Here is a 72,089-nt window from a genome sequence, read left to right as displayed (position 1 = left end):
TTTTGTTTTGAATGATGAAATTTAAATTATTTTTTTGATAAAATATTTCAATTACCACCAAATAAAATAAAAAATTAAATGATTATTAATTATTTTAAAATGTCAATATTAATGATTTTTTTATATATTGATTAATGTTATTTTTTTAGGTCAAAGTTTGTAAAAAAAAAATTAGTTGATATATGTAAAACTTACTTTTCTTTATTGACGTTAATTAAAATCATTTTCAGTTGAAGTTGATCATAATTATTTATGTTATGATCAATATAAAAATGATTCAGAGTTTTTTGGTCAATCTTTTATCAATGTTAATTGAAAAATTCATCCAAGTAATATTAGTAAAAATAATAATCAATGTGACACCCTCACTAGTTGTTTATCAAACCCTCTTGGATCATTGTATTCTGCTCAGTTTCATACATGCTAGCAGACACATGTAAATATTAGAGAAATATCTTATATGACAAGATGACAATCACATTTATTGAACTACTTTCAGTTTTTGAAAAAATTACAAATCTTAAATATTTATATCATTATTTATATTTAAATTAAATAAACCCAACTTATTTATTAAATTTGTTTAGATAGGCCAGATTGATTGAACTTAAAAAAAATCATTACATTAGTTTTATAAAAGAATTTTAGCAAGTTTTTCTCCGGAGTTATTTTTAAATATTTATCAAATAATAAAAATAAATAATTATATTTAAAATAATTAAAAGTGCTTTTAAAAAAATTATATTTAATTTAGGTTAATATGTCTAACTTTTTCAGATATTCCTAATTTAAATGAAAAATTACAAGAAGATAGTTTATTTATTTACTTATAGAAGTTAGTTAGGGTGTTTATGGATTGAATTATTCAAAATCTATTATAAATCTAATCAAAATTCAATAAAATAGATTAAATCTAAAATTTATATTATTTTTAGTAAGATTAAATTGATTTGATTTTTTTAATTTAATTTAAATTAGATTAAATATAGATTAAATTCACTTTGGCAATTAGATTAAATTTGATTTTTGATTGACCTAATCAACCTGATGTATGTGTCACACAAGGCCAAGTACACAAGTCCAATTTCACTTGGTCTAACCTGGTCCATTCTCTCTTGATCCAACCTGAGGCCTTACTCGTCCTAGATTCAGTTGAACTCATCTCGATCTTGGCTTGACCTAACCTAATCTCAATCAAATTTGACCTGACTTGGGCCTAAACCCTAAACCTTAAACCCTAACATAACTCGATTAATTTTGGTGCTAGGCTGACTCAACTTGACTTGGCAATAGGTCAACTCAACTTGACCTGAACATGGATAAACTCAACTTAGCTTGACATGACCCTAACCCAATATGGATATGATGTCTCGGCCAAAAATAGGCCCAACTCGACTTGGCCTAACCTGGTCCAATCCATATTGGTCCACCTAGGTCGTCTAGACCTAGATCTGACCTGACTCGGCTTGACCTTACTTAGGCCTTACCCAACATGATTGAACATGACTCAACACAATGTAGGTTCGATGTCGTAGGATAGTAAGGGCCCAACCCGATGTAAGCCTGATGTCGTAGGCCAATAAGGGCCCAAATCGAATTTCCCATACTTGACCCGTTTGTCTAGAATGGGACTGGACTGACTCTGCTCAATGAGGATCTAGGTTGGACTTAAGCCCGAGTTGACTTTGAATAAACTCAACTTGACTTGGGCTCAAGTTGACTCGATTCGATCTAGGGTCGAGTTGGAGTTTAGCTTGAGGTGACTCTAACTAAACTTGGACCAGGGCTTAATCAGTTCAACTTGGGCTTGAACTACACTTGAGCCCGAGCTGACTTTGACTGGACACGATGTGATCCTGAGCCGACTTTCCTAACTTGAACCTGGGCCAATTCTAACTTGACTCGTTCTAGGCGTAGACTGGCTCGACTTGACATGGGTCAAGGTCGAATCGACTCGACTTGAGCCCAATTTGACTATACTCGGCCTGAGTTTGGGTCGAATTCAACCCAAACTCAGGTCGAGTAGAGTCAAACTTCGATTCAACCTAAGCTCGGGTCGACTTGACTCGATTGACTTGTCTCAACCTTGGCCTAACCGACTTAGCTTGATTTTAGCAACTTGGGATGACCCGACTCAAATTAGGCCCAAGCCGATTTGCCTCGACCTAGACTTAGGCTCACTTAGCTAGACCTATGTTCGGGATGACTTAGTTCGATGTGTACTCAGGCTGACTCTACTTGACCTAGACCTAGACCAAACAGAGCTTGACTTGGTTCTGTGATGACTCAATTTGACTTGTGCCCATGTCCACTTAGCTTGACTTGTGCCCATGCCCACTTAGCTTGACTTGGACCAAGGTTCACTCAACTTGGCTTGTCCTCGACCCACTCAACTCGACCTACTCAACTCGACCTAGGCTAGGTCAACTCAGTTAAACCTGAATTGGTAACTCTGCTTAACTCAGGTTGGGCCATCTTGGTTCGACCTAGACTTGGGTCAACTCGGCTCAAATTAAGCCTAAGCTCACTCAGCTTGATCTAGGTTCGAACTGACTCTACTTGACTTGGGCCCAACCAACTTGAATCGACTTGGACTTGGGTTGACTCAATTTATCTGAAGCCTGGACCAACTCGATTCGACTTAGTTTTGGGTCGAATTGACCTGGTTTTGTGTCGACTCAACTTGATGTGTGTCCAAAAGCCAAATCAACTTGACCTACGCATGGTTCCACTGACTTGACCTAGATTTGGGTTAACTCAACTTGACCTGAGTCCAGATTGAATCGACATGACCTTCTCCTAGGCCAACTCGACTCGATCTGTGTCCGAACTTACTCGACTTGACCTGACCTAATACACAATGCTATTTTACTTGGGTCTAACCCAATTTACCATTTTATAACTTGAAAAGATTGAAACACACATTGATTTTGGATTTTTAAAATCCAAAAAATGATTCAATCTATATCCAATCCAAATCTAATTAAATAGATTGAATTTCAAATCCAAAAATATGAATTTGAGATAAATCCTTTTGAATAGTTAAAAAATTAAATAGTTAAAAAGTAATATGAATTTAGATAATTATAGATTAGATTTCTCAAATTTTCCCTATTCTTAATATAGTTTTTCCATAGTATTTCTTTTGTATTATGACACATCCTATCCCTATTCTTAATATAGTTTTTCAATAGTATTTCTTTTGTATTATGACACATCCTATCCCAACTAGGCTGTACAATGTTTAGTACTATTATTCATGTATCACACATCCTATATTCTCTAGTTTTTAATTTGTTTACAAAATTATTTTATCTAAAAATAACTAGAAATTTATCTATGAAATTAATAAAATATTTAACTAAAAAGATATTTGAAGGATGATAAAAATTTGAACCAAATTAAGTTAATACTAAACTGCATTAAAAAATTAAACATTTTCTAATTTATTTATAAAAGATTAAATGTCCTTAAGAATTTTTTTGAACTAATATAAAATTATAAAATTAAAAATATGAAATATGCATTGAAATAAATTTTCAAAACTTTAAAAAAATTCAAAATTGTTCAGAATGGTTCATAGTAATTTGATTTGATTCATGAAAACTATTAGACAGTTCACTTTATATGCAAATCATTTTGCAGTCCAATCAAACTATAAATTATATATTTTTCAATATTAATTATTTATTATATTGTTAAATTATAATAAAAATTTAACACAAAGAATAATTATTATATATAAAGTTATAATTTAATAATTCTGTTGATAAAATACACTTTTTATTATTAGATATATAATAAAAATTTAAAAAATTATAACAGATTGGTATTGTATGTAATCTCTCCATCACACACACGGTTGTTCAATAATTTATGGCAGTTTTTATATATTGGTCGGTTGTCTGTATGCTCTTTTAACTGTAACACCACAAACCAGTAGCTCCTCATGATTTGAAGTGTGTTGCTTTCATCAAAACAAAAAAGGACCACTTACACCTCATTGCAAAATCATTAATAATAGGGTTAAAAAACAGAAAGTCACAGCAAAGTGTGTATACATAAAATAGAAGTTGAGATTAGAAGACAACAATTTAAATATTTGTTTTTAAGACTGCATGTTTGAATTGATATATATAAGTATGAAATAACGTTGTTGTAATGCTGGATAATGTAAGTCTAGATAAATATTATACATTTGACATGCATGGTTTTTTCATATAACATGTTCATCTAGTGCCTATTAGTGTGTTGCAGAATGCATGTGCACATGTGCTGCTAGCAAAGCATGAAAAAAAGAAGAGACCATACAATCTGGAAAGGGAAGGGTAATACGGTTATTCTAAACACATACATATTGCCAAAGGATATAGCTAGCTCCTACTTCATACAATAAGCTTTTGTAAATATTTGTCTTGTCGAGTATTCTCTACAAGATTCTGAGTATGGAAAATCTGCAGCTTTATTTGCAACTTGAAGGTATTTGTTTCAGGATTGGTTCTGGTCCTACGGGAGATTCCTGTCTAACTAGAAGGAAACCCTCTACTTTAGCCACTCTGCTATTGCATAATTGCATAGTCTTTGCCCGTGACTGTTGTAAGCATTACCAGGATGTCCCTTTATTTCTATCATGCATGCAATTCATTCAGCAGTTTAACATGTTACTGCCTTTGAATTTGTCTTTTCTTTTCTTCCACTTGAATAAAGTTTTATGCTTTCACTTTCAATAATTTCATTTTGGAGTTTATCACTTCTTTCATTGGAGTATTGAAAGACAATGTGAAAGCATCTGTGTATACTATGCAAGACAATAGGTTTACATAGTTTGGTACTGGCGACAGAGAATTCTGATTCAAAAATTTGCATTGCAATCAAAGTTCAAAAGAAATTGTCAGAAAACTGAACACTTTGACACAGTTGTTGCTCTAAGATTTAATTATTAGATCTAATTGTATTATTTAAAGTTACTGTGACAGTTGGTTTACACAGTGGACCACATGTTACTCAATAGAGAGTATCAAGACATAAGTTATCCTGACAAATTAACAATTTAAGATGGTAGTGCTAATTTGCATAACAGTTTATTCCAAATGCCTGCAGAAGTTGATTCAATGAATGAAAAAAATGGGAATAAAGGAGGGGAGAAACTAGAAAATTAAAGAAATAAGTACCGAAGTGCTTCCTAGGAGTACCTCCCTAGCTTGTTAAATTTCTATTCCAGTTGTATTCTTATATCATGTATACCATACCAAAAGAGAAAGAAAAAAGAAATACCAAAGTGTAGAGGGAAAAGGACAAGAGAGGGAAATATCTTGTTCTTTAAAGAAACTCAATGGTGAGGGAATAGGAATCTAAGGGGATCCAAGCACTTGTAGACAAATTAGTTTCTCAAGATAAAAATGACTTGCCCTTTATGTAATGGAAAAAGAAGTTGAATCCTGAGCCATGCCTAGAGCCATCACAGCCAACAGTAAACATGACAAGACCCTAGTTGTCTATCCCCTTCAGTCCCTCCTCTCTCAGTTATTTATATATATATAACACTACTCTCTTCAATGTGTTTTTAACTCTTACAGAGTTTGAAAAAGTAAAGTAGGGAACAGAAAAAGAGAGAGACAAGGTAGGTTCAGGTAGAATTATTTACAAAGTTAGCTTTGCTTCATGCCAAATTGCTAGCTTCTTAGTTGTTTCCCAAGTTAAAACAGTAGCCAAAGGGTTGTAGGGGTGTTTTTGTCATTTGGGAGACATGGAAGGACTTGTGTTCCTTCATGCTGTATATATATAACATGCTGTTCAATTGCTTCTACCTCATAGATATTACTTGCAAACCATTTTTAGCTTCAGCACCACCAATTATCTGATCTGGTCATCTCTATGCATCTCACCTTCTTCCATGTTAGTGAGATAAATATGGCTATCTTTACATTTGGTTTTATATATTACTATTAGCATACTTGGCGTGCCTGGCTCCCTGTATGCCATTTGCAGAGCCCATCAGAACAGTGATGGCCTTAACTAATGGCGTGCGAGGAGTCATGCATGTTGTTGTGTGTTATTAGTTAAGAGAAAACTATAGTAGTTTACTTTATACTTTGTGCAAAACTCAGTTCATTAAGTCTCTTCTTGAATAAGTTTTGTTCTCCTAGTCTTTCTTTCTTTCTACCTTTGCTATTGGAATGGATGTTAGAAAAGGTTTGAAAGTAAGGTCTCCTATTTTCCTCTGATGTCTGATAAATGATCAATCTTCTGATTATGCTTGATTGTGTGACTGTGAGGTTGTCCATAGCTTACCTGGTCCAAAGTATCATCTAGAGAGATAAGTGTCATTAGGTACCAAAGGAAATAGAATAAAAAAAAACATTTTTTCTTTTGATATTTGCTTTTCCTTCTTATCATTATTGCATGTTAATTGACATCTTTTGTCTTTCATCCAGTAAAGGTCATTGTCACCTTAAATTTGACGCATCCACCAATCCTTTTCATTGTTGTGTCGTCATTTTTTGCTGTAATTGACAAGTGATCATCTTGGCTTCATTTGCATTTTGTTTATATTCAGAACATTTCAACTCAAATGCATCTGGTTTTGAGATATTCTCTATTTCACTAGTTTGTTTGATTTTGGTTGACAAACAGTAGTATCATTGACTGTAAATTTTTGATAATATAAAACAAAAGTGGATTGATAATTGAGGACCAATATATGTACCAAGCTTTAGAGAACAAATATATATCATGTCTTTTAGTTTGTAGATTTTTCTTTAATTGTTTTCTGTCTCTTTCATATTTCTATTACCCTTTTAGTCACACAGGTATAAGCTCTTGAAAATTGGAGTTACGTCATTGCTTATGGAGCCTATGTTAGCCATGCTTGTCAGAATGATTAGTATAGTTTCAACAGCTTCCTGCAGGACCTTTGTTCATTTGTAAGGGTAGTGTTATTTAAATATCACTACCAATGTGTTTTCATTTTTCACTTTGATGCAAATGGTAAGCACTGGTATTGGTAGTGCACTTTGAGAAGACTTGTATAATCACCTAAGTCTTTGTTATCTAACTTTTTCATTTCTATTTGTAGCTACTGAACAGGAAACTTTCACAAGATTTTGTTGAACAATATTCAATATCTATTTTTGCTCAGTAATGAATTGGAGAGTGAGAAGTAACTCAAATAATTCAAAGATTATCTATAGTAATTTCATTGTTCTATATGATTTCACTCTTGAACTATTGAATGTTTACTAAATCATTAACCACCACAGATATTTTTAAATTTTTTTTTCATTCTAATTGTTCATGATTCATGATTGATATAACTTTACCAATTGGGAGTTGGAAGATATATATGCCTCTCCTCAAAAGCAAATAAATTACAAGGTATAAATCTGATTTTCCTTTGATAGTGTAAGAGATCTAAATCTTTTCTATAGAATTTTATTTTCTTGTGAGCTCTCTTCTCTTTTGGTGGTTTTGAAGAATTATTTGGCTAAGCTAGAAACTTCACATAATTTTTTTGTGGTTTTGAAGAATTATTTGGCTATTGTAGAAACTGTTAACATGTTTATAAATTGATATAAATTTTAGGCTTAAATAATTTTGGAGTTCTAAATATAATTTATTTATTTTATATACGTTCTTATATTATGAAAAATAACGTTGGTTGTTCTGGTGGAAAAAAGAGAGTAGATAGATTAAAAGAGAAATCTAAAAATAATTCCAAGATTATTTTAAAGACTAAGTATTTCTTTCAACAACTTAAGTCAAATTTTTTTAATATATTAAAAAAATTATTAGAGAATAAATTTTAAAAATTGATATTAAAAAATTGATAAAAAAAATGTGAAAATTAATTAAGCCCAACTTTATAAATAAAATTATATAATAAAATCACTTAATTAAAATTATTGAATAATCTGTAAAAAATATGTTTTCAAATAGATATGTTATGATTATATTTGGTAAAATTAATTTAAACTTGAAAAAATTAGTTAAAATTTGAAAAGTTAAATTAAAAAAAAATTAGACCCAAGTTCAAGAGACACATTTGGTTTTAGTTTTGTTCTTAACCAACAAATTGTTAAATATAATCATGTGTTAAATATATATATATATATATATATATATATATATATAATCATGTGTATTAGATCATGTTAGATGTAAGACACAATAGTGTCTTATTTAGCTCAATATAAGTTGAATAACTAAATAAATATAGTCCTATTTGTGTGTTTTTTATAGACACAAGTTTTGCCTGTACTTAATAAACTTATGCATGAATATGACGACCCTTTATCAAATTTTAGAAAATTGTTAAGTCAAGTATAAATTCAGATGAAATTTTACAAAAGATTTCAATTTTTTTTTAAAACATACCTTAACTCTTCTTTCTGGTGTTTTTAACTTTGTTTTTCACAAAAGTGTTTAATAAAATTAGGTAATCAAATAGTTAAAAGTTGTAAGAAGATAAATAGGAAAATAATTAATTAGTGAATTAAATATAAATATTGAGTAATAAAATATTTTCTATAATTATAAAATTATATTTTAATTTATTTTAAAAAATGTACAGAAAGTAAATTTCAAGTATATTTGTGTAAAAAGATATTCTTTATTATAATTTAAAATGGTAATCAATTCTCAATAAAAATAATGTTTTATTAGAAATAAAATAAACAATTTAATGATTAAAATAATAATAAAGAAGATATAACAGACAATAATCTAAAGATTATAGTGATAATAAGAGTTTGAACCTAAGATTTTTTATTTATTTTAAAGAGTAAGATGTTGAATATAAGTTTGATCAAAATCTTATTTATGAATTTGCTATGTTTAGATGAAATGTTTTACAAAGTCTACCATTTAAAATAAATTATAATAGTTAGATAGAAATAGGTAATTAAGCTATTTATAAATTATTGAAAAAACATTAAAAGGTCTAAGTCATTCATATTTCACCTGATCAAAAGATTATTTTACAAAATCCTTAACATGTTACTTATTATAGCACTGCGTTAAAAATGTTAAATATTTGACACTGCGTTAAAAATGTATTATTATTTTTGGTTTTTGGATATAATGAAACATATTGTTATCAAACCATTTGTATGATTATTACTATTCAAGTAGTATATAAAGGAGCAGTTTGTTCCAAAAGAATGACTTGAATGAAGTTCTAGAATTTTTGTTTGCAGTAGATAAAATAATTAGACATCTAGTATATTGTCTTATAGAAATGGATCATCTGTTAGGATTGTTTAACAAATTGTCCAATAGTAAAAACATAAACGACAAGTTAAGTAATAAGGAGTGAACACAAAAATTATTTTGGACTTCACCTAAACACAAGCTACTATGTTTAGTTTCTTAAGAAATATTTGAGATTGCACTAACCAACTAGTTCATAATTATTCTTTTATTTATAAATTATAACAAATATTTGTACATCTTTATGCTACACTTTCTTAACTTTCTTATAAGATTAAGAACTCGTACAAAAAAACACTCTTAAAGGAAGTATAAAGAAAATCCACACGGGTATAACTTCACAAAGTGAAGAATTACAAAAATTTCACACTTAACCTAAAAGACTAAATGTTCTAACTGTTAGATTAAACGTTCATTGCAACTCTTGTATTTTCAACAAGATTGCTTGAATAACTTGACTTGCTTGACTTTTGTTCTTTGCCTTCAATCCCTTTGATAGTGGGCTCATATATACCTTAAAGGCCCATTAGAAAGACATCCAAACCTACATAGCTAAAAGATTTCATCTAGGAAGGTTATTTATGAATGTTTGTATGTTTGTGATGATCTTGGAAGATCTTTCTGTTTTAATTTCCCGTTAGCTTAGGCTAACTGTCCACCAATGAAAAATGGTCTTTATAAGACCTCTGATAGGAAGAAAAAAATGAGAGAAGTTTTATTTTTAAGTAATATTCTAGGGGGTGTTAACCCCTGTTCTTTAGGCTTAGTGTTTCTCTTTCTTTTTTATGCAACCGCATATCACCCTTTATATAGATTTTAAATCTATCATTTTATACTTGAATTAATTAATTTTGAATATTATAGTATCTTCATATCTTTATCCTTTTCGTGTTAGATACCCAAAACAAAAAGCTTGGATTTATAATCTTTCAATTTATTTTTTCCTCAAATCTGTTTAAGAAATCAATTCAAAAGTATTTGTAAGCGGTTATGGTTGTTTTTCTCCCTAGTGTTGTGAGATGGAGATAAATTCTTTCGATTTTCAAATTCCTTAGGAGTGTCTCAAGGATCAAGGTTGCTCTTCACAAGCCAAGTCATCTTATACGACTCAAACACAAAAGAATACTTTTGCACACACAGGCCTTGAATAATGCATGTGATCTCCCTCTTTCAAAGTTGTCTTCCCTTTGCATCAAGGGAGATTTGATACCTGTTTAGACTGATGAAGATGTGTATCTCGCAGGCATTGAAGATTGTAAAAAATCTCCTTTATGGAAGAATAATACTATCTAAAGGTGACAAACATTTTATTCATATGGACATGTGTAAAAATTGGATTTTGCCTGAAAATCTTTGGGATCTTGGAAAGTTATTCCTCTGGGAAAAACGTTTTATGAATTTGTTTTTTCTTTCCTTGAAGACATGAGAAGAGTCCTAACAGTGGGGTCTTGGAGTCTCAATCTGGGTATCTTGAGAGTCTACTTGGACTAAAGACTTTGTGCCATCCTCCATGAATCTCACCAAAGTTCAATGTTGGGTCAGGATCCACTGTTTTTTTTATGGAATATTGGCAACCAAAAGCAAATTTTTCTATAGCAAGAGGGATTGATACTCATCTTTCTCTTAATGACTGCACCATGAATAAATATAGAGGTTTTTTTGCTAGAGTGTTGGTTGATACTGATATGCTTCCTGCTTTGCCTAATCAAATTTTGGTACAAAGACCCAAACTTAATTTTATTACACATATTGAATTTGATAAGTTGCCTCCATTGTGCTCTTCATGCAAAATGATAGGGCATGATATTTCTAAATGCAAACGACATCTTGATAACCTCAATAACACATCCAAACCGCCTACTATTTTTTTCAAACATGTTGTTGTACAATACAAACTCTTGACTGTTCAGACTAGAGAAATTTAATATGCCCTTCACAAGGAAGTGGTTGATGTCACAGAGAAAGAAAATTCAATGGTAGTGTTAACATATTTAGTTTTTCTGTTTTAAGTTATTGGGCTTTGTTTGTTTGGCCCAACTTTTCTTTTCTGTTTCAGCTAGGTCTTAATCTTTTTCTTATATATACACCATGTATTTTACTCTCTAACATACAAGTAAATAAGAATTTCTTTTGTATTTTCTTTTCTCTGCTTTTCCCTCTTTTATGCTTAAGTCATTGTCTCTTTTTCATTTGCAATTAGGGTTCATCAGAACCTCTCTTTCTCCATTGCGATTTCGTGCGCTCCATTTGATGCACCACATCAGACAAGGAATATTCATCTTCATTAACGTTAATAGGTAGAGGTACATATATATGATGTACCTAATCGTAATGCAGGCATGATACAAGTAGATGGAGCTGCTATTGATGTTGGTATCCTGGTTGAAGTAGTCGTCGGTCGGTTGGAGAGCGAATTTCTTTTTGGTCAAAAGTTTATGAAATCGGCTAAAGATATAGGGGTTAGCTCAGGATCTCAGGATGATAATTTAGTTGATATGTCCTCTTTGAAAGATGCTCATGAATCGGATAATTTACTACAAAAAAAGAACTCATTGTCTCCTGAAAATTCCGATCTTTTAGAAGGATTCTCTTATCTCAAATATGAAATTAATGCAAAAGGTTGTAAATTAGTTGTTGCCAAATAGATTACTTATAAATTTGTTTCTCAATATTTAATCTTGCAAAATTGTTTTGAATCTCTTTCAAGTGATGAACAATAGGCTTAAGAGTCATGTCCTACTATTTTGCCAGCAGTTACAGTTAAATCTACCTTGACTAGTATTTTTTTAGAAGAAACCAATTTGCTCTCTAAGTTTTTAGTTGAAAAGATAGAAAAGGAGAAACATTAAATTCTGGTATGGTATGTATAATGTTTTGTTATATTTATTATTATTATTATTTTACTTATAATAATAATTGTTATTATTCAAATAAAAGATATGATACATAATGTTGATAGTTTTATAGGATATACGAATTGTTTAAATCAATAATAAATATATTATACTTTTAAAAATACTAGTTACAATTTTATATCATCATAATTATTTATAATAAAAAAATTTAAAATTAAAAAATAATAACAAGGTGATTAAAGTTACATAATATATTTTGATTGTTTTGTCTTTATACACATCACTTAAAAATGAAGTGAAAAGTAAATATACAATCGATAAAAAATAAATTGATAATATTTTTAACTTAACAAAATACGGACAAATAGAAGTACAAATATTTGAAAAAACCCATAATTAAGGAAATGATAGAGAGAATTAAACTAAAACAGATTGGCATAATTAACTGATGGACTTAGTAACTTTTCCTTTACTTGACTTGTTAGTAGCGCATCCAATTGATTTCTATAAAAGGAATTTTGTGTAAGCTGATATGGTATTATGATTTCCCCAAATGAATTGACACACAATAAAATCAAATCAAACAATACTATTAACTTCATTGTCAAGTTAGGCCAAAACACACGTGTAATTCGTAGTCTTGTGGGAACATATTATTCTCATTTCAGTGTAAAGTTTTCCATATCAATTTTCCATTTTGCATGATTCCTTAAGAAACTTTTATGAGAAAAATTTAATTAATTAGGTTAAAGATATGATATGTATCAATAAGTGAGTGCAAACCTTACTTTATAAACCGATTATATAAGATTAAGTTAAATTTAAAGTTATTTCTAAATATAGTATTTGAGTTATATAAAATTTATTTTAGCGAAATTATATTGAATTCATCAGGTCACTACCCACAAATATATAATTATAACACGCATGAATTGACGTGAGGAATTGTGTTGAAGATCTCACCATAGAGATAAGAACTTTTCATAGTATATAAGTGAATGTAAATCTCGTCATTTAAAAGTAAAATTTAAAGTCAACTTTTTAATTAATATTTATTAAAATAAACATTATTATTTTTTCATCATGCGAGTAAAAGGGCACTAATATATGAATCCTTCTTTTTCAACCACAAAATGACCTCCATCATCTTGGACCATAAAAAATTCACTTGAGCACTTGCATCCAATCAACAAAATTCCATGTGGAAGCAATACTATTTGGATTATTGAATCAACAAATTGACATCTCATGTCACACTATATGTAACCATCTCTATCTCACTTTTTTTGTTACATTTTCTATTGTCCCCTTTTGATATTTATAAAATATCTTCAAAAAAGAAAAGCCATCTTACATATATCCAGGAAAAAAATGATGATTTGAGGAAAGCTTTGATGAATCTTAAACACAATTGATGATTTCTGATCCTACAGAGTAACCTAAGCATGCATCGATCCTTGAAATCTAACGAGCAAGATTGGAGGTACTCCATCCGGAGGAATCTGCAAAGGTTGCTGCCGTAGCACTTGATTCCTCTAACGAATTTAGCTGCCTCTTCATTTTGAGGTTCCTCATATCATTAACAAATCCTGGTCGTGAAATATGAAACTCTCCCATCTCAGTGTTGTTGCTCAACATGTTTACAACCTCTGACATTCGTGGCCTGGTCCTGGTCGTTTCTTGCACGCAACAAAGTCCCACCATTAGGAACCGTTTAGCTTCTTCCTTTGGATAGTTCATCTTCAGCATTGGATCCACCATTCTCAAAAGATCATTACCCTCGTACGCTGCCCAAGACTGTAAACATGTTCACACAATCACAATTCACATAGTATCGTTTAACATGGATATTTGGACATGCATGTCCAAACAATAAAACATTTATGTACTCTATTATTACTTTTAGTGCAATATATTAGAGAACTGTGCTTTTGTTCAATTCTTTTACCTTCTCAACTAAGAAACGATCCACATCTTGATGTTCATCTACTGCTCTTTGGCCACTGACAATCTCTAGAAGTAGTACTCCAAAACTATAAACATCTGATTTTCGTGTCAGGTGGCCAGAACTGGCATAGTCCGGAGCAATATAACCTCTATAATGTTTAAAGAAACCCCATCAGTAACTCAATAAAAAGAACCCAAATTTGTTTTATTTACTCAAAAGGGGTTTGGTTTTACTCACAGTGTGCCTGCAACTCGGGTACTGATGTAGGATTTTTCTTCTCTTAGTAACTTGGCCAGGCCAAAATCTGAGACTTTTGGTGTCAAATTTCCATCAAGAAGAACATTGCTGGATTTGATATCTCTGTGCACAATATGGGGTTGAAGTTCCTCATGGAGAAAGGCAAGCGCTCTTGCTACACCTATTGATACACCCATCCGAGCCTCCCAGCTGAATGCCATTCTTTTTTGCTCAGAAGCTATCAATCATAATCAATATGCATAGAAATATAATTCTGCAATTTGACTAACTAATTTAAAAGCCTAGTAAATAATAATCTGAAGATCACCTAAGAAAGTTTGACGGAGGCTGTTGTTTTCCATATAATCGTAGACTATGTATCTGTGGGCTCCTTCAACACAGCACCCTCGAAGAATAACTAGATTTTGGTGCTTGATATTTGCCAGTGTATTCAATTCTGCCACAAACCCCTTCTCTCCACTTAAGGAATCTAGCTCAATCAAAAGCACTTTAACAGCCACCAAACTTCCATCCCGAAGCTGCCCCTTCACAATTTAGACAACCACTTCAAATTCAATTCTCAATTCATCAATAGAATTAACACACAGCATCAAAATTGTAGATTTCTTCAATACCCACATGAAAAAAGAAAGAAAAAAAATGACAATTTGTTTGTGTAACCTTGTAGACGGAGCCAAAGCCTCCTTCTCCAATCTTTTCCGAGGGATGAAAACCCCGCGTGGCGGAATTCAATTCTCTATAAGTGAATATGCGAAAGTTTCCATCATTATCTTCACCTGGCTCTTCTGTTGGGTAATTATTATAGATCCAATCCAGAATTCTATGACGTTAAGATAAAATGTGATGAAAAAGCAAATGATGAGAGGGAAGAAGAGAAGACATTAACACATTTATATATACCGTGCTCAGTGTGATGTTCTTTGACCGATGCTGAGAAACAAGTGCAAAAAGAACAAGGAATCTTCATGGCGTAAAACAAATCCTAGGATGATGGATTTGGGTGTGGAATTCGTTAAGGTTTGTTTGGAGATGGCAATGGCGTGAAGAAAGTAAGGGAGAACATGCGGAGGCTGTCAAGAGGCGGCGGCAGCACACAAAGTTTGTGATTTGAGCTAAGTCTTTGACTCATTGACTTAAACTTTATATTTATTTTTCTCTTTTTGACAGAGTCTCTTCTTTACCATCTTGCCATCTCATTTCATTCCCGAGTTTCTTAGACTGGATCATGGATGAAAATGATACTGGTTCCAAGTTTCTCATTTTTTTTTAATTTTATGTTTGACTATGCTGTATTTTTTTAATTCAAAGTTGAAATTGATCACTTTATTAATCAAAATATTTTTAGAGTTCTACTTGATTTAAAAGTTTATTTAAGAACTTGTTTTATGATAAAAAGAAGTTATGCAAGTAAAAAAAGAATATTTTAGTTGCTAAATAAAAAAGTATTAATTTTTATATAGTGTCATGCTACTATTATAGACTATTATAGTTAATTGCACTAATAATTTCCATTGATTTATTAAGGTATGCAAATTATATATCAAGTTGATTAACTAAAGTAGTTAATAATTAATATTAAATATTAATTTATAAAATTTATTATATTTTTTTTATTAATAATAAAAATTATTTTAAATACTAATATTTTTTAATTTATAAATAATATCTAATTTAATTAATATAATAAAATATTTAATAATTTTGTGTGTTTCTTTTCTTTTTCTTTGCTCCTTGAACAATCTTATTTTTTTAGGATTTGATAAAAAATAGGAAGTAAGAAAATAGTAAGTGAAATTATTTAAATTAAGTAAAACAAGTCTGAAAATAGTAATAAAGAAAAAAATATAAATCAGTTATATATCAAAATTTTAACTGATTATAGTTTTTAAATCATCGTAAATAATTGATATAATTAAATTATTTTGAAAACATAATCTATTATATAACTTTTTTTTTGCATTTTTTTATTTCTATGTAGAAAGTTCAAGTACATTTTTGTTCTTTAACATTTTAAGCTTGACGTGTTTGTCTTCCTCTTTTCCCGTGGCTTTTCACGTTTTCTTTCGTTCTAAATCCTCATAATTTTAAAAAAATAATTAAATATTATCCACACTCGTAAAGAACATTTTCATCACACCCTTGAAATTAGAAATCTCTAATATGAGTTGAAAAGTAAAGTTTGAAAAATATAAATTTTTTATTAGGAGGACAACAATAACAATTTTGTTAGAAAGTCTGATTAAATCTGTAAAACTCTTATTAATTTGAGAGTCATTATACATGTTCTATTAATTTGAGAGTTATCATTTTAAACTTTAGTCAATCTAACTCTAATTTATTCGTCCAAAATATTTTATGTAAAAAAAAATCCAAATCCAATAATAGTGATAATAATAACAACAAAATTCTTAAACAAATAAAAGAATAATTAAAAGATTGTTATAAGATAATGAGTGAATTGAAAGGCACCTTAAGAAAGAAGACCTATAAGGTCAAGAAAGTTCTACATTCCAAATATGTTATCTTCTATATAATACTTTCCTTGTGTTTCAAACTAGGAACTATAATGCATTGGACCAACCTACCAAGGTGATATTAACCTCTTTGACCAATTTAAAATCCCTTAACATGGTTCTAATGATATGTTGTCACAAACGTTATAGGTCTTATCAAGAATATAACAAGGAGACATGTTGAAATTGCGTAGTGACGTTTATTCCACCTGCCAAAGATGCTATAATCTTGTAAAAGTAAAAGGATATGGACAGCTACAGTGAAATGAGGAGAAAAAATAATAATGAATACGTCGTCGTTGAACCTTTTTGTGTGTCTGAATTTTACAACTCCTATTAATGTGCCAATAAAAATTCTCTCTGTCAGAAAATATATCTCAAAGAAAAGAGAGAGAGATTTAGACATTCCATAATGCGCGCCATCTAATATCTTTCACTTTTTTTTCTTTTTTTTTTAATTTCTATTCTTTTCTTTCATATCTTCAAAATCAATGCGTGAATGCTCCACGCTTTTATTATTCTTACCCTTTTAACTTTTCGCCTCACCCTTCCAATTTTTTTATATCAATTAATTAATGATTTAATTAATAATTAATACAACTTTTTTTAGTTTTATTAAGGAAGCAAAGAGCGCAAAGCTAAACCACCACCACCTCCACCTCCGGGGGTGCACGGACAATCCAACCACAAACCCAAAATTAGGGCTTTTGTTTCCTTTTACCCTCACGTTCATGGGCAACATCTCAAGCGGCGGCGCCAACCCCCGTCGCCGGCACAGTGGAGCGTCAAGGCGGAGTCACCCGCCGCCTCCTCCGCCGGTGACGCCGCAGCCTGAGATCGCCGCGAATCCATTCGTGTACCATGGTGCTGCACCTTATCCGAACCCACCCCTGCATTACCCGCAGTACCATTACCCCGGTTACTACCCTCCGGGGCCTCCCATGCCTCATCAGCATCATCATCAACAACATCAACAGCATCAACATCCTCATCAACAACATCAACATCAACATCCTCTGCACATGAACCCGGCGTGGATTCCAGGGCGTTACCCTTGTGGGCCCATGATGCCTAACCCCGCACCTTTTGTTGAGCACCAGAAGGCCGTTACCATAAGGAACGATGTCAATATCAGGAAAGAGACTCTTAGGCTTGAACCCGATGAGGGAAATTCTTCCCACTTCCTTATCTCGTTTTCCTTCGATGCCACCGTTTCTGGGAGGTATGTTTTCTTGTGTAAATATTAGTTTTGTGATTGTTATCATTGGAATTGTGAAATTAAGGGGTTGTTTGATTCAAATTGGGGATCTGAGTTCTCTGTGATAAGCTATCTCCGTGCGGTTTATCTTGCATGAAGGCGAGGTTGTCTGGTGTAGGGGTTTTGGAATGCTGTTATTTGCTTGTTGAGGGTGCGATTTGATTACTAATTACTTCTAGTTATTCATCAAAGAATTCAACAATAGTAGCAAGTAGCATTCACTTTTGCGTGAGCAGTTAAGCAGGGTTCTATTATACACAAGCAATCAAAAGCTCAAAAGAATATCAAACCAACTTCAACCAGGGTTTTTTTTAATTGCTATTTGATATAACTTGAGTTATGCTCACGCCAGGGTTTTTTTCATAGGAATGATGCTTTCTCGGGGGATTATTCGAATGGTACTTGCTTGCTTGTCTTATCTTTTGTATTGTTTAGGCTTGTTCATTTGAGCTCTTATGTTATGGCAACTATTTTCTGTTACCTTACCAACATGCGATCCTATGATTACCAGTCTGGTTAGCATAACGGGCATTGCTCTAGTTAGTGTTATAAGGTGTAAAACATACATACATATGATGCAGGGGTAACTGCATTTTTCAAGCTAACTGCATTAAATAAGTTGATGCTTTAGATAACTGGGTTTTTCCCCCGAAGGAGTAGATATAGTTTTGTAATGGCTATCTCGTTTTTAGGTAATTGTGCCTTTCAAGGGTTCAGTGTGTGTTTGGATGTGTGTTGGCAAAATTGGTTCTGAATGAAATTTATTTTACAAAGTAGATTTTGGTTAAAATTGATTTTGAAGTGATGTGATTTATGTTTGGATGTTTTTATTCTACGAGTAGGTAGTAAAACTCGGTAGCAATTTTTTTATCCAACATAACTGCTACGCAGTGTCCTTCAACTAAATCAATTTTTACCATGGATCAATTATTCAACGTGAAACTATTAATGTGAAAATGTGCCTTAAATCACGTTAGCTAGTATTTTAATGTTATTATGGATAATTTAACACGAAACCAAGCGTGTGCTCAATTTACTTTGATGATATGGAGAATCAATTTGAACATTTCGAAATCTCTTGCTGCTACAGATTGCCAGAGTGATAATAGGAGGAATAACATTATTGATAAGCTAATGTTCAGGCAAAAATAACCTTTGCTTTCAAACTGACTACCATGATTGGCAAAATGGCAACTACTTTTCTGAATAGATGATAATTTATCAAGTTCTTTTAACCATCATTAGAAGGGTAGCATTAATTAACTTGTAGAAAATCCTGTTACAATGGTAGCGATGAGACTTGACTTTCATTCAAATTACCCAAACCTTTTACCACTAGTCCAATCCTACTAGCTTAAAGAAAAAGTCTTACACGTAATATTCATGATTAAATGAAGGTATATTATCCATGGTAGTAAGTATAGTATGATTTGTATTGCAAATCGAATAATTTGATTATTATAAAATTGAAGGTTGAATCGATTTTTGGTTTGACTTGTAAGCAAATTGCTTGTATTGCTCCATAATCACATGAATCATGAGTTTGTCAGCTAAGTTGGTCATGTCCCCAAAACCTGATTGGGTCATCTGTGACTGACTGTGTAAAACCCTTCAGAAGACATCCCCCCTCAAAAATAATTAGCAGAAATGAGAGAGGATGCACTGCACTTTTACCTCCTGTTAGGCCCACTTGCGGGTTTCCAGGATTTTAGCATCTCTCATTATTCGTTCAAGCTTTATGGTTTCCTTCACATTTACTGTCCAGCTCTTCTTTCCTTTGTCACTGCCAAACATGAGTGGCTGATGAATGGCTTTGTCTTCTCTCAGTCTTCCTTCACATTTTTATGGTTTTCTTCCCATGATTTTTGCAGCAGCAACTATTGTGTGCTGAATTAGTGAATTTGTGTAGCAGGCAGCCACTTTCTTTTGCCTTGTGGATGTTATTATGCTACAACAGCGTTTGCTTTTAAGCTTCTATGACACTTTGTTAGCTATTTGACTTCAAAATGCTAGTGTGTGTTCATATAATGTTTATATTTTCATCTCTCACATGTTTCTTTATGTTAAAATTATCCTAGAGTTGTGTTTTTTAGTTATTGATCATTTTGTGCTTTTATGTCTTATATATGTGTGTGCTCACACTAAATTATTGTGATTGATCATGAATCTTACTATTCACGATACTTTCCAATTTGCAATTCAGAAAATGGGCTTTTCAATTCACACTTTAGATCCAGATTCAACTATCATGGTTCCTTCTATATCTGTAAGCTGTTATTGCTGTCAAACCAGGGTTGGAGTTGATTATTTGTTTCATTTTAATTTTAGCTTTTGTTCAATAATGGAATAGAGCCATATCAAAGAGGGTGGTAGCTCCATAATAGTTTGACTGTTTAGGTTTTTGTGCTGTTAGGGTTGGTTTACAATGCTAACGTAATCTTTAATTATGCTTTTCTTTCCTTTTCCACTCTTATATCTAAATTGGAGTTCTACTTTTTGAATTTTGGGGGATAGATAATGGAAGACTGTGCTGCTACTTCCATTTATTGCAATTTCCAAGTTATGGCAGTAGTAGCTAGAAATTGGTGACCTATAATTCAAGCTATAAAAGAAACAGTACCTATTTTTTCTCTAAGGTATCTGAGTGATTAATTTAATGCATGTTTCGTATATGCTTCTTAATACTTATTAATGTCGCATTAGAAATTTTAAACTCGTGAAAATGTCACTACTCTGGTTCATATATGGAGCATTGTGGAGCTAATGGGCACAGATTTAGCTACATGTTTGATATTTAGTGCTTGTAAAGGCTAATGTGCATTTGTGACTGAGGCAGGGGGAAAGGGGGGCAGTTGTCATCGATGGTTATGTATGTGAATATTTTGTACTATAATTATTCATGTACTTGTTCTAAAGGTTGTGTTTCTTTTTATCTGTTTAACAGCGTCACCATTTATTTCTTTGCAAAAGAAGGTGAAGACTGCATCCTAACACCAATGAAGGAAAACAGTCCTGCTCCAGTGACTGTGAATTTTGAGCAAGGTCTTGGCCAGAAGTTTAGGCAGCCATCTGGAACTGGTATTGATTTTTCTGTTTTTGAGGAGTCCGAGTTACTTAAAGTGGGTGACATGGATGTATACCCGCTAGCAGTAAAGGCAGACGCATCCCCTAGTAATCATGATGAGTCAGATAGAACTCCAACATCTGGTAACAGCACAAACTCACAGATTACCCAAGCAGTGTTTGAGAAGGAGAAAGGAGAGTTCCGACTGAAAGTTATTAAGCAGATCTTGTGGGTGAATGGAATGAGGTATGAGCTGCAGGAGATATATGGCATTGGAAATTCAACAGAAGCTGACGTGGATGAGAGTGACCAAGGAAAAGAATGTGTCATCTGCTTGTCGGAGCCTCGAGATACAATTGTTCATCCCTGTCGCCATATGGTATTTACACTTCCCTTTCTGAATGAATTTTTCTCTGATTCGTTGATAGAACAATTATGATGGTAATTATCAATATCATAACCAATCTTAGCTTACATCTTCTTTTCAAATCTTTTCCTACCTTTTCAGCACTTAATTTGTTAGTCTGTCACTTTTCAGTCTTGGGCCCTTTGCAAACTCGTGATCATTAACCTAATTTAACTGTTAAAAACTAATTATTTGTTACTTGAGACCTTGAATACGTAGGCTGAATTCGTTTTCTATTTTCAGTGTATGTGTAGTGGATGTGCGAAGGTTTTGAGGTTCCAGACAAATAGATGCCCAATTTGCAGACAACCAGTTGAGAGGCTTTTGGAGATAAAGGTAGGGGGCTGAGGAGTGAAGAAGATACGTTGTTAACTCCTCACACTTCCTGTACAGCCCAACTGTTATACTTTAACTTCACTCCCTCTCTTATTTTCATGGTTTCACCCTATTTTCCTATAATCAGAAAAACAAAGGAAAATGGAATTTTATATATACTTGTGATTCAACGTGAACAACAAGCTGGCATTACTCATAACTTGTACAAGACAATGCCTCCAATGAGCTTGTTTTTCTGGGCTTCTAAATGCCACATTCTATATGATTAAATATATATGTTGCCATTGTAATATGCAGAAGTTTCCAATCCTACATAGTATACGGCTGAAGTAGGTGTGTTTGGCATCTCACGGTTAAAGGAACTAAAAGGGTAGGAAGAGTATATAAACCTAGGTTTAGAAAGGGGAATTGGCTACTACTAACCATACTGCGTGGCACCAGAGAGATGTAGTGTTTCTCCTTTGTTTTCTACTTGTGTGGTGGGAGTGCTCATATCTGTGCCTGCAACTTGTTTCTATTTGGTTGAATGGTCTTTTGGGGTTTTGAGGTGCACTTAGGTTTCTATTTTTTTAAAATTTAAAATTAGTACTTGAAATAAAATTTGTCTTTTAGGTTGGTTTTTTATAATAGAAATACTTTACGAAATTAACATGTTGAGGATATGTTCAGTTGTTATTTTGTTTACAACTTTACATGACAAGTAATAGTTAATCTCTCATGTTTGTTAGTTAACAGTATTCAAATGAAAAATCAACAAAGAAAGTTTAAAGTCAAATTTTTAATTTTAACCTAATAGGATACTCACCTTTATATGTTCTATAATCAATTGAACAGACGGAATACACGTATTCTTTAAATTTTCTCATTAATATTTAATATATTAAAACTAGTTTAACCATTTTTTACAATTACATCTGACAATGTGTTTATAAATTATTTTTGTTATCAAAACGAAAGCCCAGCTAAATATTGGGATGAGTTGACGAATAATCTAGAAATTTATTGAAGTAATATTATTGCATTAAAACAGTTGGATGGAACCAACACCATAGAAAGTTCCATTCATGTTTTATATTTTAGAAATATTATGCATACAATAACTCATAATAAACTATTTTAAAATATATAATAAAATACGGAATTAAGTAAGAGAAACAGAGAAAAGAAAATAAATTTGAGATGTAATAAATAGTGTAATATAAAAAAAAAATATATATATATATATATAATATTTTCTAAAACATTATATAAGTTGTTGTATGAATAATATGTATGTTTTCTCTTTTACAAAATTTAGTTCGGTAAAATTCATAGGTTAGTTTAAATCAGATTTGGAAGAGTAAAATTTGAAGGAAATATTTTTTAACAAGTGTTGATTGACAACCACTCTGTATTCTAGATTTTATATTTCATTTAATAAATAGTTATTTTATCCTTCATCTATAATTCCAAACATAATTGTCATATAAAATACTGAATACTTTTTCTGGATGTAGGGCTTTTCATTAATTCACCTTTCAATAGAGGTGTTGGATGCTACGAAAATATAGTGAGAATTTCTTGATGCACGCCCCCCATAATTCTGTAAACCCTAAAAATACCTTTTAAATTCATGTTTTTCTTTCAATTCTAAATTGTGGAATTCAAAGAATTTTGGATTACAAAATCTGAGAATATAATTTTGGATTTTCAATTTAACAATTCGAAAAGTTTTTTGAATCTAGGAATATGTCTAATACGTTTACATATAAACACATTTTATATTGTTCAATCAAGAAATTAATTTTGAATTTAAAATAATCTTATCAATGGTATTATCTATCATGATACACTCTGAATCGTAGAATTTAGAAAATATTTTGTAATCCATAATTATCTTTTAGATTATATGGAATGCATGACATTAAAATCCAAAAGGTATTTTTAAATTCAAAATAGAATTTGTTGTTTAGGTTTTCTTTTTCTATCTCATGAATTGAGCTACCATAGATGCATACCAATTTCTATTTTTTCTAATTTTGATTGCCATGAATGATTTATTTGAATTAACTGTGTTTATCAAATAAATGGATAAACTAGTGTTGGTTAGAAACTCAATAAAATTTAAGTTTTGTCTTTATCTTAAGTAAATCGCTGAAGGTACTAATAATGAGGTTGCATTCTCAATTTATAAAACATATCATCTTTTTTTTTTACATCATACAATATATTATACTTCGTGGCTAATGAGTGTTGGTGTTGATGTTGTTGTTCCATTTTTTTCATGGATGTGTTACATATCTAGTTTTCCTATTTAAATATGTTCTCTCTCGCATTCCTTTCTTTGTTGTGTGTCTTCTTAGTGTAGGTGTTCTTCAAAATCTTTCACGAGAGGTCCTAGACACTTGGTGACTATCAAGTGATCTCTCTCCACTAGACGATCATCTTTACTGTGTTAAACATTCGCGTTAAACACTTGCATTAGACGTTGGGTCCTGTCACATAAACGTTACCAATAAATGCTCTTCTTCTTTCTCGTGATAAACACTCTCTCTTATTAGGATATGTATATTGTTAATAAGGTTGTTAATTATTTTCATAATAAAAAGAGAAAAATTGAAAAATTCTTTTTTTGTTAAGGAGTTGTGGTTGTAATGGAACCAGTAGAAGGTTAAGAGTACTTCTTTAGCCATTAACATTTAGTGGAATAAGATGGAGGTAGCAAAGATGAAGAAGAGGAAAAAAGGGATGTTAGTGATTTATTTACTTATTTTTATTAAGGTTAAAATTGAAATTCTCTAAGGATTTAGAAAATAACCTTAAAATAGAAATGGTATATTTTAAATGACACATAAATATTTTATTATTAAAATAAAAATAACATATAAATAGAAAATTCAATTATTCATCTGTTTTATTTTAAAAGAAATACCATCTATCTAAAAGTTTTCTTTTTCCTTTCCTCTCCCTTCTCTTTAAGATTTTGACTTCCTCGCTCATCAGTTTGATGATCAAAGTCCGCCATTAGACTCCTGACAGTGAATGCTACAAGACTAACAGATCAAAAATTTTAATAGAGTAAGTTCATTTTTGCTCTTCTCTTTTAGTCAAATTTTGAACTTGTTAGGTTTGTCTCTGAGTTAGGCTTAATCAAAAGGCATGTGACTCTTTTAACTTCAAGTTTAATATCTGTTAGTTCAGGGTCCTAGTGATATAGTTGGAGTTTTTATCAGACTTTTGTGGTGCAGGTTAAGCTATTCTTGAACTTTTGGTAGATTTGGAACTCTTAGTGAAAATATCTAGTCTTAATTTTCAATAGAACTGTAGGCTAAAAGATCTGGATGTGGGGGTGACGTGGTCATCAGTCTCAAACTTTCTTGCAAGATTATTTGCTTTAAGTATATTAGAAGTTGATTGAGATTTGAATGTGAAATTTGATATATGACAGATGTTATAAAATTATATTTATTTGATTTGAATAAGTAAATGAATGTATTTAAATAGTTTGATGAATAACTTAAAGGATAATGTGGTTGGGTATTGGTTGTTTGATTTTGATTTGGAGTAATTGTCCAACTCAGGCAGGAAATTTGTTACTTTGGTTTAGTATATTTGATAAAATAAAAATTTGAATAAAAATATTACGTGCTCTGGGGTCCATTTTCGCTCAAACAAGATGGGATCTTGTTCAAGCGAAAATGGGATAATTTCTGAGGTATTTTCTGGTCCATATTTGCTCAAACTAAATGGATTTTTGTTCAAGCAAAAATGAGGAAAGTCTGGAGTGTCGTTTGTCCATTTTCGTTCAAACAAAAATGTTTTCGCTCAAGCCAAAAAATATGGGTGCACACGGTTTGATTTCGCTCACACTAAAATTTTCCGTTCAAGCCAAAAAAATCATGGGTGCACGCTGGTCTATTTTCGCTCACATTAAAAATTTTCGCCCAAGCCAGTTAAAAAAAAACTTGAATTTTTTATTTTCGCCCAAGCCTAGTTTCTTACTGTCTACTGTTTTAAGTGGAAATTTTAAACTTTATTTAAAATATGATTAAAGGAACTTAGTTATGTGTTTAAGTGAATTTTTAGATATAGTTGAATTGTTTAGAAAAGTTTAAAATATTATGTGATTGAATGGTGCATTGATGTATTAAATGATGTGTGTAATGAGATGAAAGTGTTATCAAGACATAGTATTTTCAGGAAAGAAAATATCGTGTTGAGATTGTTATTAGAGTGTATTGATTTGCGAGTGTCATGTGAATGTGACGATCCTGACTCTATTGGTATAATGGAATCATATAGATGAAGTTATTCACTTAGTGAGAGTCGAAAGAGGTTCATTTGGTTGAGTCTGAAGTTTGAAAGAACTGATCAAAGCATATAAAATGAATTTACCCTGTCATGTGAGATGATGAGACATTAAGATATCGATGATTATGCACATGGTTGTGTGAATTCATAATGAGTAGTATGACATGTGCAGGTCTCTGGATGTTAATTTCAATACACGAGTCTTTCAAGAGTAGAGTTAAGTGTCCGAGTATGTGAGTCAGTAGAAATCTAACATGATTAATGTGGATGATGGATGTGATAGACACTTGATGAATTTGTGAAATGTGTAAACATTGATAGTTTTATGTTGATATTTAACGTCTTATATTTGAAGTTTTAAATATAGCTAGTTTACTTTGTACTTTGTTTTGTGTTTGTTTTCTCTGTGATGATCGTGTTAATTTACACGGAAGCAAATGAGGTTGCAGGTGATAGAGTTCATCAGTTTTGAATGTTTTGTTTCTAATACTTTTGTATATATATTAAAATCTTTATGAAGAGAGATAATTTTTTAAGATACAATTATTAGATAATTATATATATTTATATGATAATTAGTTTTTTTTATTTTTTTGTAAGAAAAATGGGTAAAAATAGGAACGTTGCAAATTCCACTGCACCTGTCCAGTTGTAGGAAGAAACCATGGGTTGGAGGAAGAAATTCCTAAATATAGTTTCAAAATTGAAATGTATAAAGTGGATGAGGTCCAAACCTTTTTAACACACTCTAAGGCTTCGTTTGGATCCAGGGGTGCCACTGTTGGCGACGACGGAAGTCACAACAGCACCCCGTTTGGATCCATGCATGCTAGCGGGCGAGTGTGGAAGGAAAGACCAATTTGAGTGAAATGTTGATTTGCGCAAAGATGAAGAGAAAGTTGCACTGTAGAGTGGGAGTGCCAAGTCATCCCTAGCAAGTTACAACGTTGCCCTTGCTTTTGCTGGAATGAAGAGAAACAGTGCCCCTGCGCCCTCTGCATGCATGCCACATGAAGCCATGGGATTCCTGACTTGGCTCAGGAATCGTTTGACTCTCTCTGAATCTGTGAAAGGAGAGTGAATGTAGTGGGTGAGGTAGGTGGGCGTGAAGCTGGCTATATAAGAGCATGAATTCCTTCCTCCATTCACAGAAAACCGAAGATACGAGCCATAGAGTGTGCATTGTGGTGTGGTTGGAGAGATTCCTATAAGCCATCTTCGTTTCTGTTAGGATACCTTGTTCATCTCACGTCCTGGGGTTGTTGTTGTGATTCATCTGGATTAATCTGGTTCATCTGGGTTCGTTCTGAGGTTAGAGCTTTTTCTCTGCAATGGTGCATAATCGATTATGCCTCAATTTGAACCAGTAAGATAATCGATTATGAGGCAGATAATCGATTTTTCAAAGAACATAATCGATTATCTGTAAAAATTTACAGGCATAATCGATTATGTGAAGTGTTGAAAAATGGCCATAATCGATTATTGTGTGCCATAATCGATTATGCTTTATTTTTGCCTACGAAGATAATCGATTATGCCTGGATAATCGATTATCCTTTCTGTATAACTGAGAGCATAATCGATTATGTTCTATATTTTTCTGAATTCTATGTTTCTTAATTTTTTTTTATGTGATTTTCAGGCACTGTTCTTCATCCAAAGTTATCCTTGTGCTATTGTTGCTTATCTTCAGGTTTTTAATTTTTTTTTATGTAAAGTTAATTTTTTTATTTCTGTTTTATATTTATGATTGGATTATTATGGTTTTGTAATATAATTTGTTTCTGAATATAAATGTATTTAAAATGATTATTTTTACAAGTGGAAATAGAAATTTTTAATTTGTAGGTTTTTTAAAAAGTAATTGATATTTTATAAGTGCTATTTTTAATTGATATTTTAATTATAAATGTAGAAAGTAATTATTTATTTCAAAATGAATTGTTTATTAAACAGATTTTAAAAAAATTATTTTGAGAGAATGGAATTAAAAATTTTAAAAATATTTTGATAGGGTTTTCATTTTTGTAGATTAAACATAATTTATTAATGTTATAATAAAAAACATTATAAAAATGTTGTATTAATTAAAAATAATAGTAAAAATTAAAGTAGAAATATCATTTTGAGTTATTTTTTTTTAATTTGTATTTCACATAAATTATTGGTGTTAGAATTAAATGTTAAAACAAATGTTATAGTAATTTAAAAAGTCAGAAAAAGTTTATTTTAGGATTGATAATAAATTATTATAAAGATAAATAAGTTTACAGAATCCAAATAATTGATATTTTAATTATAAATGTAGAAAGTAATTATTTATTTCAAAATGAATTGTTTATTAAACAGATTTAAAAAAATTTATTTTGACAGAATGGAATTAAAAATTTTAAAAATATTTTGATAGGGTTTTTATTTTTGTAGATTAAACATAATTTAGTAATGTTATAATAAAAAACATTATCAAAATGTTGTATTAATTAAAAATAACAGTAAAAGTTTAAAGTAGAAATATCATTTTGAGTTATTTTTAAAAATATTTTGATAGGTTTTCATTATAGATGGCATCATCATCCCACAAACGTAACAGAACCCGTAAGGGTAAATCTCCAGCAGAAGATGTTGACGTTCCTCCTCCACCAACGAGGATTCCAGAAGTTCTTGATTATTCAAGATACTTCAGTACCAGGCGTCAAATGGTGGTTTTTGAAAAGAATTTTCACGCAAGAACAGTATTACCACCAAAAGTGATGAATACTCCATTTTTTGCTGGTCCAGGATTTGAATTCCAAAATCTTCTCAATTGGCAAGGTTTACAACCTTTCCTCGGAATTAATCTTCCATATTATGAGGATTTGGTAAGGGTTTTTTATACAAATGCAAAATTCACACCTGCTAGTCACCTTGCCATTGAGATTTGCGGAAAAATGATACACATCAAAGAAGTGGATTGGATGACCATTGCTCATCTACAGTATGACGGTCTTAAGTTAACCCCGGGACGATCCCTGAGGAAGTGAATTTTGATCGAGCACTAGCACTATCCACCATGATTCGTGAAGATGTTCAAGGTGAAAATCTGAAAAATGTCGGTAGTCTGAAGATGAATGACCGACTGTTGCATTACGGTGCATATCTTGTGCCCTCGAGGAAGCAACTATGCACAACTGCTGAATGAAGATATTTTCATGATGTGGTTAATCAAGAATAACGTACGCATTAATTGGCCTCATTACATAATGCAACAAATCATCAAATGTCGGGATAACAAGATGTCTCTCCCATATGCAAATTTGATAACGAGGATTTTGCAGGTGTATGGCTTTGACTTGTCCAATGAACAAGCAACAATGTTAGGCTGGAATCATTACTTTGGCAAAAAAAGTATGACAAAATTAAATATATTTCAGGTCAATGGCATATGGCAACTTGGTAGACCACAACATGCAAACGAAGAAGAAGATGAAGAGGATGAATTGCCACCACAAGATGATGAAGGTGGTCAACCCGAGGAAGAAAACCCCACTCAAAGGGAATTGTTAAATCAAATTTTGTCCGGCATGGAAAAGATGAATACCCGAATGGACAAAATGGAGGTTACTCTGACTGACATTCGACGTCATCAAGGCCATTGAGTGTGTTATTATTATGTTATTGTCATTGTTATTTTTATTTCTAAGTTTCATGTTAAACATTGATGAATTTTGTTTGTTATTTTTGACGTTGACATTGTTATTGTTAAGGTTTTATGCTACTTTTCATGCTACTTATTTACGTAATCATATTGTTTTTAATTATATTTGTATATATATAACATAACATAATTTATAAAATCATTTATAATATTAAAATTATGTAAATAAATTAACTTAAATAAAAAATAATTCTTAATTAATAAAATGTTAAATAATATAATTATACTTTAATTTAAAATTATAATTAACTAAAATATGAAATAGGATTAATCATTATTTATTCTTTTTTTATATAAAGGATAAAATTGTAATCTTACAAATTTTACTATTCAAAATATATTAAAATACTCTCACAACTATCACACCATTCACAATTTCCAATAAACTTTCTTCACACATCCACTCTAACATACCCCAATCCAAACAACCTTAATTTTCTTCACACTTTCCTCACACTTCCACTCCCACTCACCCTCAACTTTCCACTCCCCCTCACCCTCTAATCCAAACACACCCTAAAACTCAAGATGTACTTTCTTTCATTTTGGAGTATCTTTCCAAGTGTGTCTTGGTTTTTATAGGATAAAAAAGTAACAAACAGATTAAATATAAATAAAAGAAAAGAAATAGCTTGAAATTTCTAAATTTGACATTTGCATCTGCAACAAAAGGATTAAATGAGAGAAGTGATTAAATGAGGTCTGAACTAATTGTTAGTAATGGTCGATATTGAAATATTGTTAATACCCATAATTTTATGTAACACAGTTCTTAATTAAGAATCTCATTAATGTCATATACTTTGTTCATGGAGTAACTTATATTGGAAAATGTCTTATAAGGTAAATTTACAAAACTTAAATTCAATACTCGAATTGGTTGGAATTAGACATGACCGAGTTGAAATTTTTGAACCAATTAAGTAAGAGTGTTCCAAAGTGTTACTGTTAGTGACATATCGCATATTTAGTATTCAGTGAAAATTTTCCGAAGTTCAAAAAAATGTCTTTACAGCATTAAAAAAAATCACTAGACGACATTGAAGATGATAACATATTTTATGTTTTTAGGAACATATAGCAATGATTTCAAATACAGTGAATCTGAGAGTTATTGATTTTGTATTATTTTAATCGGTATGGCAACATGAATGAAGTATGGCATGCTCCATGATCCGATCTAATGAAATGATTCCTTCCTTATGGAATTTATTGTGCCTTCAGCTTGTTTCTTGTAAGGATCCAACCAATTACCACTTGCCATTATAACCCAAAACCAATAAAAGTGAAAACTCACAGAACAACACGAAATCATCACAGTTTTATTAGCAAACGAGAACGACAGTGGTTGTTTATTTAGCATTAAGCGCCCAACCATAAAAGCACTTGGATGTTCATAGCATCCTTCATACTTTCACAGACAACAACAACGATAGACACAATTGGACTATAGTCCAAACACATGAAACGTAGAGAAACTTGCAACAACACAAAGTTTCTCTCACACACTGTAATAATCATGAAAGATATTCAATGCAACTTAGTCTCCCCACCATTGATGGACATAGACACCATTGCTTCTGAGACCCTTGTAAATATCCATACAACTTTCCTTGCTGGTTACACTTTTATCATCACCTCCCCTCTCGGGACACTTGAGAAACAACTCATCAACAAAGCATATAGCTCCATTCTCAAATATATCCGAGAGGAACTTGAGTTCAACATTTCCTGCATTCATCTTGAGGACCACAAAATCAGCATATTGCACAGTTTCTCTGAACCAGGCAAGGAAATCAAACTCCTCCTCCCCAAGGAAAGAATCCAGGTCATCATCATTATCATCCGTTCCAAGCTTAGATGTGCCCTTCCCAATACCAGCCAAGCCAGGGTGATAAACAAAGGTAATACCAGGTCGCTTCACATAGGACAACATAATGGAAGTGTTGTAGTGAACAAAGTACACATTGAAATCTTTCTGATCAATAGGGTACGATGGCAGGAACCAATCACTAACATTGGCATTAAGAAGCTCCCCCACCCCAATATCAATATACACCAACCTCTTCCTAGTGGAAACATCCACAAACTTAGGCAAATAGGGAATGTTCTTCTGAAACTCAGGAGCTGGTGATTTTTGTTTTTCACTCACGAGAGGCTCCATCAACTCTACGAGGGGTTTGGTGAAGGTGAGACTGGGACAATCAGCGGGTAAACTATGTTGGTAAAACGAAGTAGTATTTTCAAATCTTTTCTTGAAAACAACAAGGTTAAGCTCATTCACATAATCAACATGCACCACATTGGAAGACCTTAACAAAGAGGAAACAGGGGTGGCTGCCCTTATTAAATCATTGGGATGCGAACCAGAGGTACCTACAATAAGGGCACCAATCCCTCCAGGCTTAAGAACACGCTCAACCTCGAGAACCAACAGAGCAGGCACAGAAACCTTGTCGAGGTCCCTGGAAAACACGAAATCGAAGGAAGAATCCTCGTACAGGACCTCCTTCTGCTCGAAACTGCGCGTTTGGACGGCGCTTACGGCGGAGAAACCTAACTGTTTCATTGTCGCGACGGCCATTAAAGAGCCTTCTCCAACGCAGAGGCTCTTCGCTCCGGGGTGAAGCCACCGGTTAGCGGTGAGGTCCGTGACCACGGTGAGGGTCAAGTTGGCGTCTTTCTCGCAATTGGAAGGGACCCAGAAGCGGGTTCGGAGCAATTGAGAAGCGGGGCGGAAAGTGACGCCATAGAAACCGGAAACGCAATCGAAGTAGGTGGCGATAGGAGCGAAATCGAAGAGGGATTGCGCGCGGTAGAGAGAGACCACGGAGATGGCGCAGGCGAGGAGTATGGAGCGTAGAAGGACGCGCCTGGGGATTGTGGCATTGAGGATTTGGAGGTTGAAGAAGGGCTTTGTGTCCATTAAAGTTGTTGGATGAAGAGAGATTGATTTGAATTGATAGAGAAAAAGTTGAAGCCGAAAGATGAGAGAGAGAAGGAGATTAGCGAGTGCAAAACCTGGAGGAGGTATGGTTTCCACCCACGAGGACTCCCATTGAATTTTGGAAGCTTAACCAGACCCTCTTCGGAACCCTTTTCCCCATCTGCGTTGGATTGAACCGGCCCCCACCCATTTTTTCTATTCAGGGCTACCTCATCACTTCCTCATCTTGTGCCTTTCTGCAGTGTGTAAGTGTGTAATGGGTAGATCTGAAGCAGAGTTTGGAAGGAAGGGGTCCAGAAGAAGAAGACGATGCAGTGAGTGTGGAGTGTGTGGAGAGCAGATTTAGATCGAAAGATATAGCAGAAGATGGTGCCGCTAATACCAAAAGAGTGAAGGTGCTATCTGTGATGTGATTGTGACCACGCGTCATCTTGTTCCCATTACGTGTCAACCCATGGAAGCTTCACTTCTGTTTCAATCACACTTTTTTTTTAACTGCTTCCTCCATTGCTATAGAACTCCAGACAAACCCCATACTTTTACATTATCACCACTTCAATCATTCTTAATTAATAACCACCAATCATATCTTATTGTTACTGCTGTTCAATTTATTTTTAGTCCCTAAATATTTGACACTCTCTACAAAAGTAACACACATTTTGAGATTGTGTTTGTTGACGTGGTAACTTCAGTTGAAATTTATGAAATAATAAACTTTTAAGCTTAAATATTTTTTTTTTCTTGTTTGAGTTTTCAGAATTGTTGGAGATTCGATAGAGAGATGAGAACAATTCATTATATATAAGTTGATGTAAATTTTATCTTATGAGTCAGTTTTATGGAGTTAAGTTAGGTTTAAAGTTCACTTCTTAATTTGGTATCAGAATCATTTAAAGTCTATCCTAACGAGTATTTGTTGTATCTATTCTGTCACCCGCTATCAGACCCGTTATCGGACCACCCATGATATGTTGTCTCATGTTATTGATTTGTTTGTGTTTCGCGTTGATTTTTACTCTCTCCCTCCAATGAAATTGTTGCTTCTTTCTCTCTTTGTTTGAAACTCTTTTACTTCCGAACCCGTACTCAAATGTTAAAAATATGTTCTCACTGTTACAACACTAATCAGAATTAAAAAAAAACTCCACCCAATACCACATACTTAAGTATATGTTAGTAAACAAAAGTGTTAATAAAATATTTTTATTTTTAATAATCATTTAAGTTTTTTTCATACCAATTAAAAATATTATAGTTTTATTTTTCACATAAAATAGTTATGAAGTTTTCTCATTTAATTCTTTTATATTTACGTTTTACAATAAATATATATTCGCCCTTTTCATTTTCACTCTCATGTAGATTAATTTAAAGAATGTAGAAAGTAAAATTGTGTTAGAAAAATATTTTTTATTTATTTTCAACTTGAAAAATTCAAGATAAATAGAAATATAAAATATCCAAAAACAGAAAGTACCAAAGAGAGTATTTTGATTGAAGATTTCTTTTATAAATGGTAAGAGAAAAATGTTAATAACATATTTCCTAAAGTATTTTTATAACGTCTTCCCTGCTATTGGTTGAGAATGATTGAAAAACACATTTTTTAGTGCTGCCTCTCATTTAATAGTTACCTTTTGATTTTATACATTTCAATTAATTTAACTAATTGCTATATTATGTATAAGTTCTTAACAACACTCTTTACTTGAAAAAGATTTATTGAAGTTATTGATACTTGAGGAATAATTCATTGCGACATTAACTACGGATGTAAGTGATTTTGATTAAGTCTTTAGACCTAACTCAATAAAACATAGTTGAATTTAGCTATAAGTTATTAAAATAAGTCAAAAAAATTAAAAAAATAGTTCTATTTGTTAAAAATCAAGACATTCATATTAAAATTAACTAAACAACAATCCTACTCAATTAAATAGTAATATAAATGACAAGTACTCTATACAAAGTGTTTAAAATGCTGACAACTATATCACTTTAATTCAAGCACAATAAAAAAACTGTTAACATTACCAAAACACTAATTACATGTCTAGTTAATTAAATTAATCCAGCTTATAATTCATCAACCCCATCTAAACCCAATTATAACTCAATCAACAAAAATAAAACAAAGGCAACTAGGTAACACAATCTCAACTTACCAAAATGACATAGAGTTTACTTTAATTGATATGGTTTACGAGTTAATTACACCCTTTTTATGCGATCATATATTTATTGAACTCGGGTAAATTTTCTCTATAAATAAAAAATATTTTTAGTTATTTTTTTATTTTAAAAAAAAGATGTCAATGTTTTCTGAAGCTATTTCTGTTATCATCACTAATGTGTTCACTTTTTCGACTGTGGAACAAAGAGTAATATGTCATAAATTCCATTATTGATTTTGATACATAGAAAGATTGCTAATGGAATAAACACTAGACAGAACTAGAGAAGACGTAAAAAAGTGAACGTTTTGAAAATTTATTATGACTGTTTGGAAGAGTTAATGCATAGTTTATTTAAACTATTTTTTTAGAATAAAATGCTTATAGAAATATTTAATGTTTTGGGTTTAGAATTTAAAAACAAAATTGAGTGGTCATAAGAAATTTATGTGCATATTTTCATAGCCTGTCCAATACTAGTGTTATAATTTGAAGAAAAAGACATTACAACTAACAGTTTATTAGTGGAAACGGAACTCTCTTTCTCCACTATACGTTGTTTTATCATCGAGGTTTGGAAATTATCTTATTCCGTACAAAACATGGAGAAATAGCACGAAAGGTTTTTTTTTTACGAAATTGTCTGAATATAGTAAATTAAAAAACTATTTTATAGATTAAATATTTCTTTTATATAATTAGATTTGTAATAAATATTTTCATATATGAAATGTATTTTAAAATTATGATGAAAAATTTAAAATTATCATGATAATACAATGTTTTTAATTGTTAGCAATTTTTTAAATGTTTTTAATCATTTGTTGAATTACATGATAAGGTTCATTAGAAACGTCAAGAATTTAATGGCTTTTTTTGTGATTAATTTCAATCACACGTGTAAGAATAGGAAAGGCTATTACAATTTTTAAAAATAAAACATTTAACCTTTTCCCTCATCATACATTTCCCTCTTTCGTTTTCATTTATTGATGAAAGTTTCATTTTTCATATAATCTTAATGAATTATGTTAAGTATGACTCGGGTTTGAAATGATAAGTGATTATAATTAGGAAAATAATTAGTACATGGAATTTTTTAATGATATTTATTTTCCGTGAAAATAAATTTGTGAATCTTAACCAACAAATAAATATGAGAGTGAATTCTTTGGTTTAGATGATAATAAATATTTTATATTTTTATATATTTAAAGTGAGATATTCAAAATAAATACTTGCTTGAACCATGCTTCAAGGATTTTCATATTTTCATAGAGAACAATTTGAATTATAAGAAAAATTAAATATAAATACTTTAGAAAAATGGAATCTTGCAACTTGTTTGCACACAGTGCACCGACACATTGAGCCAATGGAAGACTGACAGATATAATAAATGCTGAAACAAAAACTTCTTTCCTGAATTTTCTTTTCATTTTTTTTTGTAATTATTCCTTTTGTGGTTTTTATACTATTCAAATATTTTTTATATTAGTTTTTTTTATTGCAAAAACGCTTTCACGAGTTTATCAAGTGTTTCTAAGTGACGAATTTACGTTAAAAAATATTTGTAATAACCCCTTCTTTTGTAACGGTAAACAAAAGCTTTAAATATTACAAAAATCAAAAGTAAAGAAATTATAAGAAATGAAAACAAAGTATAATATATTTTCAAGTACAAAAAATGCATTTAAAGCTATTTCTATCCATCTTTAATTTAGACAATTTTTTTATTTTTTTTACCGTTGAAAAAATATTAATTTTCACTTTTAATTCCTATAATTTTTTAGGTTTTTATTTGAAGTTCTTTCGCCATTAAACTACTCGCATATTGCCACGTGGTAATTTCATATCACATATAATCAAATATGATTATGTGATAAGATGAGATAGGACGATCTAAGCATTTTTTAATTAAAAAATTGAAAATAAAAGGAAAAAATATTAAAATTTTATGTATGATTTTGGACAAAAATGGAGCTCCCAGGTCACAAATGTGGCAGGCTGGCACAAGATAATGATTTATAGAAAGAGCAATCATAGTGTCAGATCAGATTCCCTTCTAAAAATATTTTAATATAAATATGATATATGTTGCATAATTAAATATTTTTAATTTATATATATTAATTTGAATACTTTTAATTAAAGAAAAGAGATTAATAAACGATTAATTCTATAGTGTACTTAACCTCACTTCAGTATCAAGTTACTTTATAAATATTGTTCAAAATTAAATAATATTATCTAACAAAATTTATCATTAAAATAAAGAGTTAACATATTGTTTATATAAGGAGTGCTATTTGTCATATTATTTTTGTTTAATTTAGGATTTTAATATATTTAATATTAAATTTGAACTTTATATCCACTACTGTTTTTTCCTTCATATATTGCTTTCAAATATTTACATGAATGTCTTTTTCTTAATCTACATTCATTCGTTTTTATATTATATAATAGTCTCATACGAAGGCACGTGTCCTGTAATAGTTTACCATTAGTATTTATGGTGTGCCATTGTTTATATATCTACCTTTTCTTCTTTAGCTGAGTTCTCTGTAAGCGAATGAGCTGCTCAAAACCCTTTCATTTCGTTGTTAAGGCCTCTTTCTTAAGGGGGAATACCCAAGGAAAAATTGATTAAGAAATAGTTATAAATTAATAAATGAAATACTTTAAATTTGGTATAGGTTATATGTTAGAGTTAGAAAATTCAGTTCAGAACTCGGGTTTAGTCATCTTATAGCATCAATAATGTATAATTAGTTAAATAAATTATTTATCTTAATTTTGTTCATTTTACAATGTCACGTACAAAGTCACGTAGATTTAAGCATCCTTCACCAAAATTCACTCTAATGCTAAAATTTCTAAAATGACTATTTAGTTTAATTGTATTAATCCTACGATTAACGTACACAATAATACTTGCAATATCTCTTATATACGTGAGATAAAAAAATGTTTAATCAGTTAATTGTTTAAATTGTCCTATTAGTGTTTAATCCGATAGCAGTAGTGATGGATTTTAGTAATAATTTTAGAAAAATTCAAATAATATACTCAAAATATATATATATATATATATATATATAAATTATTAAATAAAAACTAATTTTAAAGATAAAAAATAATTTATATTTAAAGTAATTTATATTATTAATAAAAAATTATAAATTAATTTTTAAATTAGTATCTAATTATTTAAATAATAATTTTAAAAAAAAAAATTATCCAAAGTATCATGTTTATATTGGTCTCTAAACTTAAAGAGTTTGCTTAAGTAATGATAGAAATTTTCTATTTTTTTAGTTTAAATTACCTCAAATATTATTTGTACATTAGTTTATATTCAAGAAAAAGAGGAGGTGATTTTTAATAGTTATCTAATGATTAACTTTTTTGATAATATTTATGAGGTTGAATTAAACTTAAAGTTTGTTGTTAAAGATAATGTTCTATTCAGAATCGAAAGATCGGCTAATATATATATATATGGAAACTCGATTTTTCGAGCATGTTCTACGTCGTGATGATCTGTTGATTAATTAAGTTAATCTTAATTAAAGATTATAAAGCATGATTAAGGGATTATTGAGCCTGTGCTACTCTTCGCTAAGCACAAAGTTCAATAGAAAAGTATAAATAAAGGGAGACTCTCATGATAAAAGGTAATAACTGTTAAACTGACTAATAAAATAAACACCTCATTGACTTGAGCGTTAAAGTGTTTTTGCACATACCCACTCTCACGAACTTATCAAAAAGGCAACTGAATGAGTGAAAAGACGGAAGACTAAAGCGGCTTAATAAAAAATATTCAGTCTCATTATAAGAACCGTTAATATTAAAGTTTATCTTAATAAAATTTATTAATTTATCATATCACTTTATTGTTTAGTTGATATCCAACTATTTATAAATATTTATTTACACGTTAATATTTCTAGTAGGTAATACTTAGCCGTGTAAGTTAAACTTAGAAAAACTTCTTCTTAATTACAAAAATGTCACTAATTTTTTTTTTGTTACGTTGATTTGGTTTTTATAAACCAAATATAATATGTGATGTAAATTCTCCTTTTTACCTAGAGTTTTTTTTTTTGTCTTATTACTAAAAGGTGATGTAACAATGGATATATCATTAATTTTATACTTACTTACTATAGTTGTCTCCTCCATTTATTCTCTTTTATGTGTTTTTTTATGTAATATATTAATATTTATTTATGCATTGTTTTCACTTGAACAGTTATACTATAAAAAAGATGGTTTTAGATATGGATTGCTTTGAAATGCAACAATGAAGGAACTAAAAAGAGGTTTTTTTTATTGAGGTATTCATTCAGTTTTCAAGCAATGATAAAATTATTTATTTCATGGAGGCTTGGATCTAGATTTTGTTGTTCACCTTTTGGTTATCATTTTAATTTGTACTAAGTTTAAATTATATTAAGGAGTTGTTTTCAAATATAAAAGTCTTTTTACTTATGTTAAAATTAATTTTGTGACCTTAACTTAACTCATGAATGTTTATCATTAGATAAAAATTATAACTAATAAATAAGGTATAACTTTATTTAAGAGGGTAACATTTTAGTGTTACCATTTGATTTTAATCTATCTCATCTACCTTTTATCTCGGATTTATGTACTTTATAGTAATCATCACATTTTAGGGGAAAAAATATCATACTGTTTGTGCTCACCGCCTGGATCGAATTTTGGTGGTGGATTCTGGGCTTGAATTTTTTTTTTGCCACTTTAGGATGCTAATAATTCATAGTGAGGAGAGCTTCATCGGTTGATTACACTCCGTCGATGAAGTCAGTGAGAGCATATAACTATCCGTATCTAAATATCATGTATCTGTATTGGGTATAGTATCACCATATTGAATTTATCTTTACTGAGGAGGTCTCGAGCCCCTTTTATAGTATTCTTTGTAAACCTCTTTTCAGGAGTTTAACAAACATAAAAATATTTTGTTAATGTATCCCCTTATTTTAGGGATGCGGGTAAAACTTTATCTCTAAATGAATTTAAGAGTAACCACATTTGCTTTAGCTAATTTAGTTGTTGTTTTTATTTTAACTATCTTATTAAAATACCTTAAAGCTATCATCACTTGATGTGTTATTGTGTTATTGGGTTCTATCATTATTTGGGCTCAACTTAATCATTTAGCTTTAGTAAACTAAGTGGGTTAAGATGGCGGACCTAAGTGCCCGGGTCAACCGAACACATTTGACCAATGTACTATTAGAAAAAAAACAAATACATTAAAAGATCTTAATAATAATTAATATAAAAATTAAACACTTTTACAGTAATTAATATAAAATTAAACATTGTGCATGAAATTTGGTACTACCACTATAATAGCAAATGTCTAAAATATTATACTTTAATGAATATTGTAGTATGTTTGAAATTAATAAAATTATCATCACATTATAAGAAGAAAATATAATAGTAATAAAAAAAACCTAAGTGCATTTAGAGATCATCATAAACCAATGAAGATCCTATTTAATAGAAATCCCCTTCAAAATATATTTTCAAAATATGAATTTTTATCATTAGTATGTATTTTATTTAAATAAAATATTGAAAAACATACATAATTAAGAAAATGAGTGGTGAAATATTCAATTATATCCCTTTAGTTCTAAAATGAACCGGATAATATTTTGATCCCAGTTAATATTAGATGTATAGCCAATAAAGGAAATTATTTTTAAGTTACATTTTGCTTTATATATATATATAGAGATATTTAGAATAATAATTTTAAACAAAATTACTTTTAACTCTTAGTTTCTAAAAGCAACCATTTTTATATTTTTTTAATGATAATTTTTTATATTTTTTAATGTATCATTTCAATATTTTTGTTTATTACTTTAACTTTAATATTACAAAATAGCAATAATCAAAATCACAATATAAATAATTATTAAAAATCAGGAAATATATTTTATGCGTTTAAAATATTTATTTATTACAAGTTTTAATTATAATAAAACTTTATATATTTAACAGTAAACATTATTTGTAAAATACACAAGCTTATATAATTGTTCTTTTTAAAATACTTCAAACTTCTCGTTCCTTTTTACTACACATAGCTTTCTTAAATTTAAAACAAATTTATTTTTCTGCATAGCCCACCAAACAGATAAGGTATGTATTATAAATGATTATGTAAGACAGTATTTATATGTTACAAAAATTATTTTTTATTAGAAAATAATGTATAAATCATGACCTCATCATTATATATTTTTTTCCGGCTTAGTAGCTTTCATTTGGGTATTATTTTCCTCAATAACACCATTTGCATTTTATTTCTCTCAATAACACTAATTTTTGTGTCATGGTAAGAATTCCGTTCCCAACAAATCAATTTCTCAGTTTTTTTTTTTTTTTTAAAAAAAATACTCTTAAAATTTAATTTATGGGAATTCAATTTTTGAGAATATTTTTTATTCGGATGATAATGAACGGAAATGGAAAAATGTCATTTGGAAGATGATTGAAATTTGGTTTGTAAAAACTATAATTTCAAATTTTAATTTTAATTTTTGAAATGTTTTTCCAAAATTTTCAATCTACTCTTATATTATAAATTTGAGTCCTATAAATATTTTTATAACAAGAAACTACTCTAATATATTTTTAACCATTAACTAAAATTTATAAAAAAATCACTAAAATTTAGTTAATATATTAAAAATGATATTTTTCCTATAAAAAAAATCAAATTGTGGATAAACCATGTTCCTTTCTTTTTCTCCCTTTTGCATAAATTTTTTCCATTCGAAATGGCAAAATGATATAAAATAAAAGGAGTGAATAACATCTAACTATTACAATACAGGTTCTACATATTTCTATACAAGCATAAAGTTTTTCAAAACATTCCTAATACATGATTAGAACACATATTACAATCTAAGTTTCAAAATCAACTCAGATCCTCAAACATCTGTAAGATCATCTGCTCTTGTACGTAGTACAGTCATCGCAATTCAAACACAACAAGAAAAGCAAGGGTAAGCTAGTGAAAATAGAATTTTATAATATACACAATTAAATCAAAAGAGAAAACCAAGTTACATGATCAATTTATCAAATTATTCAATCTTCTTCAAATCTCAACAATAAAACGATCACATAGATCTCACATGAATCTACACATTCAGAATATTCAACAAACAACGTCTTCCGGAAGACCCGTATTAAGTAAGTTCTACCAGAGACTAACACCTGATCTAAAGATTACCAGCGAATCTAACAGAAAGGATCAGGGTAAGTTTAATACAACCCAAGCTGTGCATCTCATATGTCACTGTGTGCATAAACTCCCCCATCAGCTTCTCACAACTTGATATCTTAATCTATGTGACTTAGATCATCAGTGAAGCTCAGAGATCTCTTATCACATAAGCATCAATACTTAATACACAACAAACATCAATCCATACATTATCCCAAATGTATGAATTCAATTCTATACCATTCTGTCATACAATATCATTCAAAAAGTGATCCACAATATTCAAAAGTGTAATTAACATAAAAAAAAACAACACTTAAATATTAAACCATCAAAATATAATATTTTTACAAATTTAAATAATATATAAACAAACAACCTAATATATAAACACACAACATCCTTGCAAGAAAAATTGAATATTGGGACCACGTCCCTTCCGCATTCAGATATTCTATCTTAAGGTGCTATTAAAAATTAAATTTAGTTTCCCTTACCTCAATTGTTTGCTTTCCAAGCAACTTCTAAAATTTTATTCTCCACAGTCTGGATAAGCTTCAAGATTTATGAGTCTAATGCAAGTTATCCAAACAGAAAAAAAAATATATAATAGAATAAGTTGAGAGGATTAAACTTCTCAACTGACTCCACTAAAATTAATAATTAAATTCTAAGGAAAAACAGAGAACAAAAGATATTTAGAGTAAAAATAAACTTACTTTTGTTTAAAAATCTGATCGGATAGAAATGTTTCTTAACTCGCCAGCTACAACGTGGTCTGATCAGATTATAAAATAGATGAAGATCGAGAGAGAAAATTAAGAGAGAGGGAGAGAAGAGAATATAGAAAGAGAGAGAGAAAGAGAAAAAAAAAAAAAAAAAAAAAACAGTGGTGGAGGGGGGTAGGTTCTCTGCGCGTTTTTTTTTTTTTAACGCTGTCACAGAAGTTAGTTAGCATCAATCTCACTTAACCTTTTATTTTGAGAGAAAAGTTTCTTTTAACACCATAAACACTCTAATATTAATTTATTAGAGTGTAAAGTGTAAAGTGTTTACACTGTTTGGAGTGTTAATATATCACGACTTTTTTACTTTTGTGCCACACCTTAAAAAACCAGAAAGGCTGAAACATGTCTACTTGAAACTTTTTATGCCATTTGTCTTCTCTCTTTTTCTGATTACCCTTTATACTCTTTTCCAGCTCCAATGATTGCAGCAAGATTTCGCCGTTCTTTTCTGCTAAATACTGTCACCAAAACAGTGATGCTGTGTTATCAATGCATATGCCTCCATACACTGATCTATGATCATCAAGGTTTTGCTTTTGTGCGCTAACATATGTACACAAATTGCTAGATATTAGCTCTATTATAAATATGGATTTCACTGTACTATCAGACTTCTTGTTTCTTTTGACATGCATCTTACTTCTGTTCCAAAAAATTGTTTGTGAAGGCTAATAAGGTACCCAAATTTAACCCAGTAAAACATATAATTTGTCATTATAATTATATGGTTCTTTCAGCATTGGTTTTCTTCTACATCAGTTGCAGAGGTATGCTTACTATCTTACTCTTAAGAAGTCATGCAACATGCACCTAACATCTCATCACTTCAAATGTCACAAGTATATATCATACTATTTTCTTTTATAGTTGACAACAATCTTAATACTTACGAGATCAAGCTCATTGCTTTAACACCTTCACACCTTTTAATATAAATTTCAATGATTAATTAATGTTTCCGTTAAACCATCTAGATTTATGTTGGTTTGTCTTTGCTCTAAAGATGCTCTTGATTTTCTATATAAAAGATCATTGTATTTCATTAGTGGGTTGGTTCTTTTCGTACTCTATTTTGCAGATAATAATTTTTTTCCAATTCTCATAAAACTTGCATCTAGACTTCGTTAGATAAATTTGTCATGTTCGTTTAGATAGTCAGCTAGACAAGCATCGAACCTCTGATTCAACACCAACATAGCCATTAGTTAAACAAGAGAATTTTAATAGAAGAGATGAGAGAAAAAGAAAAGAGAAGGGGTGCTGCTAAAAGACAAAAAAAAAGTCCCTTTATTTGATTGAAGGGGAGGAGAGGAAAGATCTTATTTGGTTATTAAGGATGGAACAAGAAAAATATAGATAATACACTATTTTATTGTTACAAATATTAATGAAAGAAATTAAATTAAAATGAGATTTTAGAATAACTTAGTAATTAAAATCTGAAATTTATTTTTTCGATTCCTTGGACATTAAAAGGAAAACAATTATATGAGAATACAAGTTTTAATCCATTTATTTTGTTTCAGTTTTAATCCTATGCCAACCTTTTAGATTAAAGGATTATCTTGGAAAAGACGTGAACACATAATCCTTAACCATTATGTCAACAAATAATTAATGGTGTTTATGATTCATCTCATCTTACCAATCTGACTTGTGAAGAGACTTATAACCTATTTAATTATTTTAAAATAAAAATTAATTAATTAATTTGATAAAATAAATAAATAAATATTTTTTATTTATTAAAAGGTAAAATTTTTCAATTAAAAATAATAATTAAAGAAGTAGCCTATTATATATATATATATATATATATATATATATATATATATATATATATATTTCTGTTTCTTCATTGCACTTGGCACGTGGCAAAAACTTTATAGTTTAGTTCCCAGCCTATTAATGCACGGCTTGTATGTATAAATTTAGGATTAATATTAATTTAGTACAGTAATTTAAAAAAAAATTAATTTAGTTCTAATGTTTTTTAGAATGTCTTTAAATTGCTAATTTCTGTTAAATCCCGCATAAGTATTTATATAACAGAGAGAAGTGAGATTGAGGTTTATTTGAAGTGTTAAGTACTTATATAACATAGAGAAGTGAGATTGAGTGTTATTTGAAGTGTTAAGTGGCGTCAATTGGGGTAATATATATATATATATATATATATATATATATATATATATATATATATATATATATATATATATTTCCTGACGAGGATGGGTGCAAGACAAAAGACTCATACCTAGTATTGAGTGCATCAAGGAGAAAGGTCATTTTCTTGAAAAGCTTACCTTCGTTTAAATATGATTCAATAATATTAAAGTACATTAAGCAAGCTTAATAAATAATTTGTAATGAATACATAGATGTTAAGCAAATTTTTTGGCTCATAAAAAAAAGTAAGCAAATTTTTGTCCGAAAACCGAAAAGAAATCTTATTAATACTAGTTAAATAAAAATTTATTAATTTGAAACTAATATATAAATATTGAAAAAACAATAAACGTCAGATTAGAAGAGTATCAAAAGCCTCCTTTGACTAAAGGATTAGTGAAAGGAATTCTCTGATTAAAAAGTGAGTGAAATTTTAGATGGTTCTAGAAAGGAAATTAAAAAATGAGTTGTCGTTGTGAATTTTAAGATTGTTTTAGAAAAAGAAATTAAAAAAGAAAAGAGGCAAGATTCATGGGCCTCAATAAAATGAAGCACCACAAAGAAATGACAAAGCAATCCAAAATTATGTTTTAGAAAAGAGAAGAAAAGAAAAGAGAAAGGATAAATATAACCGAGAGATGAGGCTTAACAAAAAAAAGCTCCGCATAAGATAAGCTCGTTTGCTCCAAGTAGCTTTTTTCTAAAACTACTTTTTTTAAGAGATGTACACTATAAAATAAGTTCCTTAAAAATTTAATAACTTGTATATAAATGTTGTTTGGCCCAGCTTTTCCTTTTAAGGAGAAGAAAAGTTAAAAAGAAGTTGGACCAAACAGTCTGAGTCATTGTTTGTAGGCAGAATTAGTGATCTTGGTTGAGAGTGAAGGCTTCTCCTTGAGACTGGGTGCTATTACTAACAAGTTATCAGAGTTGCTTGATTGGGTCTCAGAAGCAGCCCCTGCCCCTGGCCTCATCCAGACTTTAATGTGCCCTTCCCGACAGGCAGTAAGTACAGATTCCTGGGTAAATATCAAGCCAGAGAGTGGTTCAGTATGCACACGGTGAGCAACCAACGGAGATATTTTTGGAACATCCCGCATACTGGGAGCAGCTTGCAAGGTACCCAATGGGACAATATTGTCCCAGTGTGATGACTGGCTTCCAGTACTGTAAGTTGGGGATCCACCAGCTGGCCGCCTCAACGGCACTACAATCTCGTCCATTTCCAGGTCCCATAGAAGCAATTGTGTATCCTGACACCAAAATTTCTAGTTACAAACCCATTACTGAATCTGAATAATTACTCCAGTGCCACTATCAAAATATTTGAAACCAAAACTGTATAGCAATCTGCAATTTCTAAGCAAGCAGATACATCAATCTTGTTTTAAAACTGTCAATAGTAACAGAGGCTAAGAGGGCAAAATCATGAGGAAATTTTTGAAGTAGAACAAAAAGGCTACACAAAGAACCAAGTTAGGAATATCTACACGTTTTACATTGAGTGAAAAGATACACAAAGGAAAAGTAAAATCTAGAATGAAAACATTTTTCTCAGTACCTGACCAACAGAACCAAAACGATACATAACGGTCTCTCCATTGTCATTTGAATTTGGTGATGACCAATATGAATCGAAAGCAACTCCACTGACCTGATCACAGCATTTGAAGCGAATCAAAATAAGCCCTATACAGCAAAAGTTGTCACTGCTAGAAATTAACGCGCAACTTACCCATGAATTATGTCCCTCACCCCATGCCACAACCTTGCGATCTTCCATGCTCCAAACTTGAACTAAATCATCTTCCCCTCCCGTCAAAATATACTTTCCATCCATGCTGTCAAAGCATATTTTTAGTTAAGAAATTGCATACAAAAAATAAGAATCAATAAAAAAAGGTAAAGTAAAAAAAGTATTGCTATTTTATAAGCTCTAAAGTAAGAGGCAAACAAAAGAAATAGGAACAGATCCACAATTGCCAATTTCATTAATTAATTGACTAGAGCCAAGCATGACTAACCTCCACGCACAACATAACAAAGCACCGTAATAACTTTTCCCGCCGCATATAAGGTGTTCTTTTGAGTAATCAAACACTCGCAAATAACCTGGACGCAGTATGTAAAATAAAATTGAGATGTTATCTTTCTAAGGACATGGAAATGAGTAGATATTTCATGCTGTGAGGATAACATTTGATAGAAAAAATATACCATCTCGTCCACCAGTTGCCAGGTATGCTCCATCCATTGAGAAGGAAATACTGTTAATTGAACCCTGACATATATGCCATCTGGCTATCGGATTACTCTGCAAAATCGATATTTAAAAAAAAGGATAGATATAAAAGTGTGACCAATTCTCCAGAACTGCAAGGTGTAGAGTTTATATCATCCAAAAACTAATTATGCCTTGGATGTATTAATAGTATGGCCAATCAAGTATTTAGTGAGAAAGTTGCAAAATTCTACAAGAACTAAGCAGTCATTACTAACAAGTGATATAGGCTGAATTTACTAAAGAAAAATAAAATATATAGATACTTAGACCAAAAGGGGAAAAAAGTAAGTTTTATATCAGTAAGTTATTTAGAAATCAAAACGCCATTAAAATTAATACCTTACTGTAACGTGCATGGGCAACAGAAAATTGAGTTTGATCTTTTACAACTGGAAAAGAAGAATCACCAGCACCATCTTTGTTCTGAAATGGGAAAGAAAAGCTACATATCTTCTTAACTTACTATAAGAAATACCACATCATAAGTGAACCATAAAATAAGATTCTCTATTGACAATTGAGACTTACCTTCTCATACACGTACAAATTACCATCAGAATGAGAAACAACGAAAGCACCATCACCTCCAGGCACCCAAGCAATACATGTACAACGACTGTTCGATTCAAAATGCACCAATTAAGTGTTCCAATCAGCATCTTTCGGCATAACATTCCACCACATTAAATTAAAGCTCTAGAAGTTAGCCATACAATTATAACAACTCACAATTCAGATATTGATCTCTAACTTTGCTATCCCATTAATGCAAAGCATTACAATCACTGAAGTCAACTACATATCAGCATTCACATACTTTACCCAGTAAAAGTAATACATTTCAGACAAACCAGTAATATTCGTGCATACCATTAAACAAACTTTTCCACTGACTGTGAAAACCATGTTCTCATGTTTGGCTCATTTCAGAACATTTTTTTGGCCAACTAATCTACAGGATTTTACTAGCACCCCTATTCAAAAAGAGATCAAACAATCTAAACGAATAAATCCTTGACCATAATACTTATCATAAAAATGATTAGACATAATCAATTATCAATTTTTATATTTATAATTTTTAATTATTTCTGGTCGAAATTTAAAGAACAGATAGAGATGGCAAGGATAGGACAAAAAGAATTCTCAAATTGTAAAAAATGAACATAGATGTTTAGAAAGTTGCTCAATCACCATTCAGTTATACATCAAGGAAAGGTAAATAATTAAAATTCTAATGAAACTAATATCTCATAAGCATGCTTCTACTCAATGTTGTCAAACTTGAGAGTTTAAGTAGACTTGTGGAGCCTCCATAAACTTAACTCAGAGTCAACTCATAAGTTCACCTAGTATAACAACTAATATTAATAACCTATAAAAAGAAATTATATAAACAGAATACCATATCATAGTTTATAATATTCAAATATTCATAATAACACATCAGAAAGAGATAAACTTATTATTTAAAATTTCTCAAGTAAAAATATATAAGTTTCCCAAAAATATGTTGATTTAAAAAATATCTAAAATTAAATTTGATTAGAAAATAAAATGAGATAATAATTGGATTACATTGTAACTAGATTAGAAATTAGAATTTTGGTCTAAATCTTGATTTCTTTATTTCTCTAAACTTTTATTAGAAGAAATTAGAAACTTAAATGTGTAAGGCTACCAAAACTTAATTGGTATTGTGCATCCAAAAGGAAGTCTGTGAGTTCCAAAAAAACCAAAAGTTGCTACAGGAGAGAAAAACAATTTAGTGCCATTTAGCATTAGGGTTCTATGTTCCGTGGTGCACTTTTCTCATAGATCAAGCAACAATGAAACAGCTAGCAGCATCAGCAATGAGGCAACTAGCAAAAATGGCAGAGAAATATCTAGCAGCAGTACAACAACTAAACAGCAGCAGTAGCAGCAAGAACTAAGAACTAATAGTAAGGGATACTCAAGACGTAGGGTGCAAAATGTGCTGAGCCAAGTGCGACATAACAGGCAATACTGCTTTGAGAAACTACACGGTGCTGCACATTCTAAAATGGATGTGAGGTGGACTCATCAACTCCCACATGGACTCGGAATTTTAAGTGATCTCACCTCCGAGTTCACCAAGAAATGATTTTACAATCAAGTCAACTCAATTTGCAGGTGTGAGCTAGTGAACAAGTTCATGAGTTGACACTTTAGTTTAACAACCATGCTTCCAACCACATTAAACGACATGGTACCTGAGCCTTGGGATCAGGATTGTATCAAACCTTCATAACAGACAAATCACCGTTCACCAAGACATTCAAACAAAAAATTATGCACATCCCAACAAGTTTTCACAAACTGAAATATTATCCTTCTTAGTTTTCAGAATATCATCCTGTACAAAAAAGGTTTAAAAGAAATCATAACAAAAACCTTCCATCTACTCTTAAAATGGACTCGATTGGAAGGAATCGGGATAAATGAGTGATAATGAGCAAGTAAACAACGTAATAGGCAATTGCAATATTGGCAACCACAACAACATGAACAATAAATAACCTTGCGTGAATTCTAATGAGTGGCCTTATGTGACTAGTTTAGGAAACAAAATTAGAAAGTATTTTGATGAAAAGGAAAGTATTTATTATATCAAAAAACAAATTAAGAAAACTTAATTGTTAAGTAATTCAAAGCATTTAATAGATATAGCAAGTCTTCCTTAACCAGAGTCCTTAGAACACTCATTAAATTAGCAACTAGCACGACCTATAACTTGATCATTTTGATTACAGAGTGACACAGTCAAAGTATATAAATTATCTAATTTGAACAATCTATTAACAACTATTCGTTTCTTATAAATTTATAATCTATTCTTGAAAACTGACACTACGAGCTCAATCAATACCCAGAGATTTCTAAAGAAAAAATGTTTGTTGCATATAAGGTTGAGTTAGAATCAACATTCGAGAATGAATCTCTCCCTCCTCATTGAATCAGCACACTGTAGCACTCAAAATTCAAAATTGTATGCAATTCCAATTACGTTGTACTCTTTGCATAAAGAAAAGGAGTTCTTGCAGATTAAGTCATTCAACAATTCTGAGAAAAATTAGCACTCGTAATTAAAACAGCACAACGAACAGAATAATCATATCTTGCCTGTTATTGACTGAACCGTCTTTGTTGTAATGCTGTGCCCCAACAAGCTTTTTACCAACATCCTGTAGTTGCTGTCTCAGTGACACTGAGTAGACTACAATAATACACAGTAACAATAAATTCATAAAGCTTAAATTTTCCTCAAAATATGAAAAGTTAAATTTTAGCAAAGATTTATTTACCATCGCCAGAGTTCAAACCAATGAGCAAATCATGCCCATCCTTAGAATCCTGATCAAACGCATGGCACACTGGATTCGAGTTACTGAAGTGAATAGACTTTATGGGGTCCTACACGCAACAGAGAAACATCTCATGAAGCAAATCCAAAATTCTTAAAAACCATCAAAGTCCAAATAATAATATACCTTGTCCTGAGAATTCAAATCGCTAATGAAAATTGCATCACCGACGTTGAATATCAGATACGTCCCTTTCCCATCAAAATTTGGATTAGCCATTGAATTACTTGTACTCGAGGCTCCAATGGAACCAATCCTACCGTTCCCTCCATTACTCTTGCTGCCACCGTTGCCTCCAACAAAACTAAGTGCCCGGCTTCCGTTGCTTCCTCCCAATAATCGAGCGGCCGCAGACCGTACCCCACTGCTTGCACTGAAACTTGAAGACGGCGCAGTTGGTGTAGAAGGTGCAGGCTTGTCCTTGAGATGTGCCAGGGTTACCTAATCGTTCATCAAACCAACATTGCACACTCATAAGCCAAGACAAGCACCATTTTGACTCAATAAATAGTAACGAAAGAGAAAGCATTACAGAATTCCCCGAAACCATTACAAAATAATAGCTAAAAGACAATAAAATAACATGTGGAATTGAATGCCAAGGTCAATTACCCATCCCAAAAATGCCAACATTCCCCTAAAAACATCGCCACGGTTGAATTTAGAAGAGAAAATCAGAACTCGCATGAGTCAAGATTATAAAATATAATGAATATCAAGGAAACTCCTAGAAATGCATCAAAACAGAAATTAAGAAAAAAAATGTAAAAAGATAGATTATAATATTACAAATGATAAACAATGAAGAAAGCGAGTCTTTTTACAACCCTAAGACAAAAAAACCACAAGCAATAGCAACACGAGCATCAAGCATCATCGCAAAGAGAATTAAGTCAGGTTTACAGCAAACCTGAGTAACGGTTTTTCCATGGGCATAATGAAGAAGACCAGAAGGGTGAGTCTTCTCGTACTGAAGCTTATATCTTCCTTCAAGAGTTTTGAAATAAGTTTTGAGTCCCGGCGACTGTACCGTTCCCGACGAAGACGACGGTGCCATCATGCCGTTCGATGTGTTCATCATCGTGGCGTGTAGAGTCACGTGTGCACGATCATCACATCGCAATTGACTTCGTGACTCTGTTAGGGTTTGGAAGGTCCAGAAATGGCTTCTCTGCCAGCACGGATCAGAGGGCACGCCAACGAGAAGAAGAGACTAAGGGTTTGCGGCTGTTTGATTTGATGTGTGCGCTGGCGATGCCAATGGGGATGGCAAGTGCGAATCGCGTCTTTTTTATATTCATCGGTCAACGTAATCGACGGTCACGATTGCCATTTGCGAATTAGTTACAACTTTTTTTTTTTTTTTTGCTCTCTTCTTATCTTATCTGATCGTATCAGCTTGCACTTTTTGAACAGAAAAACCGATTCCGGGATACGCCGATAAGTGGGATGCGCTAATTCCTGCAGGCAAGCAAGCTAGTCTAGTCTACAATGAACCGCGGTACCATTCATGTGTTGTTTTGTGCTGTTGCTGCGCAATCTTTCACTGTCATGCTTTGTTGTGCGTGCCAATTTCCATCGGCATTTCCGTTCACGCCAGCCCATATTTTGGCCTTTTAGGAGTCCATGTCAAAGGCCCGTTAAGGCACTAAATGGACTCTCTGAAGCCCGCTAAACCCCATTGCGTAGTAGTAGAATTGTTAATAAAAAGTCAGAGTGAACTCTCAATATTCTTCTCCAAGTTCACCCTGTCTCCGTTGGTCCTCCTTAATTGTTGTCTCATATTCATAACTTTTTGTCATTGTCAAGAAGAATCGTCTTGGACACTCATCGCTCATCGCTTTGTCGCATCGATTAAAGACGTTAGTTGTGTATTTTCATTTCAGATTGATTATTTTGGGAAGTTTTGGAATTAGACAATTCAAAAATTATTTTTTTAATTTGTATATATTTTAAATTGTGCAATCCATAATGCATTTTTAGATCCAAAATTATATTTTGGATTACCCATTTCATAATGCAATTTTAAATCTAGAAATTCATTTCATATTTGAATGTATTTTCAATAAGATAATACAACTGGGTTGTGAAATTTGAAATGCATTTTAAAAAAATAATTTTATTAAATTATCTTTTTTATTAATATAAGAATTGTGTAATATGCATGGCTAGGAAAAAAGGTGGTGCATCAATGTAGGTCTGTAGAAGAAATCATGAATAAGTTTTTCAAGGTATGGTGTTGATATAATGGATGCGCATACAATAGGACATGATGACTAGAACAGATTTTCTAGAGGACCTTTTGATAGTTTTTTACCACTGAGTTTTGTTGATCATATTGGGTTATGATTGTTGGAGGGTGAGATAAGAAACAAAAACTAACCATATTTTTTTATTATAATCAAGGGGAACTAAAGTTGGTCTCCCATGGTTAGAAGTTAAGTAAACTTAGGATCTCTTAGATTGATGTTGCAATGCTTAACTTTGGATTTTGTTAGCGTTATCCATCAATAATATAATGTTAAATGCATTCAACAATTTAACTGAATCAAGGTATGTCCAAAAGACATTTTAAACAACTTGTGACAACTTATTACATTGTTGCATTTCAATTCTACATTCTCTATGTGATCTTTTTTATGCATATATGGAATTGTAAACTTCTTTTATTGTCGTGGCATTTTCTTCATTGTTCTCTTTCAATGTAAGTAATATGTTTGTCGGCTTCTCCAAACTTTTAGTCACGAAAAACGAGCACAAAATGTTCATTAAGTTTTAATCTATTAGCATAAGGGTGACCAACTAATGTATTAGTCAATTCATGATTACGACTCCAACATATTACCTTCAACACACAATCTTCTCAAGTGTGAACTGGTTTACCCTACAATTTCAAAGGACAATCACGTTTTCTTATACTAGTTACAATAACCTCCAAATCGTGTTTACATTCTCTATACATATAACCTCTTTAACAACCTAACAATATATTTGTCTTTATTTCCCATTGTCCATTTGTTTTGTAGGATTCAAAATGAAAATTACAAACCCGAGTTGAAAGACTACCCTACACACCCATTGGAGTAAGTAATCTCGCGTATCAAATACCTATACAAATACATTATAACATAAGTATATGTCTTGTGTCAAATTTTACACACAAGTGATATGAAATTCCACTTACATCATTTGTTGTAAAAAGGTGAATGTAGTCTCTTCCAACCAATTCATCTTCGGTTGCCACAAACTTGATAATATCATACTCATCCATGTCGAACAACTTATCTACTTCATCAGTTATCTTGGTCCACAATTGGGATTTCATATCTAGATTCAGCAATCATTGCTACAGTTGTATGTAGAGTGAGTACAAAGCAATGTAATATCTAAGGTTATGATCTGCATTTACACTACATAAAAAAATATAAAAATGATAAAATACATCAAAAAAAATTATAATACAAATTTGTTTGTTGGAATGTACAATTTGGAATACAAATTTGTATTTTGGATTGTACATTCCAAAACTCAAAAAAAAGTTATGTTTTACATTTCGGATCATATAACTTGGAAGGCCCTTGAATTGCACAATTCAAAACTAAAACTAAAAATCTAAAACCAGATAAATAGGAATCCTACCGGAGTCACAAATGCACCAACAACCACCACCTCCAAAGAGTGATTTGCAAATGTTGTTCTTGAAATCAAATATACCAATTTTTTTCTAAATTTTGCAATATAAAGCACAACCTATATAGTTTCTCCAAGGACATATATTCATTGTATTCCATTTTTAGTATTGTTCCACACAAATTAAAATTGGAGGTTTAGGGATTTAAAACCATGAAACACAAATTCAAAATGCAAACAATAATTAAAAGCGAAAATCAATAAGATGAAAAGAGATCAATCCAAAAATTCAAGAACAAAAAAATATTTTTATCATATTTCTCTATAAATTTATATATAAGTTTGAACAATTAATCGATTCAATTAATCAATTAAATAGACTATACAAATCATATCAAAGTATCATTCAATATAATATGCATTTAATCAATTCCTAATTTAATTCTAAAATCATAACGACAAATTGTAATCACAAAGTGCAAAATCGAAACTGGATAAGAGAAGAACAAACTTGGAGCATTAAACTATTACTGAAAACTCAATTCAGTTTGTTTCATCTTGATTCCGTGAATTGATCTTCAAGATTTAGTTCTCCATGAATGAAAAACAACAAGAAAATTTTATAGAAGAAGGGACGATAAGAGGAAAAGTAAAAAACAAAAATTGGGAGAAAAGAGAACAAAATGAGATGAAGAGACAATTTCTAAAGCAGACAATTTAGTAAATGATTTTTACTATATGTGTCATTTTAAAGCTTATTTAGGCTATAGATAAGCTCTGAAATCTGAACCCTAAACCCTAAACCCTAAACCCTAAACCCTAAACCCTAAACCCTAAACCCTAAACCCTAAACCCTAAACCCTAATTAGATTCATAAGTTCAATTACAAAAGTTTAAGTTAATACAAAGAAAATTTAATCTACATGGGTTGTTTTATAAAATTTCAATAAATATGTCTCAACTTCAACTCCAAATCCAACAAACTATATATCAAACTTAAGTCCTAAACATCTCGAATTCAATGCAACTAAAATCAAGAAAAAAATATCCAAAAAAAAGTTATGGTCAAAACAATGCCTAAAAATCATACGAGCTAAAAATATAAAATTGAAACAAATATGTATAATGAATCTAATTTATTACCATTAAACAAAAATAAGCTAAAAAATAGAAATAAAGCATATATGAAGAGTGCTTTCCTGCAATAAAGGTATAAATGTAGACAAAATATTTGTCATGAAGAATCACACCATGCATCACCACCAAGCATTATGGTTAGACTGAAATTATAAAGGTGTAATAAGAAAAGGAAAAAGTTAAATATAAAGAATGGAACCTTTTAATATATGTGACACATTGTCTAATGAGTAAGAAGTTTCTCTCACGTTATTGTCTCTCTCAAAGGAGTCACGTAGTATGAGTGTAATAGTTGAGTGTGCACGTTATTACAGTAAATGAAGATGAATATTGGAACATGGTCCCCAAATATCAAAGTGTACAAGATAAAAAAATAGCAGAGGTAACAATATTACTTAAAGTGAAAGGAAGTTTTCTCTGTTTTGCACTACTACAAGTGTCACATACATGATGAGTATCAACAGTAATAAAAGAGTATTGTTTGCTTAAGACATGTAATCTTTCATGTGAAGGGTGTCCTGGTCTATAATGCCATAGTGTTTTGTCTGTGATATTACAATTAATAAAAGGAGCAAAACAATGCGGTTTAGAATGACTAGAAGCAGGCAAGGTAGTGACAAGGTACAAGCCAGCAGTGGCTTTAACTGTACCAATCCTCTCTTGAGTGAGATTGTCTTGTATAATGCAGTGGGTTGAAGTGAAAGTTAAAGTGCATTTAAGTTGGTGTGTGAGTTTAGAAACAGATATTAAGTTTAATTGAAAATGAGGCACGTATAACACATCAGACAAATAAAACTGATCAGAAAAACGTACTAAACCAGAATATGTGGCATAAACAGTTTGGCCATTTGGAAGACTAATTAAGACAGGTTTAATTTTAGTATAAGTAGTAAAAACGTTCAAATTGTGACAAACATGATCAGTGGCACCAGAATCAATAATCCAAGATTCTTTTATAGAAGATAGTGAAGAGAGAAACTTACCTGTTGAAGAATGCTCAGTATTGGGGATTTCATCCGTAGAGATGGTGCCGACTTGATTAATTTGAGTGTGAGGGGCAGGATCCTCAAGGTTTTGCTGACGCAAAATGTTGGTAAGGAATTGGCACTGTTGTGATATAAGTTGAATCCCCTTTACATCCTATTCTTTAGGAAAAAGCTCAGAAAAAGTGTTAGTAGTAATCATATTATTGGCAATTGGTGAATTTGTAGCCAGGAGGGAACCCATGCTTTTTATAATAGGTGTCAACAGTGTGGCCAAAACGATTACAAAAAGTGCAGACTTTTCTAGTAAAAGAAAACTTTGAGGTTTTAACATTACCAGAAGGAAAACCCACTTTGCGAAAACAAACAGCCTCAGTATGACCATATTTACCACAAAAATTGCATGTAATAGTGTGACTACTATTAAGACTATGAAGACTAGGGTTTTCATTAAACATTGCCTAAAAGATTTTTAAAACCAATCAAGATTTTGAAAGAGAACAGAAAAAAAAAAACAAGAACAGCAAATAGGGAAATAAAAATCAGAGAGAAGCGCAGCATAACTCTTCATTCGAAGAGCTCTGATACCATATTACAGTAAATGAAAATGAATATTCCTTGTCTGATGTGATGTTTTAATGTAGCGTACGTAATCACACGTAATCGTAATGAAGAAAGAGAGGTTTTGATGAACCCTAATTGTAGAGAAAAATAAATATAAAAGAAACTTTTATTCACTTGTATATTAGAGAGTAAAATACATGGTGTATATATAAGAAAAAGATTAAGACCTAGATGAAACAGAAAAAGGAAAGTTGGGTCAAACAAACAAAGCCCAATAATTTAAAATAGAAAATTAAATATATTAACACACGTATAATTCATTCAATCTCGCAAATAAATATGTAATGTATATATTTTTTTATGACTCTCAAAGAAATTTTTTGTGTCTTCCTCTTTGTAATGTCTTGTTACCTTATACCAATTGGTACTTTATTTTGTTGTGATTGTGGCAATCGTTGTTTCTTATTTGTAGACATAAGACTTCTTATATTTTGTTTTTGTTTATTTAGCTTGTGTCGTGTGTGAGCTTGAGTTTATTGGTGATGAAGGTCTCGTGTATTTTTTTTGTCTCTTACTGAGTTAAAATTTTGGGTTCCATGTACTACAAGAAATATAATTTTTTGTGACAAAAAATTAGTGATAAAAGTAAAAGTTGTCATTGTTTATCTATTATTTGTGACTACTCATTCTACTTGTCACAAATGTTATTCGTAATAGCGACAAAATTAAAAAATGTTACAAAAATTATATTAAAAGGTTAAAAACACATATCATAAATAATTACTAAAATATATATATAATAAAGTTATTTTTTATAATAAGGATATAATTAATCTAAATTATTAAATATTTATAAATTAATAGTTATTTTTATCAATGTTAAATTATTAATTATTAGTTTGTTAAAATATGTCTCAATAATAATGTGTTATATTTTTTTTTATATTTAATAAAAAATTTACAAGTACGTGTATTTATATTAGTGGTAAAAAATATTAAGTTTATGTTATTTTAAATTTATAATTTTTTATAAGTTAACATTATTTACAATTTATGATAATGTAATTAATAGTGAAAAGTATAAAAATTGTGACCAATTTTTTAATTTGTGACAAAAAGTTAAAAATAAATTTTTACTTTATATTTGAACTCAAAACCCTTAAATGAAAGAAATTCATTATTTTCATTATACCACTTTAGAATTATCATGATATTTGTATCAATAATAATATATCATAATTTTTTTTCATAAGTTAATATTATTTTTATTTTGTGATAATGCAATTAATAGTGTTATTTATAAAATTTGTCACTATTTGTATATTAGTTGTAATTGTATTTTAAGTTGTTAGTATTTGTATATTACTTGTGACTATTTGTAAGTTGTCACTAAATTTTTATAAAAAATAAAAAATATATTTGTTATAAATAATTATTTATTAATGGAAAATACCATATGATAGATTTATTTTTCTTTCAATAAAAGTATAATTAATAAAAAAATTATTGAATGTTTATAAATTAATAATGATTATATAATATAAAATATCATATACAACTAATTTCATTATTTCATTATCATTATATCACTAGTGATTGTTAAAAAAATATTAAATTTTTTCTACTTTTAAAAAATATTATATCACTAGCATTTTGTCTATTTTCATCTAGGTTCAAGATTAGAGGTTGTTTACTTATTGACCTAATTAATAATATTTTTTTAGGGTTATTAAAATATACAAGATTCATCATAAAAGAGTACATATGTGGATTGGAACGTCCTTCCAATGTGATATTTCTTATAGTCAAGGAAACTGTTATTCGCTATTAAATGTTAATTACATAATTGAGTTAGTTTGGACTAATTATAAGACCTTATTCCAGAATTTTTTCAACCAAATCAAATATACCAAAGAAAACTATCAAAATGTTATGGAAAATATAGTTATGTGTATTCATTCAACTCATGTATACAATCATATTAGAGAGATATGCTCCGTATAATTTGTCACTTCATATGTTATGTATATTTATTAGCAATTACACTAAATTATTGTCTTATTTACATTGATACACTTTTTATATACATCTATGTGGAAAATATAACAATTTAATAATTTCAATACTCCCCTCAAGTTGGTGAGTAAATATCATGGACTCCCAACTTGTTTTGCAAAGTCACGAGCTGATCTTTCCCAAGAGACTTAGTAAGTATATCTGCTAACTGGAAATATGAAGAGACATGTGATGGACTTCTCATCCCAACTTGCAACTTTTTCCCGTATGATCTGACAGTTTATCTCGATATGCTTCGTACGCTAATGAAATACAGGATTTGCTGCAATATGGAGTGTCGCTTGGTTATCGTAATACAAAGGTGTATGCATGCTAATTGAAACCTTGAGGTCTCGCAGGATATAGCGTAACCATGTTAGCTCCATACAAGAATTTGCCATGGCCCGATATTCTGCTTCGACAAATGACCTTGACACGTTGGTTTGTTTCTTAAACTTCTAGTATATCAATGAATTTCCCAGGAAAATGCAATAACCACTTAATGATCTTCGAGTAATACGACATCCTCCCCAGTCTGAATCATAACAGGCTTTCATCTTAAGGTCATTATCAGAGGTTGGAGAGATATGCTCCATATAATTTGTTACTCCATATGTTATGCTTATCTATAAGTAATTAAAGAGTATATAAGATGTCTATATGGAGTGTCTATGTGTGTAATTTTACTTGAATTATAATAGTGACTTGTATGACAAACCATGAGATGTAATTTTAAAGGTGAATCACATTATTATACTAATTATTCATCGTTTACAATTACACATGAAATCTCATTCACTACAAGAAACTCATTAAATAAAAATTAATTTTAGAGACAAAAAATAATTAGTTACTATGTTAACTAGATTAGGTACCAATTTAGAAACTATTTTTTAATAATAGAATTACTTTAGATACCAATAATTCTTTTAGTCTCTAAAATAGTATCTAATCTAGTTAATATAGTAACTAAATATTTTTATCTCTAAAATTAGTTTCTATTTAATGAGTTTCTTGTAGTGATTTTTCACATATGTCTAAGTTAATATAAGGTTGCAACATTTCAGTCTCTATATAGTGTTACGTTTACTTAACTACTATCAGTCTAATTAGTAGTTTATTTTGGGTTGTTTCATTGTTTTGGGTGAGGTGAGGTTGTGGTTCCTTGTTTTTCAAAGAGAAAGATGTTTCAAACTAAGATCAATGTAAAAATGGCTTTGGATATTTTTAGGAATGAGATTTACTTTGGTTGGATCATCCTAAGTGAATTTGCAAAACTCAAGAAAGACTATAAGAAAACACCAATAATTTCAAATGGATCATTCTCAAATACAATGTCAAATGTTCAACATCAATCCAAGGGGGCATATTTAAGAAGAATTGTTATTAAGTTGTAAGAGTTTGTCTTATTGGTGTACTTACAAATACTCTTAAGAAGATTTTGGAATATGATTTCTTGTAAGACAAGATGAAGAGGATAAATATACAAAAATATACATTCATTTAATAAGTATTGTTTGAGTAGTGGCATATGCTAGTTTTTTTTCCTAATATAGGTAATCCTTGGGTAGAATAAGGTTACCTTTGAGTGTCTAATACACCTGGGGCAAAGTTCAGGTCAAACATGTGAATAATGACCTTGCTTACTAACGGTGAAATCCTACCTTAGTAAGCTTTGTAAGGTAACTTTTATTTGAAAAATACATGAGTGTATGTTTTTTCTTTTCACTAAAGAGTTTTTAGCCTAGACGTATGTTTATTAGTTTATCCTCATAGGTGTTAAAGGTTTATCAAAGTTCATCTATGTTATGGTGTTAAAGGTTTATCAAAGTTCATCTATGTTATATGAGATTCCAACCTTTCATTTGATTCATTTTTTTTCCTTTCTTTTTCTTTTATAATTAGAATGGTGTAGCCTTCTCCTTTCCTACTCCATTTAACCATATTTGGTCAAGTAAGAAAAACAAGAACAACCAAATTTCCAAAAGCAAAGACACTAATATACCACCCAATAGCTATCGGTCATTCACCTAAAACCCTACCAAATTCCTTCCATAATTCAAGTCAACTAGACCATTGTCTTTCTTATACCATCCACAACAAAATCAATCGAAGAAGTTAGCTAAAATATCATAGCATTCCATAACCAAGCTTCCACAACCAAGATCAACATCATACCTCCAAGAAATTCTTTAAGATTCAAACAATAACTTTACCAATCCTTACCAAACCAAGCCAAGAACCTAAACCACCATAAAATTATCGAAATATAACTTGACCTTACCTTTAAACATTTAAGAACACGTCAATTTTTTTATTTTATTTTTTTTATCAGCAAGAAAAAATAAATAAATATATGTGGTACAACCTTTTACAAAACTGAACAGAAATGTACAACACTTCCCTCCCAAAAACTTATCACAAATATCCTACTTGAGCAACTAATAAACAAGTCAATAGACCGAAATAAAGACACCTCAGAAACAACTTGACACCTCATCCCAACCTTCTAAAAAACAAAAGTTTAGAGTTTCAAAGTCTCTTGATCAAATACATACAAATCAGAGGATCAAGGCATCAATCAGAATAAGAAAAGCATGCAGAGATAAATTATAAGTGACCCAAGACCATACCTTTAATTGAACCAAGGCTGATCAAACACACCACCTTTAAAAAAGTGTTTATTTCTATGTGTCCAAAACTCACCAACAATTTCAATCCAGACACTTCCCAAACAGCATTAACATAAACAAGTACATTAACAAGAACTCATCAATTTGATACCATTAGGGATTGTTCTTTATCAGTGTATTTTTTGTCCTTGAGTTATGAAGTTTAGAGTGAAAAGATTATTCTTTAAACTCACCTCTAGACTCACATAAGTTTGATAGTTTAAATTTGAAAGTATGTCTAATTCCTTTTTAGTCTATTTATATCATTGTTACCTAAGCTATAATAATGATTCTTACATAAAGAGAAATGTTGAGGTGCCTAGTATCGTTTGTCTCTTACAATGTTTATCAAATCTTGTGCTTTGAAACAACATGGAGCTTTAGTAGTAGTGAAAGATTCTTGACTTCTATGCCCTAGCTTTTATCTTAATCTAAACTTAAACTTAGTAGCATCAAGCCAATCTATTATCCTTGTTGATTTGTATGGATCAAAGTTCTTGAGATGGAATCTAATTATGAGATGAATTTTTGCTAACATTTCACCTTCTCAAGTACAAAAAGATAGATTTATGTAGTAACAATTTAAAAAATAAATGAGTAAATAATAAAGTCAAAAAGAAATATTTGAGAGATAGTGAGAATTGAGAGGATCCAAATCCAAACTAATAATTGGGATCATTATTTTAAAAAAATAACAATTTAAAATATATTAGTCTTAATTTGGAAATAATTATTTATTAAAAATGAGTAAATAGTCATAATTTTAGAAAAAAAAACTAGTTGAAAATGACTAAATTATTCTTTCATTATACATTAATATTTTCTTATCTCACTTAATCAAAATATTAAAATTAAAATATATTTAAAAGTAAAAATGAATGCATTAAAAAAAACTATGTAACGGGAAATTTAAAAAATATTAGTTGTTAAGCTTGATATTATTAGTATAGTTTTTAATAACGAAAATGAAGTTATTAGTACATAAACCTCTATAGATTTATACTAATACGACACGGAACTTTAATACTATGATGCATGAAAGCTATGTATTAATTTTCTTACCAAAAGCATTGTTGTGTTGTTAGTATAAACAAATCCAAATTTTATTAGCTTATAAATTTTCAATAGACAAAAGTTATACTAATGAAAAGAAGTATAATGGCAATATTTTTTTTTTTTTGTTAGCTTATGACATTTTCTACAGTGACATCTTCATAACTTTTTAAAGATAAAACAAAATAAAACCCATAAAAGTAAAAAATAGTTTAGTATGGATGAAATTAAAAGAATAACATATTAATGTTGACGAGTGCACTTATCAAAACATTAATTTGTTTGTATTGAAAATGCAAAGAAAAAGAAAACTTCTAGATTATCTTATCATGTATTTATTCTCTTTGGATTTCTTAATAAATGAACAGAGTACATAGTTTCATGTACACCAAAAACTAACATAAAAAAATAATATCAACTGCAAAATACCTTGAATTCTGAGAATTAAGTTACACAGTGGAAATAGTAATTATATTTAAAGCGTGACGCCATTAATTATTTCAGTCTATTTCTTTCTTTCTTCTATCATATTTTCAATATTTTTTTTTCTATAGCAAACAATGTGCATGAATCATTTTCCACATAAAAATGGAAAACCTACTTCTTACGGCAATGGATTGGTGACATTGAGGTATACGAGTATAGTAGATGAATTAAAATTTCACTACTAACAGTTGCAGCTAAATATGTAGTCACTTATCACTAGAACTGAAGTTTTCATACCATTAACTGTGAATCAATTAAATTGACTGAAATGTGTGAGAAACTGTTACGGTTACCTGGAATTTAAAGTCATCTTGTATTGTGACAACCACCACAGAAAAGGAAACGGGACACCATCAAAATGACCCTCCTTAACTAACATCCACCTCATCATCACTTCTTCACAAAGCAAAAGATTTCTGTAAAGCACATTGCTTTTCTTACAAGCATCTAGGAATGCCTTATTAAGTATTTATTTACCTAAACCACACCATTAGCAAGTGGTCCCTTCAACAAAACAACTTCCTCTAACAAAATCATCACCCATTTCCCAATCTTCACCAATAAAAAGACCATTCAAAGGAAGCAATTCTCCCTCCCTGTAATGTCAAGCTTTTAGAAAGAAAATTGATTGCATGAGGGCCTCTTGCCACCTTATACTAATTGCAACCTTTCACCTAACCTTTTACCTATCCAATCTCCATGCACCCTCTTCTTCATATATATATTACAACACCACATCTCTTCTTCCACTTGTAACAAACATCTTGGTCTTCTTCTTAGCTTCTTTCCTCACACCAATGGCAAAGCTATTCCATTTCCTCCTTCTCCTCTTCATCCAAACAATATCAGCCCAAGTAGCACCAGCACCAGCAGGACCCACCAACATCACCCAGGTCCTAGAGAAAGCAGGCCAATTCACAACCTTCATCAAACTTCTCAAAGCCACACAAACAGCTGACAGACTCAATTCACAGCTCAACAACTCAAACCAAGGCCTAACTGTGTTTGCACCCACTGACAATGCTTTCACAAGCCTAAAAGCAGGAACACTAAACTCCATAAACTCACAAGACCAAATGCAGTTGGTGCAGTTTCACATCCTCCCCACTCTCTACACCATCTCACAGTTCCAAACCGCCAGTAACCCTTTGCACACGCAAGCTGGGAACAGTGACGACGGAGAGTACCCTCTCAACGTGACCACCTCAGGGAACCAAGTCAATGTAACAACTGGGGTGGTTGATACAACAGTGTCCAACACTATATTCAGTGATAACCAGCTCGCAGTGTATCAGGTCGATAAGGTGCTTCTTCCTATGGCCCTTTTTGGCTCGACGGCGCCGGCGGCAGCACCGGCGGAGGCTCCTGCGCCGACCAAGCCGGAGAAGAATGTCCGGGCAGGGGCAGCTGATTCTCCATCAGGGTCGTCGGCTGATGCTTCCGGTGCAGTGAGTTTGAAAAGGAAGACAGTTGAAGTTGTTACCTTCGTTGTTGCAGTTATTGCTGTTTCTTGTTTCTGAATGTAAGTCCTGAAATGGCTTATTTTTCATGTTCTTGTTTTAACTTTTTTTTTTCCCTGGAGCAAGTTTGGGTTGATTGATGATGGTGGAGATTCAGATCTTGTGTATTGGTGTTGCTACGATGTTAAAAAAATGTATCATTATACTTTGACACCGACATTACAACTCCTGGATGTCAAAGTATCATTTTTGATTTGTTTATCATGTTTAAAATGTATGTTTGTTCCTATCTCATATACACTTCTACAAGACAATCAAAAAGTTTGTAACTTTTAATCATGGATTGCAATGATGGAAATTGTGCCTGTCATCTAAAGTGTACTGGCCCTTGGAATTGGTTACGTTTCCATACCATTATAAAAGTTTTGAATAAAATTTATTTCACCCTCTAATATTAAAAAAAAAAAAAATTTCACAACTATTTTTAATAAAATATTATAATAAAATAAAATATTTATATTATAATAAAATAATAATTTTTTATGTCAATTGATTAAAATTGATGTGAAAGTATCATTATCCTAAAAATTATAATATTATATAAAAAAATTATTAATTAAGAGTGTTGATATCTTGACACCTTAATAGTGAATGATAGACATCAATTTATAAGTGTGATTTGATTAATGTAATTTCAAATTTTCTCAATTTGAACTAAAATATATTTTTCTTTCCAGTTATATTCTGGTGCAGGATTGTTAACATATTAACACTCATAATTTTTCACCGAAATGTGGGTTCATAATATATTCTTTAAAAATAAAAATTTAAAATAAATTAAAAAAAATACGAATATAATTTGCCTACTTAAAATAAAAATAAAAGTTAAATATTTAGAAGTAAAAATTTGAAACACTTTATATTTTATTCTTTTTCACATAAAATCTTTATTAGCGGTTGGAATATTGTCAGCTTAGAATTTTAAGAATTATCTTTTTTGTTAATGTAAAGTAATTCAACATTAGTTTGAGTTTCATTAAAATGTAAAGTAATTCAACGTTAGTTTGAGTTAATATCAATTAAAATAATTTTTTAATAAATATAAAATTATTTTACCCAACATCAATTAAAAGATATTGATAGAGAAATGGACCAAAAAAATTCTACCTAATAGAGTAAAAAAAATCTCATTATAAAAGTCAAATGATTAGTAACATCGACTAAGGAATAACCTAGGTCAACACTAATAAAGAAAAACTTTTGATAATATCTTTCAAAACTCAAATCTTCATTAGAAAATAACATAATCAACTCAAGAAATCTTTCGAAACTTCCGTTCAAAAACAACTTCAATCAATATTAACTAAATAATATTATTGACTACTTTCTTATCTATTAAATATTTTTTGTATTTTGTAATAATTAAAATATTTTAAAAAAATCTAATTTAATAAAACAAAATGTTTAATCCAAACAATATTTTAAAAATAAATAATTCAAAACATTTGAAGAAAAATTGTAAAATTTTGTATCAATGGAAAAACTTGATTGTGAGTAAATTGTAGAGACACAGCCACAGGTACAGAGCTAATCAGTTTTACATTTTACTGGATAATTGCAAGTTCACAACTAAAAAGATCTCAAGTAGCAGCTCAAAACTGCGAAGGTGTTAATTGTGAAGCAATTCCATTGATTTAAATCCGTCAAAACTACCAAGGTGCCTCCTTAACTAACATATGCAACTCCAACCCCAACACTTCTGCATAAGGCAAAAATTTCTCTAAAGCATGCCTCTTATCTTACAAGTAACCGGGGATGGCCTACGTATTAATCTCAACAACAGTTAGAAAGGGATTAGTTAAATAAAATTGCTGTGATCCCTTGAGGAAATAAAAAATATGGAGGTGTGGGTGTGCCTTTTCCAATCAGAAGTGAAATTCAAACCCTCCAGGAAAGCCCCCTCCAAATCCACCACCACCAGGGAAGCCACCCTCAAAATTAAAGGTAAACTGCTGGCCTCCACCACCAAAAGGGTTGAAACCACCGCCGCCACCGCCGCCCATTCCCATCTCGTCAAGGTCCTCCCCCCTGTCATATCTTACGCGTTTGTCTTCATCGCTAAGAACCTAAAACAAATTGCAACAATCAGTCATTGGACAAATTATTGACATCCAGATTAATGCCACAATAACATCAAAGATATGATTGCGTAAAGAGAAATGCTAGTAACATACTGCACACTCCTTTCAACACACACTTATCGGGTTCTTGCTGATAAAAAAAACAAAACACACTTATTGGGTGAACTTCGTATAAGTCCCACCAAACTAGGAATAAGACAAAATTTAATTGGTCCCACTTAAATTTCACTAATATCAAAACATGTGTTAAAAAGGAATGGGTTGTTAGCCATTCCCATTCAACAATGATCCGTAAGTCTCGTTAAATACTGTAGAAGAAAGGTGAGGTAACCAAAAGATGAAAATAATAGACCTCATATGCAGCAGCAATTTCTCGGAATTTAGCCTCTGCTTCTTCTCTTTTGTCGACATTCTTATCTGGGTGCCATTGTAAGGCTAGTTTCTTGTAGGCACGTTTTATATCAGCGGCAGAAGCAGTTTTTGAAATTCCCAAAGTCTTGTAGTGATCCTTACGTTTGCTTATCTTTAAAGCTTTCTCCGCCCTCATTACTGCTTCACGGATACTCATATCCTGCAGTTACAGATAAACCATTACTGAAACGCAGACAAATGTTAAGGTAGTACAGTATTAGTGAATCTCATGATGTCACGATCAAAGAACTGTCGAAACTTGAAAACTTTCAAATCACAAACAATTGTAGGATGAGTGTTTTTTTGTATCTTTCTCAAGGGAATTCAACATTGAACATCTGTTCCTCACAAAAGTCATCCTAACAAGTTCTAATTTATTAGTGAACTTGAACATGCTATATGAGTACTATGTAGATAACAAACCTGAGGAGATTTTTGAGCAGCTGATTTCATATCATCCACAGCTCCCTCCCAATCCTCTATTAAGAGTTTAGCTTCTCCTCTCTACAAAAAATAGCATCATCAAGATAAGTACTAAGAGCAACGTACACTACAGTTATCTTACTGCAATCACGTATTTGTCCCATTACACAATGCAGCAATAAAAAAATGAAGAGAGAAATAGCTAGCAGATTGTAGCCAAAGAAATACTGCTAAAGCTAAAAAACAAGACAAAAGGCCAATGATATTCATAGCATACCTGAACAAGAGCTTCAACAAGTTCTTCATTGATCTTAAGAGCTTCACTACAACTTTCCAAGGCATCTTTTCCTCTGCCAAGCTTGACTAGCACTTTACATAAGCCAAGATGAAGATGTACATTGTGCGCAAGATGGTTAGGGTCTACAGCAAGAGCAGCTTTGAATTCTTCCACTGCCACACGTAGTTTACCCTTACTCGCATTATCTTCAGCCTTTCACATAGAAATAAAAGGCAACCAACCATTCTTCAACACCCAAAAGAAAGAAAAAAGGAAAATAGACTCGAGATGAAACGAAAAGGAAATTTCCACAATAGACAAGGCCTTACACTTTTACTCTTCTTTAGTAGATTTTTCAATCCAAAATATGCTTTTTTCAGTTCACTGTGCTCTGGATCTGAGCGAAGACCTTTCTGAAAATGCCTGAGAATATACTCTCATATAAGATAGATTATATATAAAAAAAAATTATTAGAATACCATACAAATTTAACAACATTTCCACAAGACACACCTCGTGGCAACATCATGATCAGCTAAATAGTAATATGCTCGACCACGTAACAACAATGCCTCTAAATTATTTTCATCCTCCTTGAGAAGAAACCCTGACTCAGCAATGGCACCCTCATATTCTTTATCAGCTATTAACACCTTCACTTTAAGAAGCTTGGCCTGCATAAAACAATGCTCATAGAGTTAACATGTTGGTTCCACAAACCAAATGCCAGAATAAACCCAATGCTTATTTATGCATTCACTTTAAGACTGTATACTGGAACTACAGAGACACAACAGATAGCATATTTATACAACTAAAAGAGAATGAAAGAGTAACCTTAGTGCAATCTGGAGAGAAAACAAGAACAACTTTATCAATAAATTCCAAAGATTTTGAGAAGTTGCCCAAATCATGGAGGGACTGAGCTGTTTCTAGGGCACTTTGAGCCTGCAATAGTTGAGAGAGCTCCTTTTCTGCAACTGAATCTCCAGGCTTTAACTCCAGAAACTTTTTGTAGCTCCTCTCGGATTGCTCATATCTACATTAGCCAAAAAGCACCTGAATGATATAACTTCCCAATTAGGAGTTTGAGAGACTTGGGATGAGGGGTAGATTAGAGATGGGAGGTGAGGAGAAGAGATATGATCGCCATTTTCTGAAACAGAGTTTAAAAAAGGCCCTTGTTATGTCTCTGCTAACTTTAGGAAGATATGCACCAGGGAGGAGTGCATTACTGCTGTTTTTCATAATGCTTGATTGATAATAAGAAGGTTTGGGGTATATCTCCCCTCCCTCATAACAAAAAGAAAGTGGAAAACTTCGAAATAAAAATAATTCTGAACAAGACAGCATTAAATTAAATAAATAAATAAATAAAACAGTCTTAAAACTACTTTGAATGTGCATAAAAAATACTCAAGAGGAAACAGACACATTTTTTACAGTATCTCCTGTCCTCGTGATAAGATGAGCTTATTTTAAGCATTTGTTATCAATTCCAAAAAGTTCATCGCAAGTATTTAACAAGGAATATTCTCTAAGATTGCAAAGGAACCACACCTGCATATCTGACGAAGAACTGAGGCTCTGAAAAGGTATGCTTTTGAAAGGGTTGGGTCTGCTTCTATTGCAGCATTTAGATCATTAAGTGCCTCAGTATAGTGTTTCACTTTTACGCTTTGCGATGCCCGCTCAAACAACTCAGCAGCATTTTCAGGATTTCCATCTGATCACATCCAAAAAAAAATAAAGAATGTTCAGGCAACACAAACAGTTATCAAACTTGAACATATGACCGTTGCAGAACTTCAATCTAACATCAGAGATACATTCTTTCACCTTCTCCATTTTCTCATGCCTCTATGATATTCAGATTCGTTGTTGGGTTCATAACACTCATCTACTACTAAATCCTCACAACAACATATACTGTTAACAATCTACTTCAGTTTCTAATGTTGATACTCCCTACACAAAAGCCCCATGAAATTTCAGCTCTAAAATCATAATTTACGGTGGAATAACCATATCAAAGTCTATTGATAAAATTCATATATCTTGAAAAAAAAAGTAACTTGATTAATAGCAGTCTTGCAAAATGCACTTCTTTATTTTGCAAACCAAACCACACGAATCTACAATTAAATTATACTAAAAAGCAGTAATAATTCTGGTGCTAATACAAAAACCGTTATCATACATAAATTTAAACTGTGGCAACAACACAACTCGTGGAGAACTAGGGAAAAACGAAAAGGAAGATCAAATAAAAAAGTAGAAGAGAAAATTTCAAACGAAAATTGAATCGATAGAAACAGATCAGGGTATACCGGAAGCAGAAACGAGAGGGTGAAGGAGAATGAGTTGGCAGACCAAAACGAAATTGAGTATGAAGAATGTGTAGAGCAATCCCCTGTACGCCACCGAATCCATTGTCAACAACGAAGAACCGATAACATTGAACATTATGATCTTCCTTTTCCTCTGCGATGGTTTTTCGAATCCTTTTTTGTTGTTTTTCGCATTCGCACAGACAAGAAATGGAGGCCACTGTTCCAAGAATCACCACAAGCAGCTTAATATTTATTTTTAATTTTTGTAATTTGAAACAGGGAGTTCCAAAAATTGAAACAGGGAGAGGGGGTTTTTTGTAATTTGCTTAATAGCTTTGAGCTACAACTGTCTACATGCCACGTTGTTCATCCAATGGACGCTTCACACGTGGATTTTAGACACACTTCCCATTAAGAAACTTCTGATACCAAACCTGGGCCAATAAATATCTGACACGTCATTTTGCTACGTTATAAATGCCCCGTCATCATTTTTCATTATTAAACTTCATTTTAAAAGAAATGTTTAGTTTTATATAATTAATATTAATATTCATAATAAATACATATTTTAATATATAACTTATATATGCTTCAATTTTAAAATGTATATATTTTATTATGAATTTAGATCAATGATTATATTATCTATACTAACATGTCTGTAATCCTCTCAATTCTCTATTTACAAAACTATACAACTCGATTCAACAACTTATTTATCACGTAAAATTTCACATTCTTTTGATTTTGATTTTTATTATTTATTAAAATAAATTATAAATTTTTAGAATGAATAGTTACAATGATTGTCATTATATATATTAGAATATTTTTTTATATATTAGAAGTACTTTACCTTATGTAGAAACTAATTGAAGGAAATAACAGAAGGTAAAAGATGGTACTACTTGTAAAACTATTGAGCTGATCTTATTTACTTCAATAATATATAATATATATATATATAATAAAATTACAATTACTGGAAATTATAAAATAGGAATATCATTAATGCAATAATAATGATAAATAGTTTAAGGGTAATAAAATCATAATTAATAATAATAAAATCTGAATTAATAACAACAACTCAAAATAAATCTTTTAAAATATATAAATGATATTAGAATTAAATTTATAATAAACAAATATTGATAAAATATCAAATATATTTATTATAAATAATTAATATTGCGGTAATTTCATTTTCAATTTTTTAATCAAATATTAAAATTTAAGTCATAATTACAAATATTAAAAAATATACTAGAAAATTATTAAATAGAAACTAATTTTAGAGACAAAAAATAATTAGTTGCTATATTGACAAAATTAAATATTATTTTAGAAACTAAAAAAAAAATATTGATATTTAAATTAGTTTCTATTTTTTATAAATTGTGATAAATAATTTATAAATTAGTATCCAATTATTTAGATTCTAAAGTTGGTATATAAAATCTTATATTTAATTAGATATCAATTTAAAAATTATTTATCTCTATTTATCAATAATAAAAACTAATTTAGATACTAATAATTTTTGTAGTCTATATAATTTTGTTAGTATAGTAATTAATTATTTT

The 72,089-nt window shown here is 30.9% G+C and overlaps 6 protein-coding genes and 1 long non-coding RNA gene across 8 annotated transcripts; 3 read left to right on the top strand and 4 right to left on the bottom strand.

The window, feature by feature from the left end:
• Positions 1-5,626: 5,626 nt before the first annotated feature.
• LOC137814449 (uncharacterized) lies at positions 5,627-7,278 on the top strand. Its single transcript, XR_011081647.1, has 2 exons — positions 5,627-5,895; positions 6,802-7,278. It is a non-coding gene; the product is annotated as an uncharacterized lncRNA (long non-coding RNA).
• Positions 7,279-13,264: 5,986 nt separating this feature from the next.
• LOC137814448 (putative serine/threonine-protein kinase) lies at positions 13,265-15,517 on the bottom strand. Of its 2 annotated transcripts, none has more exons than XM_068617206.1 (6): positions 15,169-15,517; positions 14,929-15,053; positions 14,576-14,792; positions 14,248-14,485; positions 14,011-14,158; positions 13,265-13,859 (listed from the first exon to the last, which is right to left on the bottom strand). In XM_068617206.1, exons 1-6 carry the CDS (start codon positions 15,233-15,235, stop codon positions 13,527-13,529), a joined length of 1,128 nt encoding a protein of 375 aa, XP_068473307.1. In that variant the 5' UTR covers positions 15,236-15,517; the 3' UTR covers positions 13,265-13,526. The 2 variants fall into 2 exon arrangements, with proteins under 2 accessions (XP_068473307.1, XP_068473308.1); XM_068617207.1 differs by having other exon boundaries at positions 14,576-14,786; positions 15,169-15,441.
• Positions 15,518-17,094: 1,577 nt separating this feature from the next.
• LOC137814450 (probable E3 ubiquitin-protein ligase LOG2) lies at positions 17,095-22,137 on the top strand. Its single transcript, XM_068617208.1, has 3 exons — positions 17,095-18,003; positions 20,984-21,482; positions 21,753-22,137. Exons 1-3 carry the CDS (start codon positions 17,513-17,515, stop codon positions 21,855-21,857), a joined length of 1,095 nt encoding a protein of 364 aa, XP_068473309.1. The 5' UTR covers positions 17,095-17,512; the 3' UTR covers positions 21,858-22,137.
• An 8,997-nt stretch (positions 22,138-31,134) lies between these two features.
• LOC137814447 (uncharacterized) lies at positions 31,135-33,315 on the bottom strand. Its single transcript, XM_068617205.1, has one exon. The coding sequence runs from the start codon at positions 32,756-32,758 to the stop codon at positions 31,373-31,375; it is 1,386 nt and encodes a 461-aa protein (XP_068473306.1). The 5' UTR covers positions 32,759-33,315; the 3' UTR covers positions 31,135-31,372.
• A 12,534-nt stretch (positions 33,316-45,849) lies between these two features.
• Positions 45,850-52,457, bottom strand: LOC137814446 (uncharacterized). The gene is made up of 11 exons (XM_068617204.1): positions 51,785-52,457; positions 51,001-51,315; positions 50,815-50,923; positions 50,633-50,726; positions 48,017-48,104; positions 47,828-47,911; positions 47,422-47,518; positions 47,229-47,316; positions 46,940-47,045; positions 46,766-46,858; positions 45,850-46,457 (listed from the first exon to the last, which is right to left on the bottom strand). The coding sequence occupies exons 1-11, from the start codon at positions 51,953-51,955 to the stop codon at positions 46,047-46,049; spliced, it is 1,656 nt and encodes a 551-aa protein (XP_068473305.1). The 5' UTR covers positions 51,956-52,457; the 3' UTR covers positions 45,850-46,046.
• An 11,731-nt stretch (positions 52,458-64,188) lies between these two features.
• Positions 64,189-65,284, top strand: LOC137814445 (fasciclin-like arabinogalactan protein 11). The gene has a single exon (XM_068617203.1). The coding sequence runs from the start codon at positions 64,252-64,254 to the stop codon at positions 64,972-64,974; it is 723 nt and encodes a 240-aa protein (XP_068473304.1). The 5' UTR covers positions 64,189-64,251; the 3' UTR covers positions 64,975-65,284.
• A 1,210-nt stretch (positions 65,285-66,494) lies between these two features.
• Positions 66,495-70,799, bottom strand: LOC137814444 (dnaJ protein P58IPK homolog). Its single transcript, XM_068617202.1, has 9 exons — positions 70,498-70,799; positions 69,728-69,893; positions 69,005-69,206; positions 68,681-68,841; positions 68,496-68,589; positions 68,167-68,379; positions 67,890-67,970; positions 67,408-67,626; positions 66,495-67,040 (listed from the first exon to the last, which is right to left on the bottom strand). Exons 1-9 carry the CDS (start codon positions 70,631-70,633, stop codon positions 66,840-66,842), a joined length of 1,473 nt encoding a protein of 490 aa, XP_068473303.1. The 5' UTR covers positions 70,634-70,799; the 3' UTR covers positions 66,495-66,839.
• Positions 70,800-72,089: the final 1,290 nt, after the last annotated feature.

Source organism: Phaseolus vulgaris, chromosome 1, assembly GCF_000499845.2.
Source record: "Phaseolus vulgaris cultivar G19833 chromosome 1, P. vulgaris v2.0, whole genome shotgun sequence".
Classification (NCBI taxonomy): Eukaryota; Viridiplantae; Streptophyta; class Magnoliopsida; order Fabales; family Fabaceae; genus Phaseolus; species Phaseolus vulgaris.
Note: the sequence above shows the minus strand (reverse complement) of the source record. Positions and strands in the feature narration are given on the sequence as shown.

Coding starts and splice junctions, on each gene's coding strand:
- LOC137814448 (XM_068617206.1), bottom strand. CDS start 15,235: ATGAAGATTCCTTGTTCTTTTTGCACTTGTTTCTCAGCATCGGTCAAA. Junction 14,793..14,928: donor GCTTTGGCTCCGTCTACAAG/GTTACACAAACA, acceptor TAAATTGTGAAG/GGGCAGCTTCGGGATGGAAG. Junction 14,159..14,247: donor ACCCGAGTTGCAGGCACACT/GTGAGTAAAACC, acceptor TAAACATTATAG/AGGTTATATTGCTCCGGACT.
- LOC137814450 (XM_068617208.1), top strand. CDS start 17,513: ATGGGCAACATCTCAAGCGGCGGCGCCAACCCCCGTCGCCGGCACAGT. Junction 18,004..20,983: donor GATGCCACCGTTTCTGGGAG/GTATGTTTTCTT, acceptor TCTGTTTAACAG/CGTCACCATTTATTTCTTTG. Junction 21,483..21,752: donor TTCATCCCTGTCGCCATATG/GTATTTACACTT, acceptor TTCTATTTTCAG/TGTATGTGTAGTGGATGTGC.
- LOC137814447 (XM_068617205.1), bottom strand. CDS start 32,758: ATGGACACAAAGCCCTTCTTCAACCTCCAAATCCTCAATGCCACAATC.
- LOC137814446 (XM_068617204.1), bottom strand. CDS start 51,955: ATGATGAACACATCGAACGGCATGATGGCACCGTCGTCTTCGTCGGGA. Junction 51,316..51,784: donor ATGGAAAAACCGTTACTCAG/GTTTGCTGTAAA, acceptor ATGAACGATTAG/GTAACCCTGGCACATCTCAA. Junction 47,317..47,421: donor GGCAACTGGTGGACGAGATG/GTATATTTTTTC, acceptor TACTGCGTCCAG/GTTATTTGCGAGTGTTTGAT.
- LOC137814445 (XM_068617203.1), top strand. CDS start 64,252: ATGGCAAAGCTATTCCATTTCCTCCTTCTCCTCTTCATCCAAACAATA.
- LOC137814444 (XM_068617202.1), bottom strand. CDS start 70,633: ATGTTCAATGTTATCGGTTCTTCGTTGTTGACAATGGATTCGGTGGCG. Junction 67,971..68,166: donor TTGTTGAAGCTCTTGTTCAG/GTATGCTATGAA, acceptor TATTTTTTGTAG/AGAGGAGAAGCTAAACTCTT. Junction 67,627..67,889: donor CTGCTCAAAAATCTCCTCAG/GTTTGTTATCTA, acceptor CTGTAACTGCAG/GATATGAGTATCCGTGAAGC.